This window comes from Hippopotamus amphibius, chromosome 8 (assembly GCF_030028045.1).
Source record: "Hippopotamus amphibius kiboko isolate mHipAmp2 chromosome 8, mHipAmp2.hap2, whole genome shotgun sequence".
In the NCBI taxonomy this organism is placed as follows: domain Eukaryota; kingdom Metazoa; phylum Chordata; class Mammalia; order Artiodactyla; family Hippopotamidae; genus Hippopotamus; species Hippopotamus amphibius.
The window spans coordinates 42,033,475-42,103,496 of NC_080193.1; the positions used below are offsets into that span (position 1 = coordinate 42,033,475).

A 70,022-nucleotide genomic window follows, 5' to 3' on the forward strand; every position below is an offset into this window, starting at 1 on the left:
GATTCCTCGTCTGTGAAATGCAGTCCTGTTACTGCCCCTGAGTTCTAACGTGTATTAAACAACGTCACTGAGGGTGGCACCCAGCAGACTCCTTGGCACAGAGCTGGCTCTTCAAGCCCCTCGTCACCTGGCCCCCATCTCCTGCACCCCCACCAACCACAGGGGACGGGGCTAAAGGCTTGTCGGGTCTGGGCCCAGATGAACCCAAAAGGATGTGGAGGTCAGGCACCGGCAGGGGTGCTGCCCAGGGCAGAGGGCCTGTGGGGTAGGCCATCTCAGGACAAAAGCACAGATAATCTCGGCTCCACTGCATAAGACAGAAATGGAGGGAGAAACACAGACATACACACACACACACACACTTTGAGTGCTTTTGTCATTTTTGTTTGTTTCATTTTGTTTTGAACACTAAGATTTATTTTCAAACAGCACACAGACGTCTGCGGGGCAGGGCCAGGCCAGGCTGGTGTCTGGGCCCGAGGTCTCTGGAGACGCTGGACTCCACCCACGGCAGCTGCCAGGAAAGGAGGACCCTAGCCCAGGCGGTCAGGCCCAAGCTTCAGGCAAGCGTGGTGCCCGGCGGCCCCCAGGCCCCGTCCCACGGCCGGGCACACAGGCGGCGGCGGCGGCGGCGACACCCAGTGGGCGTGGGCGGGGGAGGCGGCCGGGAACTCAACTAGGGGACACAGCAGCTTCAGGAACACGGGTGATTCCGCCGGACTCGCCGAACCCAGGCTCTTTGGAAAACCACCTCATGTTTGGGAGAACACCTCTCGGCTTAGGTCTCTCCCCTCAATTTCCCTTTGCTTTTCAAAAGTTTAAAAACAAAAACGGGGGAAAAAAAAGAAAGGAAACACACATTTTTCGGGAAAAGGTGCCGTTCTTCACGCGCCGGGAGCGCCGCCAGCCGCTCTGCTCTCACTGCACCCGCTCGGTGAAGTTCTCAGGGAAGACGCCCCGGCACTTCTCCAGCTCCTTGTGCTGGTTCCAGTCACTCTCCTTCACGCCCATGAGCCAGCCTTCATCCTGAGGGCAAGCCAGCGTGTCGCACGGGGTCGGGGAGGAGGGCGTCCATCCCGACAGGGTGAGCCCTCCTCTGCCCTGTCTTTCCTCTAGACGGTCCCACCCACCTTAAAGGACACCTCTTCCAGGCAGCATTCCCTGCTCTTCTCTCGAGACCCAAATCAGCCCCCCAAGAGCCATCCCTCCCTGCAGTAGGTGGGTTTAACGCTTCGTGTTTGGTGAGTCCTCCTCACTGCAGGAAGGCAGCCTGACTGCTGCACTGGTCCAAACACCTCTAAACAACTCCTTCAATCCCTCACCAAAGAGTTTCCCAGCAGCTAGTGCCCACAGAGGACACATCACCAAGAAGGACATCAGCTGTCCTTCCAGCTTTCTACAAACAATGCCAAAAGGTTCTGCTGAGTACTGACCACTTGAAAGCTTCTAGAGTGACCTGAGGTGTCCCACCAAGCCCTCCAAGTTGAACTTGACCTTTGCTTTAACAGTGACCCCTCACAAGGATCATCCATCCAAGCCCCGACAAGCCCTGACCCCTGGGCTTGCAGTGACCGTATACGCCTGGGACCCACCTGCGTGATTACCTGCCTTGTCCTCGACCCTGAATGTGTCCTACCTGATCCACTTCCACCCACCCCAGACAGCTCCCACTCCAGGCTGGGAGGCCAGGAGTCTGCTCCTGAAAACCCCACCCAGCGCAGGGCTGGCCCAGTGGGGAGATCAGTGGAGACCTGGGGCTTCAGGAGAATCGACTGATTCAGCGCCAGGCCTAGGAAATCCTTGTTACTCAAACCTCCCAGCCCACAGTAGCCTCAATAAGTACATAGTATCCTCAAGTCCCAGCCCAGGACGCCCCAGCCAGGCTGGCCTAACCCCAAACCCAGCCCTCCTCCCACCCTCAGCCACTCTGACAATTAAATCACAAGGATGTGTTGATGACTAAACGGACTTGAGTCCCACCAGGGCCCCTCTGCACTGCGGCTGCCACCTGGATAGCCACGTGGGCACCCCCACTGCACCACCAACAACCCACAAACAAGGGCTCCTGCTGAGGGGCCACGGCGACCTGAATAAAGCAGACCCTCCAGACCTGGTGGGGGGGTGCGGTGCAGGGCAGTTCTGCCCCACTCTGTGCCCCCCGGGCTCAGCAGACCCTACTCTGAGGACATTCTCACTAACAAGGAGAGGCCACAGCAGGGGGAGGGTCTGGGAGGCAACGGGGTGAGGACCCGCTGGGGACAGGACTGGGGACTCAGGGGCCCATCCCTGTGGGCAGGGAAGCTGCGGTTCCTGTGGACTGGGCAGGGCCAGCCTGGGAGCTGGCAGCACCCGGGGCCAATGGGAGGCTGCAGGGCAGGCCGGTGTTGGGGGGGGGGGGGGCGGGGCGCGGTCTGTGGAGGGGCAGCCAGGGATCCTGTCCTGGGGGGTCGGGATGAGCATGGAACGGAGAAGGGGACGAAGGGACTAGGATGCAGAGCAGAGAGCGGAGAGAAAGGCAGACAGAGCCCAAGGAGAGGAGGAGGCAGGAAGCAGGAAGTGAGAGACTGAGCGGGGAGACAGGGAGAGAGCAGCAAAGGGGAACCGTGCGGGCAGCAGGGAAGGGACGGGGAAGGAAATGCACGGCCGAGGCCGCGGGTCGGCTGGCGGGGCTCTGCTGCCCCCTGCTGGCCGCGCCGCCTCCCTGCAGACCGGGCCGCACCTGCTCCTCAGGGTTCTGGAAGGGGATCACCAGCACCACGTCCCCGGCTTTGAGCTGCAGCTCGTCCGTATCAGTGGCTGTGTAGTCGTGCTGGGCCTGCACCTGCAGAGGGTGGGGAGAGCTGACACCTCGGGGGCCTCTGTCCCACCTGCAGCCCCGCGGGGGCCGGGAGCAGGTGAAGGCAGCAGGAGCAGGGCTCGGATGCCACCTCACCAGTTGAGGAGCAGAGGAGGGGCAGTCGGGGAAGGATGGCTTTGGGCCCCCCACATAGCCTTGGGCCCAGTGTCCTCCCCACCCCACAGAGGCAGCCAGAGCGGCGGGTCAGCAAGTCAGGCTCACCTTGAACATGAACCCCGGGGGCAGGTCCAGGCGCCCTGCCCCGCTGCCACCCTCCACGGTGCCGTTCACAGTTGCCGAGAAGGTCTCCACCACCACCGCGGGGAGAGAGCTCTGGGGGGAGGGGGAGCAGGTCAGCGAGGGTGTGGGGGGGCCCCGGAGGGCAGGGCCACGCGGGCAGAGAAGGGGGGTGTCTGTGCCCAGTGCCAGACCAGCCTGCCTCCAGGTTCATCAACGGGAACCACGACCTGGACCAGCACAGAGCAAGACACAGGGCTAGGGAGCCGCGGGCGGCAGGGAGAAAAGACAGGGCCTTGGTCCCTGTCCTCTTACGGAGGCTGCTTCACTTGCTGCTGTCTCCCCGGGCTCCTGGGCTCCAGCCGCAGGGTGGGTCCCACCCGCCACCTCCGAGGCCTCTGCTGGCTGCAACATAAATGCCACGTGGGGTCAGACACAGGAGGGGGCGCCGCGGCCAGGACAAGGAGAGGGGCCGCGGAGGGCCAGTGCCTCTGCCCCCAGTACAGGGAGCCCCTCAAGGAAAGGTCCCCAGGCACAGGAAGCAGCTGGAGGCACTGGCAGGCACACGGACCAGACCCAGCGTGACGGACGTGCTGCTGAGAAGCCCAGCACAGGCCCCCGGGTGCCCTCTAAGCCCAAGCCCTGTCCAAGCCTCAGCTTCCTCCCACCCACCCACCAGGCCCTCAGCAGGTGGCTCCTGCGGTGAGAGCCCAGGCAGGGTGCTATGGACGCTGCCGGCTGCAGGTTGCAGTCAGGCTGAGCTGGGCCAGCACTGAAACTCAGCCACTTCTGAGCTCTGGGAGCAGTCACTCAACCCTCCTAGCCCCACCTCCTCACCTGTAGCAGGAGCAAATGTCTAGGTTAGGCTGACGATTAAAGGAGAAGTCTGCAAAGAGCCCACCATAAGCCTGGAGGAGCTCTGAATGCACCTCCCTCCCACCATGGGAGGCCTGAGCTGGGAGGCTGCAGTGGCGGGGGGGAGGGGGGGAGGTGCGCAGTGGTTGAGGAGCAGGCGAGGGGCTGACCTGACCTGAGCCACCCCAGCAGGAGTGACCGACAAGGCCTGTCCGGGGCCTCCTGGCTCAGGGCCCTAGCCTCACCCTCAGCCCCACAGTGGCTTTGTCCGTCCTGTGCCCCCTCCTCCGGGCTCTTCCTCCACGCTACACCCCCAGAGGCTGGGGCAGGTGAGGGGCTGAGGGGGCACTTACTTGGGCCGGCCCGGGCTCGGCAGTCTGGCTGGGCCAGGCCACAGCAAAGGTGCCCTCGGCAGCGCTGGGCTCCCTGGAAGGCAGGCTGCCAGCTGGACTCTCTGTGGGCTAGTGACAGGCCACCAAGGAGAACAGGGTGGGAGGAGCAGGGGCCAAGGGGTGGGAGGTGTCGGGCGGGGGCGGGAGACAAGAGAAGAAGGTGGTGAGCGGCCCAGCGTGGGCCGAGGGGAGCTGATGGGTGCCAGCAGCCGGCAGCCTGGCCAGAGCCCTGCAGGGGACAGAGGAAGACTCCCCAGAGGGACACCTCCTCCCACCTTCTCGCTCCCACCGCTGCCAAGGGGACGCAGCTCAGTGGCTCAGCACTTGCTGTCAAGAGACTCTGCCTGCCTGTCTACCAGGCTCTCTCTGGCCTCCTCCAGGGAGATGCCCAGGAGCTTGCAAGCCTGAGAGCCAGGGCTGCTGGCACTTTCACACCAGCCCCTCCTGCTGCGGCAGGAGGTGCGTCACCAGCGGCAGGGTGTCCCATGCCCTCCCCGAGGACTGGATGTCTGAGCCACCAGGTGATGACGGCCCCCGTCTGGCAGGCGCCTGGCCTCACCCGGCCTGTCCTGCTTCTCCAGTCGTCTCTCCTCCCTCCTCTGTCCCAGCAGCTCCTGGGTCCCGCTGCCCTGCGGGGCCTCTGCTGACGGAAAGCTCCTCGAGGGGAGGACCCTCCACCCCGAGGCCCCCCTGCCCACAGGCCTCGGCCCAGCCTGGGGACATCCCACCCATCCTTGGGGACCAGCTGGTCACGGTCCAGGGCCCCTCCCAGGCCCTGACAGCTGGGCCGCACCACGGGGGACTCTTCGAGGCTCAACTGAGGAGCCCCTTCCCACAGGGCCCGGCTGAAGGCAGTGTCTCCCCAGGGCAGGGGTGGGGTGGGGCAGCAGAAGAGCCCCCTGTGCGCGTGGGCGCGGCCGTGCGTGCGCGGGCACGTGCGCCTGTGAACCGGCCAGGTGCGGGACCGGGGGGGTGGGCCCCGCGCACACAGGACGGCGGCTGCCCCGAGGGCTGAGCACGGAGCACACACAGCTTACCTCCCAGAGGTCCCACGGAATTGACTGAGCGCGGCAGAGGGGAGAAGGACAGAGTTCGCACGGAGGTTAGAGACGGGGGCAGGCAAGCAGTCCCCAGGGGCCCCCACCCCGCGCCTGCCCCGGGGCCCTCGAGCCCAGCAGGCGCAGGGCACAACAGAGCCGGGCTCCGAGGTCTCCAGAGGGCCGAGTCCTGGACACCTTCCGGGGGACTGAGACCCACAGGCCGGGGACTGCCCAAACCCGGGGCTGCCGCCAGGAGAGGGGCAGGAGGCTGAGATGGACCGTGTGAGGTGCCAGGTGAGCGTGCAGCTGACCTCCTCCTGAGGACCTCTCGCTGACCTGTGTCTGCCCTCTTCCCTTCCTCGTGGTCAGGACCAGGGGAGGCAACAAGAGCTGGGGACCAGGGCTCCAGGAGAAGGGCAGTGAGTGGGAGGAGGGCCTGGTGACCCCAGGACCCCCAAAGGCCTGGCCTAGATGAGCCCACATGGCCGGTGGGCAGACATGAACCCAGGCCCCGGTGGCCCGTGGGCAGTGGTGGGCTCACACCAACCTGACCAGAGGGCGTGGGCACCTTCACAGGGCTTGCCACAGGCGGGAGGGGGTCAAAGTCCAGGTCCAGCAGACTGGCCTGCTCCGAGAAAGGCCCCGGGGCCTCAAACTTGGCAGCAGCGGCAGAGGAGGAAAGCAGTTAGTGACAGGGTGCGAGCAGTCAGCCAGGGCGCACACGGCAGGCTCCTCTCCCAGACACACCCACCAACACAAGGAGCGCGGCCCACGCCACACACCTGGCACAAGCTCCACCCACACACGGACACACCTGGGGCCAGCTCGGCCATTGGCCAGGCAGCTGCCCCCCAAGCCCCCAACCCCCTCTCTCGTCTGTCCCCATCCTGCGGGCCGAGGCGGCCTCCCAGTGCCTGCACCCACAAGCTCCCCCGACCTGTGCTCCCTCCAGCAGCGGCCCAGGATACAGCCCGGGCTGGACAAGACCACACTCGGGACCCCTGGCCTGGAGGGCCCACAGACAGGCACCGGCCTCCCCTTGCTGCCGCAGACTGACAGGTGGTCCTGCCGTGACACCCACCCCCAGCCAGTTCACATTGCCCAGGAGACCCGTGGTAAACGTGGGGGTCCCCAACACCTGAGCACCCGTGTTCACACTGCAGGTCCCCCGAGCCACCCCAAGGTTCCCATTCCGTGGGGCTGAGTGCACACCAGTGGTGTACATGCAGCAGGAACGGCCCCAGGAGACTGAGACACGGTGGCCCCAGCCTCACTGTGAGAAGCCAGCCCCTCAGTGAGCTGGGCCGCACAACCATGGAAGAAAAGGGTCTTTCCCAGAGCCACCCTGGAGGACAAGCCGCCCGGCGGCAGCACCCAGCGAACACGGTGCCTTCCTAGGAGGAGGGCTTGCTCGTCGCTGCCCCGTCTCACAGGAGGGGCTTCCCTAGACACAGGGAGGGCTGCACCTGCCCCGGCTCGGGAGAGGGTCCTCCCCTCGGAGCGCGGGGTGGGCTGTAGCCCTACAAGCCCAGGGTAGCCAGCTTCCCTCCCCACCCCCTTGATGGCGCCCAGAACTGACGGGATGTGCGCTCCAGCCCAAGGCACCTGAGGGCCTCCATTTAGAAGGACCCAAGACCTGGGAGAGTGGGCAGGGACCCCCCGGGGGGCCTTCACAGCCGAGCTGCGGCCTGTGCGGGGAGACCCAAGACTTGCAGCCCTGAGAAGGACGGGTGCCACCGGCCCACAGCTCAGGAGACACGGCGCAGAGCTCAGAGAGCCCAGGCCAAGGGGACGCACTCCTGGCCATCGTCTCCTTTAAGTCGAGCCCTGTCCAGTGAGCCTGGGAGGAAAGTCACTGCCATCTCTGAAGGAACGAGTGTCCGGGACACCGTAGGGGCTGGGCTCTGGGTGGCCTCCCACCAGCCGCCGGCAGCGTTTCTCTCCCTCTTGGGGCCCCACCACCTGCCCCCTCTCAGAAGTCAGCCAGGCCCAGACAGCCACCCCCTCAGACTCCAAGGGGACAGGATCACCGGGCCAAGGGCGGACCGTGTGCTCCCTGCCCACCGCCCAGCAGGCCAGCCTCCCGCCATGCGGGCCCGGAACCGTCCTCCGGCGCAGGCAGGCAGGCTACTCACCACAGCCCCGCAGCGCGGCCCCGTCGGCACGGAACAGTGGAGGGACCAGCCCACCCCAGCCCGGGCACCAGCACCCACCCCCGCCGGGCGGGGCCCCGGCTCCCGGAGCAGACAGAGGGACAGCAGGGGAGGCATGCGGGAAGCACGGAGAGGGCCACATTCGCGAGGGCGGCCTGGCCACAGGTGAGGCCCGGGACCCCTCACCTGTTAAGTGGAGACACCGCCTTTCAGAGGGGACTGAACACCGAACCAGGCCAGGTGGGTGAGTGGCTGGCTCCATTCCCTGTGCAGGGTCTGCTAGCCCTCGTGTGGCCCCAGGTCCCTCGTGTGCGCCCCCAGGCAGAGGCAGACTCAAGATGGCGAGCATCCCAGCCTCAAGCTGCCCGGAGGCTGTGGTTCCCCGAGGCCCCAGGACCGCCCTGGGCCAGCCTCGGCCGCGCTCTCCAGGGGGCTCCCTCTCGGGTCCCTGAGCCAGGGCATCACCGGCCCACCCCCAGCCGCCCTGCATTGAAAGATCCTAGTTCTAATCTGAAGTCCTCCCAGGGGGGCTTGAAGCCCACTTGTCCCACAGTCCCTGGCAGCAGAGAGCACTGTTCTCCGCTCCCAGCTGCCTCACCCAACACACGCACGCCCTCCGGCCCTGCCCTCCCCTCCAGGCCTCTGAGCTTGTGCAAAGGAGCCTTTGGAAGGCAGAGCCCAGAGACCTCCAGGCAGGGCAAGCCCACAGCAGCACGGCAACGCGGGCCCAGCACAGCCTGGGACTAGCCAGTCTGCACAAAAGGCGAGCCCCAGTGTGGACAGGGCCCTGGCTGTGAGACCCAGAGGCCAGGCTTGGAGTGGCCTCTGTGAGCTGATCTGACCACATGTGGCCCACCCCTCTGCCTCTCCAGTGACCTCCCCTGCTCTGCCCTCCATTTGTCCACCTGGGAATGGACATTACGTGCCTCCTAGGGCGTGTGCAGCAGCAGCCCTGCTCTGCGGCCCAGCCACAGCCCCGCCTCCAAGTGGTGTCTGCAGCTTCAGGAGCTAAAGTCTCAGTGCCTGGCAGGGCTCTCCCAACTGTGCATCTGTTGCTTCCTCACTGCCACCCTCGTGGCCCCTTCCAGACACATGGAACTCCCGGTGTTCCTGAGCCTCTCTCTCACTCCCCCGGCCTACATACAAGCTGCCGAAGTGTGTCTGCTCCTAGCCACCTGGCAAACGTCACCTGCTCCAGGAAGCTTTCCCTGATTGGCCCAGGCCCTCTGTGCTCCCTGCCCCTTTGGGCCACAGCATCAATGGAACCAAGAGGCCACTGCTGAGCCAACGGTCTCTACTAGAACCATTTGCTCATGTCCCTACATCTGGCCACATGTTCAGAGATGAGGGATGATGGGTAGAGAGATGGAGGGGTGTGTGAGAGGGAGGCTCAGAGCCAAACGCCTGCAGCCAGCTTCCTGGCTCCTGAGGCAGAGGCACAGGGCGTGGGCAGATGGGGAGAAGGCCATGCACACCCCGGAAAGAGCAAGAGAAGGGGCAGAGAGCTGGGCCGCGGCGGCCGCGGCTGACCTGGGAGGGGGTGGTCACGCTGATCTCGGGGACAAACGTGTCGTCAAACAGGCTGAGGATCTGCTCGTGCTTGACCTCCTTGGACGGGGTGTGTTTGGGAGGCGGAGGGACAGGTGGGCCTTTCCGGAGCTGTGGGTCGGCAGCGGGTGAGGGGGCCGCGTGCGGAGGCACAGCAGAGCGTGGGGGTCGGGGGAGACAGACAGACAGAGACAAAGTCACGGTTAGTCACACCGGCCATGGCCCCACCCGGCAACTGCAGAAGACAACACGGGAGAACCACTGCTCCCCAAGACATGAACACCGAGACCACAGGGACCCCCGGGAGGGGCCGAGCAGGCGGCCAGAAACCCTGCACGGAGAGAGGTGACGGGGAGGACGAGGGAGTGAAAGAGAGAAAAGGAGAGAACAGGACGGAAAAGAAGGAAAGGAGGTCCCGCCGGGCCACCAGGGGCCGCCGTTGGAGGGTCTGGCTCTCACCACCCTGGGGGGAGGCTGAGGAGAGAAACAGGCGCTGAGAGAGAGCGGGCCCCCCGCACCCCCGCCCCTCCGCTCCCGCAGGCCCGCTTCCCACCCCCCCCTCCACCCCCACGCGGGAGGCGCTGGGGAGGCCTGCTCGGGGCCAGGGCCCGGCTGCGGGCCACACAGCCGTGCACCCCCCAAGACTGGGTTTCCTCATTTGTCAAGCTGGGGTGACGAGAGCGCCTGCCTCACGGGCCGAATGTGAGGACAGTGAATGAAGATAGAGAAAGGCTGGCGCAGGGTCCGGCCCGAGCAAGCGCTCAGGTCAAGTGTGGGCGCTCATCACCCTCGCAGCGTGGCTCTCCTACTCAGCTCCTGAGCGGGCCTGCGGCCAGGAGAGCTGCGCCAGGGGTGGAAGGGCCAGGGGACCGTCTAGCAGGGCTCAGAGGGGCTGTGCAGCGGAGCCCACCCCTCCTTTCTCCCCTTCCAGCTCCTAGGATGCTGCAGAAACTCGGAGAAAACTGGTGCGGGGGGAAGCCGCGCTTCCGCCCCCCCCGCCCCGCCACGGAGCCCCTCCTCTCGCTGCCCCTTTCAGGGCCCTGCATGCTCCCCACCCCCACCCCCACGCCCCACAAGAAAGCAGGCAAGGAAGAGGGAGAGGCAGCCACCTCCGAGATCTGGGTGCTCTGGGGGCTAAGGGCCCTGGAGCCTGTGTCTCAGGAGGAAAGGAAGATGGAGAAAGTCATGCAGCCCAAAGACCAGGGGACAGGAAAAAAGGGGACGCTGCAGCCGGTTGGGGCAGGGGGGCACCTGGGAGGGGGCAGACGGTCACAGATGCCCCTGGAAGGGCCCAGGGCCATGGGGGCGAGCCTGGGCCAGCAGGGACAGAGAACTGGGGAGGAGGGGAGGGCGGCAGAGCAGGAAGAGGAAGCGGGGCGGGGACGGGCCACTGAGACACGTGCCTACCTGAGACGGGGACTTGGGGAGGGCGGCCCCGGGGGTGGCCGCACTGGCAGGCTCGGGCTCGTGGTTGACTCTGATCTCGGGGGTGGCGGCAGGGGAGCCGTCCGGCGGAGGCGAGGGGCTCTTGTTCCCTTTTGCAGGGGGACTGTCACTGCAGAGGAGGCGAGACGAGAGAGGGAGCCTGATGGAGGGAGGTCGTGGCACCTGACAGGGTGTGCACACGTGCCAACGCCCTGGGGCCGCGTGTGTGAAAATGTGTGCGCACATGTGTGTACACGTAGACCCTGGGAAACTGAAGGTGCACGTGTGTCCACAGACTCACTGTAAAAACGTGACGCCCACGTGTGCACCAGTGTGTGTCTCCACGCACCCATGTGTGAAATTGCACGGCTGTGTGCATGAGAGTGGATGGAAATGAGGCGGCATGGGCATGAGCACTGGGAACACGCAAATGTCCGCAGCAGGGCCTGCCCTGGAGACAGTGATACACGGAGCTGAGGTCTGCGGGCCCCGGGGGAGCAGGGCGGGACCCCAGGAGCCGCTGCCAGGGGCTGGCCAGCCACCGGCAGGCCTCCACCAGGTGCAGGGGCGCAGAGCCCCACAGCAGGAGAAAGTCAAATGCCCTAGAGGCTAAGCGAGTCTCAGCCACACGTCACGCAGCAGCCCCTGCACTCAGGGCCTGACCCCATGGACCTGCCTGGCATCCACCCCTCACGCCAGCATTCGGCCAGCCCCGCTCCCAGGGCCCCAAGCCTTTGCTCCCACAGGTCCTCCCAGGGAACCTGGGCAGAGGCTATGGGCAGAGGGGGTAGGTAAAGGGGGGCCTTCACAGCAGGGACGAGAGGGTCAGGCCCCCAAGTCGAGTCTCAGTACCGACAAGGATAAGCAGTGCATATAGCCCGCCACTTGGACGCAAAATAAAAATCTATGTTGTTCTTGCCTAAAGAAACTCTAGAACAGATCGGGAACCAAGAACGGTTACTCAAAATTGAAAATAGAGAAAGGAAGACAAATAGAATGGCTTAGTTGGTTTGTAGGTAGTGCTTGCTGATGCTAAAGTTATGGACTTGATTACCAAATTACGGCAAAGAAAAACAATATCTTAATAGATGGAGAAACCAGCAATGCTTATTACAGAATCTGGCAAAGAGTAAGAGTGTTAGGGAGAGAGCGAAATGAATTAAAGGGAATTGATCATTGAAAAATTCATCTTCTTTTGAAAATAGCCATGTTATTCTTACGGGTAGCAAGGGATCTCATTTACTCATACTTGCGCTGGACCATGTACCCATAATCAGTCAACACTACCAAAAGGGAAGAGATGGACTAGCATAAATGTCGAAAGAAAAAGCATCTGAGGGCTTCCCTGGTGGCGCAGTGGTTAAGAATCCGCCTGCCAACACAGGGGACATGGGTTCGATCCCTGGTCTGGGAAAATCCCACATGCCGAGGAGCAACTAACCCCATGCGCCACAGCTACTGAGCCTGCGCTCTAGAGCCCATGAGCCACAACTATTGAGCCTATGTGCCACAGCTACTGAAGCCCGTGAGCCTAGAGCCCGTGCTCCGCAAAGAAAAGCCTTCGCACTGAGAAGCCCGCGCACGGCAACAGAGTAGCCCTGCTCTCCACAACGAGAGAAAGCCCACACACAGCAATGAAGACCCAATGCAGCCAAAAACGAATCAATTAATTAATTATTTGTTTAAAAAGCATCTGATTATTCACAGTAAATGAACTATATCTAAACACAAAAAAAAAAAAAAAACTCTAGAACAGTGCTGACTGAGACCAGCCACCAGCTACAGATGGCTGTTTAAATAAATTAAAAATCCATCTCCTCAGTCACCCTGGCTATGTGTCCAGTGCTCACCAGCCACATGAGGCAGGCGGCCACCATGTTGGACCGGGCAGGTCTAAAAGGACAGACAGAAACCAGTGACGCCATCCCCTGCCCGCAGCAGGGGATGGGGGCACAAACGTGTGAGAGACATCACGGGTTCCTTCTCATCCTCACTGAATGTGTTTTATGGGAACATCTTGGCCTCCTTAAAGAATACATATACATCCAGTATATGTACACACACACACACACACACAATGCCTACAAACCGCAGAGCTGCAACAGCCCACTCTCTGAGCCTCCCTTCTGGCTGCATCCTCCACTCCTGGTCGGGCCACAGCCCGAGAGGACCGGAACATGCCAAGGCGGTCTGCCCGCCCCCCCATTCCCGCCCACACCCCTCTGCCCTCTGCCCCCTGACACCACACACCACACACAGGAAGGCAGGTTAGGGGTTAGTGGCGCCCTCGGCAGGGCCAGGCGCATGCACGGGGCTGGGGTGCCGGCCTCCGAGGCCCCCGCCACGCAGCACTCACTGCCGGTACCTGTTCTTCTTTCTGCGCAGCCGGGAGAACAGTTTAGTTTTCTTTCTGTGGGGACGGACGGGATGTGGAGGCCTTGATTTGGGGGACGTGAGGATGTGGGGCCGGCCTATTCCCCTCCCTCATCGGCAGCCCGTCTGCTCAGAGGAGGGCTAAGGGCTGAAGCCCCCCGAACTCCGGGAGGCTGGGCACAGGGCCCTGCCCTGCCCACCGCCCCCAGTGTCCAGCCCCGGGGCGCCCGCTGTCCAGTCCTGGGGCCCCCACTGGCCTCCACATCCTGCCAGGCACCCTGAGGCTCCCTGCCAATAGAACAAGTGACAGAGGACGCTGCCCCGACGCAGGGCCTGGCGAGCAGCAGGGGGCTCAGGCCAGGACAGCGCCGGCCACCCGCCTTGCCCAGGGTCCAGCCACAGGGGCTCCGGGGCCCAGGAAGGAACGGGGCCAGTGGGCCAAGGGGTGCCCTGGGAGAGGAGGCAACCTGACTGCCCCGTGGACCACTTCCTCTCCCCTCAGACCAGCCCTTTCCCAGAAGGCCTGCCCCCCCCCGCCCCCCCCCCCCCCGCCCACTGCCTGCGGCTACACCCTCCACCCTCCTCGCCCATCCTGGATGCCACCCTGACCTCCAGGCCAGGCGAAACACCTTTTGGCCTTTACTGCCCCCAGGGCTCCCTGTGGGTGCTCCCTCCCTCACACCTATTGTGTTTTCAGGAGAGAAGAGGGGCAGTGACATTCACTGAATATTGAGTGCCTTCCTCCTCCTAGAGCACACCCCAGTTACCCCGAGAACCAGATGCAGTCACCCCGCTTTGTAGACGAGGAAGGCGAGGTGCATCGCTGCCCTCCACACTATGCCACGATGCACGTGCACCTCACGGAAAGAAAGGGAGGGAAACTTTAGACATGCTGTGGTTTCTCAAGGCCCATAGCCGAGGGCCAGGTGATTCCCCTCCTCCCTTGAGCTTTCCCCTCAGGAAGCAGGGCTCCCCTCCAGGCAGAGGGTAGCAAAAAGGACCCATCATCCAGGGACTTGAGGAAGGGTGGTGCCACGCCCCTGCTCTACAAGGAGGCTCTTTCCGGAAGCTGAATCCTGTCATCCCAGGCCTCACCTGCAAAGCTGCGCAGGCACCCCGACTGGAAGCCAGGCCCAGGCGGGAGGAGCTGCAGGCTGCTCCTTCCCTGGCTCCCCGGAGCACAGGGAGGCCAAGCGGGAAAGGCCCAACCCTTGGGGGACAACAGGAAGGAGCCCTGCCCCCAGCACACCTCCCTCAGTCCCAGCAGCCATCGTGGGTGGGGGGAGGCCGGGGGCGGGGGGGGGGGTGTCACACACCTGGGCTGGGCCTTGACCGTGAAGGTATTGCTCCCATGTTGCTTCTCCAGGCTGACCAGCACATCGTTGAGGTTCTGGTTGAGCTACAGGAGGCACAGCAAACTGGTTGGGTGGGGGCCCAAAGAGCCCCCCTCTCCCTAATAACATCCCTGCTTCTCTTGGTACCCCAGCCCCTCCCCTGTGCCCCTGCCCCAGCCAGGAACACGCTCTTCTCTCCCCATCAGCAGGAACCAGCACACCCATCCCAGGAAACCCACAGGAAGAAAGGAGGAAGTGGGCTGCACTACTAGCAGTTATTGTTTCTGGGGACCATCTTTTTCTTCTTTCTATGACAGGCGTTTCCTAAAATGCCACATAGAGCTTGTACTGTTTTTAATTTTTTTCAGTTGTTTTTGCAAATTAACGGTTGATCCTAATTGTTAAAGTCACTTGCCAAGATGCTTTGAGGCCACGTTACAACTGCCAGAGGTTTCGCCAGAAGCGCAGGCCAGATGAGGGGTTCACCCCAGGCACCTCCTGATTCTCTTTCCTGAGAATATCTCCCTCCACGGGGAAGCCCACAGCTGAATTTTCCTCCCACTTTACATAAATGTTTTCTTCCCCAAACACCCCTCTCTGTTTGTTTTTTAAATTTTTCAGACGTTGTCTCAAATCTTTGAAGGAAAGAAGAAAAAGCAGGAAGGAAAGCGAAGGCCTACCAGGCAGGAAACCGTATAAGGGTGGTCACTCAGGACAGGCCTCAAGCTGGCAAAAGCCCCCCTCCTGCCCTGGGCCTGGAATCCCCCACAATCACTTCATTCCTCTGGGCCCAGGAGACAGAGTCAGGCCCACCCACAGCAAGGGGAGGGGGGCAGCTGCCAACGCGGGGTTTCTCCAACACAGCTCTGCAGCTTAACTGCCACTTCAACCAAACTGAAGGCAACACAACATAGGAACTTAAGCTAACCAGACCCCTTCTTACGCCAGAGTCTGTGGCTAGAGCAGACCTGTTTTAACGTCTTAAGAAACATGAAAAAACCTCTTTTTAAATTGGGAAAATTCTAGTAATATACTTATTATCTGCCTACAAATTGGAAAACCACCACCATTTTCTGACACGGAGCTCCCTGGGCCAAGGCTGCCTGAGAACACATTTCCAGTTTGAGGGGGGCTGGCCCCGCCCAGGCAAGGAGAACAGAACTGGGAGCTGGGAGGGGGCCAGGGTTGGACCCCGGGGGCCCACGCGCAGCCTCCCCAGGAAAGCCGGCAGCTCCCACTCGGCCCCGGTACCTCTAGTCCTTAAGGACTGGGCCCCGACACTGTTCTTCAAGGGCCCAGAGCGGGCGCTGTGGTCACCAGGGTGTGTCCAACCCCAGCAGGGAAGAGGAAGCTCGGCCCACCCTGTGTGCCTCTGACCCTGGCCCTCGGCAGGTGGAGCACAGCCCGGAGGCCCTACCTTACTCATCTCCTTGTGGAAGTTCTCCTCCAGGCCCGCGATGCTCTGAAACGTGTTGACGTAGAAACCCACACGGCTGCAGGAAGGAGGGCAGAAGGGCCAGGTGAACTGCAGGTCAGGGTGGGCAGCCCAGGAGAGCCACACAGGCTGCTGCACCTCCACCCTCACTAGACCCAGCCCTGGGAGGGCACGGAGCAGGGCTGAGCTCACCTCCCACCCCTCACCTGTTCCACAGGGACGGCAGCTCCTCCTGCAGATCCACATTCATCTCCTCAAACACCTTCTGGGCTTTGATGAGCTCCTCCTCGGCCTGGGGGGCGGGACGCATCATTCCCCTCTGCGAGGCCTCTGTCCCAGCCAGCCCAGGCTAGGCCAGGCCCCCCCACCAAGACCCACTCCCCCCAGTGCACGGGAGCCAGGGCTCCAGGGAAGACGGAGGCTGAACTGAAGCAAACCTCTGCATGCAGCCCCTAGGGCCCCTGCAGCCAGGCCCACGGGGGCACCCCAGGTGGAGGCGGGCAGGGCAGCCATGGCCAAAGGGAGAACACCCCTCCAATCTGGTCCAGGTGCACCAGGAAGGAGGTGAGGGAGGAGTAGAGTACAAGAAGGCATGAGATAAGGGGCCAAAGGCGCTGGGGCACAGGAAAGGGCAGAGGCCTCAGACCCAGCCAGGTGGGACCCTTCTCACTTACACGGGAAACCCTGTCAGGCTAGGAGCCCACCTGCCACCCAGCTCTCTGGCCCTGGCCCATGCCGGCCCCTCCGACTATTCCTGCCCCCCTTGCCCAAGGCCAGCCCCTACTCAGCCTCAACCACCTGACTTCACCTCCCTGAGAGAGTCTTTTCTAGCCCCTGCCGACCCCTCTCTCCTCTGTGACCCGTCCCCACCAGACCAAGGCAGCAGCTCAGGGACCTCCAGGAAAAGCAGGGGAGAGGGCGGGGAGGAGGGAGCCGGGCTGCTGGGCATTGTGCCTGCGTCCACTCCTGAGGTCTGGGTGCCTTCCCCAGGGCAGGGCCTGCACCCTCCAGGCCTGCCCACACCCACCAGGCGGTGGCGCTAAGGCCCCGTCGCAGAGTCCAAGAAAGGAGGGAGCCTGGCGGGGGCTGAAGCCAGGGTGGGGGTGAGTCACAGACCCCGGCCCCAGAAAGGGCTCTGCTAGCTCATTCTGGAGGGTGCTGCAGGAAACAGTGACTCAGGGGGGTGACTTGGATTCAGGCTCTGAGTCACAGCCCAGGAACGTGGAGGCCTCGCCCAGGAGAAAACTTCCCTCCAGCAGCCTCACGTTCTCAGGCCAGCTGGCCTGAACGCCAAACTGCCACAGAGCACACCCACGCTGCCCCATCCCACCTGAGCCCACCCAGCTGTCCCATCCAGCTTCAGGCACCAGGATTAGCCCGAGTCCCCTACCCCCGCTGTGCCCAGGACGAGCAGCAGCGACTTGGGGATGGGACTGGAGGGGAGAGGGTTCACCACACTCTTGACTACATGACCTTCAGGTTGTCAGAACTTGCTAGAATGAGCATGAGCGTCTAGCCTAACTTTTTAAAATCTCACTTAAAAATTAAAGGGAAATAGGAAATAAAAGAAACATCTTGAAGTGTGCATGCCTCGGGCCGCTCCTGGAATGGATCAGATCCGGGGTGCCTTCAAGGCCATAGGCCAGATCACCCCTGCCTTAAGTCCTCTGAGAATCCCAGTGCCTGATAAGGGGCCACTACCCCTAAGAAAAGGAACTCCCACACTTCCAGCCGCCAACACCTCGCACTGTCATGCGGGCCTCCTACCCAAGTGCCCACAGGTTGGCTCAAGTCCCACTTCCTCCAGGACCACCTTGACCACCCCGGCTCCTGTACCAACAGAGACCACTGCTCTGGTCCCCACAATGCTGGTCTTAACTCCCCAAATGGACGTGTGGCCAACACGGTGAGGACGGCACAGCAGCTTGTAGCTGTGCACCAAGCCCTGTTCACACACCCAGCAATGCTGCAAAGGACAGGGTGGCTCCGTTTCAGAATTCCTAGAAGCCAGGGCCTGTGTCTTTTATTCCCTTTGAGTCACATGCCTCATATTCTGGCCCCTTCAGAAACAGTAGGGTGGCGGGAGGTGGGGGGAGAGCTGTCCATTGTTGGGGAGGCCCTGCAGCCCCGGTGGCTCCACTACAGGTCGCCGGACACGCGCGCCATGCAGCAGGGTCCTGCAGGTAGGTCTGGGGAGACCCCAGCACATATGGAGAGCAGCTCAGAACCAGCCAGGGGACATTCGGAGCTGGCCAGCTCAGGAGAGCACAGCCTCAGGAGGTGGCACTGTCTCCCCACAGTCAAGTCAGCCAGCAGGGCAGTCCCAAGTGCCCCAGCTCACTGCCAGCCAGCAGCCTGAAGGCTCCCTAGCCTCCAGCCAGGCCTGAGGCAGGGTGGGGAAGAAAGAGAGGCTCAAATAAAAACTGGATCCAAATGGGAATGTCAATTTGGCCAAAAGGCAAAACATCTGCAGTTCGACATGCAAAGATGAGATCTCATGCCCTGGCCTCCCCCGCTGATCCCCCAGGGCGGGGGGCCTCCCAGCAGGATGCCCAACCACACCCATCCCAGGACCACGACCACCACCCCAAGCCCCAGAGTCTCCCAGGGGCTTCTCCCACAGTACAAAAATGTTCACCTGGTATCCTGCCAAACTCGTTTCAGGGAAAATTATGCAGAAATCCTGGTTCTGGGTCAGTGGCCCCATTCACCCTCCAGGCAGAAGTCCTAAACTCTACAGGCAGGACAGGCTGCTCCAGCCCCTCAGCCCTCCTCCACCTCCCACGGCAGGGGAGGACGTGGGCCTGTCCAAGACGCGCCCCCCACCCTATCTCCCCCAGACCCTGGAAAGATGAGGCTATCAACAGCTCATAGCCTCCAAAGTCAGCCCACAGCTTTGGCCTAAAAGAAATCAGGCAGCGGGTTGGATAAGAAATTGGGCCACGAGCCCACGCGGAGCCCAGAGCTCTCCATATCACAGGCATTGAACACAGGGGACAGGCAATGATGAAATCAGAAGGTGGCCCAGAAAAAACAGGGCAGCTGCCCAGAGAGAAACCCAGTCTCCTGGATGGGGCCTCTGTCGCCTGCCCCCACCTCAGGACCACGAAGGGGTGCTACAATCATGTCAGTTTCACTGGCCTGAGAACCACGACGCCACCTCTCCCAGGGCACTGCATCGTGGTCCTTGGCCCATGTTGCCCACCCAGGACCCGGCCATTCCGAGGTATTGCCAGGATAGTAGTATCACTCACGAGTTTCGCACAAAGAGCCTCCTCCAGGAAGCCCTCTGGGACCACTGTGATGTGGACTGTTTGCCCTCCATGAAATTCCCAAAAAGCCAATCCTTTAGGCCCTAGGTCTCAGCATCCCAGCCAGACTGAAGAGCCTCCCTAGTGTCCCCTCCAGGGGGACCATGGGGCCTCCAGGTCCCGAGGGTGACCAGGACTATGGCCAGCTGTGGCAGGACCACCCACATGGAGCCCCAGGTCAGGGACCCAGGATAACGACCTGGGGTTTGAGTCGGGTAAGCCCCAACCCAGTGGCCCTGGGACCTTAGGCAGGAGATTCTGCCTCTCTCGGCAGGCTTGTCTCCTCTGTAAACTCAGGATAACCTCACAGTTCTTACGAGGCTTGAAAGACAAGGCATTAAAGACACCACATCCCTCCCTGCAGGAGCCCTCACAGAGGACAAAGCCTCCGAGGCTTTCCTGGGCTCCGGGAGGCTAGGATTTCAGAGTTGGTCCCAGGACAACCAGAGACTCGGGGACTACACAGCAGAGGTGGGCCCATCCCACGTCAGCCAGAGGCCCCCAGCCCCTATCCACGTCCTGCGTGTGACCTCAGATCTCTGAAGCAGGAGCTCTCCCAGCGGAGGCATTTGAAAACAGCCCTGCCTCCCAACCCTGGAGGAGCCCTCCCCCCCCCCCCCCCAGGGCGGCTGGGCAGATGGGTGACCAGCACCACCCAGCACCAAGGACAGGACGACAGACCAGAAGGCGCCAGCACGTGCAAGGTTAGAAGCCAGTGTCACCTGATTTCGGAGCAGGTTAGTTTGAGCTACGAGATGAGCCTGCAGTTTGCCTTGGCACCACTGGGGGGCGGCTTTCTCAAGCAGCGAGACAGGCTGGGGGTGGGGAGGGGAGGTCAAGGCCAAGGAGAGTAGAGAAACAGGAGGGAGGTGGGGAGAGAGAAACAGAGACACAGACGTTAAACACCACATCCAAACAGTCTCCAGCGCAGTGACAGACACCTGCCACCCTCCAGAGGGCCAGCCCCCTACAGCAGGGAAAGGCCCGGGAGGCTGAGAGTTAAGGGGAGCCCCGAGCAGAGCGGAGAAGGGGGTGAACTCCAACTGCAAAGCAAACTGTGAGAATCGTTAGCAGGGACAGAGGGGCTCAGCAAGCGCGGTCCCGCCCCGGGTAGGCTGGGGGGCTCCGCCTTCGGACCCTCGCCTGGAGAGCGCGTGTGCACCCCTCCCCCCCCAGCTTGTTCCAGCTGAGACAGGGTCACTTCGCATCCCGTGACGGAATTCCACTCAGAGCACGCCAGGCCAGCCCGGGCCGGGCCAGTGAAACCCAAGCCAGGCCTGTTCTCATCCTGGAAAGCGGCCCCAGAGCAGGCGTAGGGGCCAGGGGACAGGGCGGCGTCCTGAGATGGGCCAGGAGGGGGCCCTCTCCCGGGGACCCGTAAAGGCCTCCCACTCATCCCCCACCCCAGCTCCAGACCCGGACTGGTCCCCAGCTGTGAACACATCCGCAAAGGGGGTTCAGGGCACGGTGACACACAAGCCTGCAAAGAGTGTGGTGAGCGCAGCGCAGGAGGAAGGGGGGGGTCCCCTGCAGTCCCCTGAAGACCCTGCCCCAGCCCCCACCACCCCCAGCCTTACCTTAGCAATTTTGGCTTCATCCTTCTTTTTGGCCGTTTGGAGGGACTCGTAATGGTGCCGGGCACTGTCGTAGTCCACCAACTTCCGCCCGCGCTTGGCGATGCGTGACTGGGGGACAGAAGGAGGAGGGGGCTGAACAGGGCCGGCGCCCACGCTGAGATGCTCACCCGGGGAAGCTGGGTCACGAGCATGGGCACGGGGACCTGGATGCACCCAGAGGGCTGAGGGCAGCCGACCCCAGGCTCAACAAGTTCGTCTAGCACGTGCCGGAGACACTGCAGCTGCAACATGTCTGGCGGCAAAGAACACACCCCTTCGAGGCAGTCCATGGCCTCTGTGGTCCTTTCTTAAAACTTTCTTTGAATTAATGGATTTATTGATTTATTTTGGGGCTGTGTTGGGTCTTCATTGCTGCACGCAGGCTTTCTTTAGTGGCGGCGAGCGGGGGCTACTCTTCGTGGCGGCTTCTCGGTGCTGTGGCTTCTCTTGTGGCGGAGCACGGGCTCTAGGCGCTCCAGCTTCAGTAGTTGTGGCGCACCAGCTTAGTTGCTCCAAGGCATCTGGGATCTCCCAGGGCCAGGGATCAAACCCGTGTTCCCTGCATTGGCAGGCAGATTCTTAACTACTGCACCACCAAGGACGTCCCTGTGGTCCTTTCTCACGTGGAGGTCCTTGCAACAGTAACCCATTTTTGTCAGTTTCTGCCAGCTGTGTCCAAGGAGCCTCCTCCTGGCCCTCAGCTCCTTACAGAGGCCTCCTGGGCCTCAGGTATCTCTCCCCCTGGGCCACCAGCACCCGCCTCCCTCCTACACTCCCCATAACGCACCCGAGGAGCCTGAGGCATCTGCACCGGGTGGCTGAGGGGCCAGCCTGGAGCATGGCCCCCACCCCCAGCACTACGGTCACCGCCTGAGCTCCGGACAATCCTGCTTGCGTGTCCAGGGCACCTGGGGTCCCAGTCACACAGTGGAGGCCCTAGCACACTAAGTTCTAATTCACCCGGGCCCAGCAAGGGCAGCTGGCTTTTTGAACACACGCAGTCACACAAATTCACCCAGATAAGAGGCAACACACACAACTCTACACACCTTCCCCTCCAAGCACATACTGCCTAACACAGGGCACACACACCCAGGCCTTCCAGCCCTTAATACACCTCATCCACCTGCAGTCACTCCACAGTGACACAGCCACACACATACATGCCCCACGAGGTCTCTTTCCATAGCCTGGAGACCCGAAGGTACAGGGCTTCCAGTTCAGAAAGGCCCAGGTCAGGGGCCTGGGCAGGCTGGCCTCAGAGAGAGCAGCCCTGGAGGGATGAATTGCCAGGTGAGGGAGAGACCTGTCTTCAGCCCTGGGCTGCCCCACCCCTCGCCCCCTTCTCCCTTTCCAGTTCTCCAACACAGGCTGCCAGGCCGCAGCAGGGCAGATGGACAGAGCGCCCCTCACCTTGATGTCAGGGAACTGGCCCAAGTATGTGTCCATGGTCAGCAGTGCCTGGTCCACCAGCTTCTGGTGGTAATCCATCCAGAGCAGGTCATTGTTCTGCAGAAGGCAAGAGCACAGGAGTGTACACCAGGGCAGCTGGACCACAGCCAGCCCGGCTTTCACCTCCCACAGACCTGGGGGCCAGCTCTAGCCCCATCACTTCACAGCTGGGGGGTTCCTCAGAACCTCAGTCTCCTCATCTATAAAACGGGGTCACAACTCCTGCCTTTCTACAAGGTGACTGGGAGGATCAGATAAACCCAGGGCTGGAGGGGCCAGGGAGGGAGGCTTCCTGAGCCAGAAGACACAACCCAGAGAGGAGAGATGCTTCAGGACATCATCAGGAAACCCATCGCAGCGCAAGGGCTGTCAGAGGAGAAACTGGATCCTCAGAGAGGGAAGGGACTTGCCCAAGAGCACACAGCACATGATACCCAGAAGGGCTGCGCCCAGAGGGTGCAGCAGGGTGCGATGAGCAGCCAGCTGAGGTCAGAAGGGCCCTGGGGGAAGGGCCAAGGCCACCGGCCCCACACTCACCTCAGCGATCTTGTTCGCTTCATCCCTGCCCGGCCAGTCGGGCTCGTACACCTCCTGCAGACACTCGTTCAGCTTCTTGGAGGCCTCGTGCATGGCTGTGGGGCAGAAGGGACACACAGAAGGGTTTCAGCCAGGGTCATGAGGACCCCTGATGGGGAAGGGAGTTACCCTTGCCCCCACCCCCGAAGGCCCAGGAGGTATGTGGACATACCTGACAGCCCCACTGCCCCCTCCCAGCTCCGCGCCCATCAGCTCTGCGTTCCCTGGAAGCCGTACCATCCAGGCCAGATCTGCCCCTTACCTTTGACAGAGGCCAGGTAGGTCCGGAGATCCTTCTGCAGCCGGGTGCCTTCGGTCTGCAAAGAGAGAGAAGAAGGTGAGGGCCTGGGGCACGGCCCGCACTTGCCCTCTGCCTCCAGTGCTGCGTGGACACCTGTCACGGAATGACTGTCCACAGCAAGGCCTCGAGGGCCTACGGGAGACCAGACAGGAAAATGCCTGGGGCCGGGACACAGCAGCTATTGCCTCTCTGGCCACTGACACACTGAGCACCCTCCTTGGGAGCCCTGTGCCCAAAGGGACATTCACCCAAGGTTGTCAGCACCTTCTCTCCCAGGCACTATCCTCAGCCCTATAAGGAAGGCAGGAAGACAGAGACCCCTCCAGGCTGGATGAGACACAAGACTCTGGAGCATGGCAGAATGACACACACACACAGCCCACAAGTACGATGGGGCCAGCATGTAGCAGGCCTGTCCTCGGGCAACCATGAACCAGGCGACCAACAAGCACAGGAACACGACCAGGGGTACGGGGACCACCCAGCACCTTGTCCTGAAAGTTTAGGTGGTGCCTGAGGTCAGCCGGCTCCCACTGCCTCCCACCAGGGAAGGAGGGCCTGGGGCAGACCTGTACAGGGTCCGGAGGGTTCTGATGGGGAGAGGACGGCCCGATGGGAGGCTTTGGAAGGAGTGCAGAGAGTGTGGGGGTCATGTCCAGGCCTCTCGGGACACGGGCCCAGTGGAGAGGGAATATGTAGGACGAAAGGTTGACAAGGGGGAGTGGGCCAGGGAGTGAAGCCCTCTGAGCTGGGAGGGGCCTCCTGAAACAGCAGGGCCAGCAGAGAGGGTGGAAACATGGGCGCAGCCTCAACTCCCTCTGGCCATCAGCACCACAGAAGGCAGGAGCAGGAAAGCTGAGCTCCAGCTGCGAGGAGGGGTGAGCCGGCTGAGGCCCGTGGGGAAAGTCTGAGACCACCACCAGGGAGATGCTGAGGTTTCCGAAAGCCATGTGGAAAGCAGGAGAAAGCACATGTAGGCTTTGGGGCTGTGAAGACCCAGCTCTGTCACTTACTAGGCACATAGCCCTAAGCAGGTTACTGAACCTCTCTGAGCCTCAGTCTCCTCATCTGTCAACTGGGTTGAATGACCCTAGCCTGGGAGACCATGAGGAAATGTGCGTGGAGTGTCTGCAGGCGCTCTGGGAAATGGCTTAAGTGAGCCGGCCAGGCCTGCGGCCGTGAAGGCCAGCCTCAGAAGGTGGGCTGTACACTGAGGACAATGATGGGGGACCACAGGGGACACAGGAGCCCAAGGCTTCTGGAGGGCCATGAACAGCAGAGTCTGAGGCTGATTTCCTGGGCTCTCCCTGTCCTGATGGCATCCATGCCTCAGTGACACCTTGTTTAGAGGTCCCTCCCCCTGGTGGAGGGTTAAACAGATGACAGCAGTGAGCCACAGTCCAGGAGACCTGCGCCCCTACAGCACTCCACCCGGCCAGCCTGGGGCTCCTGCAGGAGATGGAAGGTGGTGTCCACCCCTGCAGGTCAAGACTCCAGCCAAGGGCAGGCAGGGAGGTGGCCCCCCTTCACAGGCTCACCCCCAGCACCCTCAAACCTCTCCTGTCCCCCTGCAAACAGGCCCCACTCTCCACGGCCAGGGCCCGCTCCTCCTGCCCTGGTGTCCTTAGAGCTCCGGGCAGCACCTCCTCACTGGGGCCAGCACTTTCCACACTTCAGCTCTCAACACCACTGTCCCCACCTGATGAAGAGGAAGCTGAGAGGTTCCATGACCTGCCTAGGGTCACAGAGGCACTGGGACAGCCGGTAAGACCCTCCAAGACCTGGACACTCGGGCCGCAGTTTGCTGAATGGGTCAAGATAGAGCCGGGAACACAGGCAGCTGCCTATTCGTTAGGACAAATGCCTCCATGGGACAGCAGAGACACGGTGCAGGGAGGGTTTCAGGGCATCACATTAAAAAAAGGAAACCCTCATCATCAGAAAATCTACAAACAGTAAATCCTGGAGAGGGTATGGAGAAAAGCGAACGCTCTTGCACTGCTGGTGGGAATGTAAATTGATACAGCCACTATGGAGAACAGTATGGAGGTTCCTTAAAAAACTAAAAGTAGAGTTACCATATGACCCAGCAACCCCACTCCTGGGCACATACCCAGAGAACACCATAATTCAAAAAAGACACATGCACTCCAGTGTTCATTGCAGCACTATTTACAATAGCCAGGACATGGAAGCAACCTAAATGTCCATCAACAGATGAATGGATATAGAAGATGTGGTACATACATACAATGGAATATTACTCAGCTATAAAAAGCCATGAAACTGGGACATTTTTAGAGACATGGATGGACCTAGAGACTGTCATACAGAGTGAAGTGAGTGAAAGAGAGAAAAACAAATATAGTATATTAACACATATATGTGGACTATAGAAAAATGGTACAGATCAACCGGTTTGCAAGGCAGAAATAGAGACCCAGATATAGAGAACAAACATATGGACACCAAGGGGGGAAAGTGGGGAGGGTTGGAGGGGGAATTGGGAGATTGGGATACCAAAATGTACACTCTAAATATATGCAGTTTATTGTGAAAAGAAAAAAAAAATACAAAAAAAAAAGGAAATGCTCTCCAAAATTCCTTCAATCCCCATGGAGTATAAAACCCTGGCCACATACAATTCTTAGGAACATCCAAGTTTGAAGCGTGCTGATTAAAGATTAAAGTACAAAACAAAAGGCCAATCCACAAACATTCAAACCTCTCTGGAATTCCCTCAGGGATCACATGTGAACCCCATGGGACTTGGGAATGAGAAGAGGTCCACCCCACTCCTGATGCAGGCTCCCTAGTCTTCACAATTCAGTGCTTTAAGGATTTAAGTGTGTCTATGATGCAGTGCTATTGTGTTCATCTGATGTCACAGAATCTTCCAGACCCAGCTTCTCTTCCCACCAAGCCTCTATCATCTCACTCCCCCCACCCCCAACATCCCCCAGAGTCTGTCTACACTGCGCCCGGAGGAAGGGGTTGCCCACGGGGCAGGTTGCCACGCTTGCCCAGGATTCAGGCTCGGGCTTCAGGCCGTACCAGGGCCCCTTGTGCTTCCCAAACAAGGCCACGCTGTGAGCAGGCACACTGCGCACAGATGTGCAAAGGCTGCCCGGAGCCCTGCCTCCCCTGTGTCAACTGCAGCTGGTCCGCCGTGTCAACGCCCCCACCCCAAGGCCCCCAGTCAGCTGCCTCCCCGGGCGGGTACCCAGGCCAGCTCCCCTCCACACTGGCTCTGAGAAACAAATCTCGCAAGGCTCCTGGGCTCTAATACTTGCCTTGCAGAGCAGCTGGGGGAGGATAAAGCTCTGGAGCCACTGCCCCTCAGCCTGCTCTCCTGGCTCCAGACGGAAGGGCACCACAGCCCGGGACCAACAGCAGGTGCAGCTCCATGGGGCGGCCGGCAGGCACCCCATGTACCCCCAAATCTCCCTCCAAAGGCTATCCCTGCCTCCCTGGCACCAGTCCCCATCTTCCCAGGGAATCTAGGGGGCAGGGAAGTCCTCCCCTGCATCTACGCCTCTGGCTCCAGCTGACTCTTGCCCCTCTGCAGTCAATGCCAGAGGATCTTCATGTGACAGCCAGGGATGCCCCCTTGGAGCAGAGCCCCGGGTGGGTCCTGGGGGATGAGGAGGAATCAGACCTGCCCCACCTCAGTGACAGACAAACAGCAATCATGAGCCCTGGGTGCAAGGTTCAGCTTGGGCCACCTGGAGGACCCAGGATGGCTTCTAGGAGGGCCTGAGCTGGGTGTGAAGCACTCAGGTGGGCGGGCGTGCAAGTGGGCCCTCCAGGGTTTCACAGTGCAAGCCCTGGGGGGCTGCACCTGACGCTGAGAGGGCCCGGGGGGCTATGTAAACTGGCTCCCTGTGAGAGCAGGTGACAGCAAGGTGACCTACACCCTCTCCTAGGGCCCACCCCCACAGGAAGGGGTGGGAGATTAGCTTCCTTGAAGCCCAAGCTCCCTACCATCCTTGAACTTGACTAGCGCTGGCCCACTAGGCTTGGTGTTTCCGGGTGACGAGCAGGGCTCCCCGTGCTCAAGCTTCACCTGGCCTTTCCCAGGGCCCCCCAAACCCTGCAGCTCCCTGAATTCACTCCCCTGAGAACAGTGACCCTCATGCCTTTCTAAACCCAGACCCCCACCCCCAGGTCCCAGTCACCCCCACACACCAATCAAATCCAGAAGAGCCCGGCTGCCCTAACTCCTAAGGGAGGGTTCCTCTGAGCCTCAAATGAGACCTCAAATTTGCCCACCCCTGCTTCCACCCTTGGCCCCTGAGAAGCCAACCATCCCACCCAACCTGAGGACAGACAGAGCACCAGCTCAAATGACCGCCCATGGCCGCAGCCAGGGAGCCACCAGCACTGGCTCTCTTTAGCCCTGGCCTCACTCACCAGCCCCCCCGGGCAAGGGTCAGTGAGTGACTCCTTGCCCAGAGCCAGGGACCCAGAAGGGACTTCAGAGTTCTAGTTCAAGCCTCCGTTTTGCAAGAGAGAAACCTGAGGCCCAAGGAGCAAGGGCTCACACAGAGCCGCACAGCCAGTAGATGTCTCTGTTATGGGCCTTGAAACATCTCCCATTACTGGCCTGGGGTACAAGCAGCCATGGAGCCTCCCTGCCCTGCTCTGGGGAACCCCTCAGTTGAGCTCTCTGGCACGTGAGGGTAGACTTGGCCCTGGGCCCTCTCCCAGCATGTGCCCCAGCCCTCTCCCCCGTTGCTCCCCAGCCCTCTCCCAGCCTGCTCCTGGCTCTTTCCCAGCATGCACCCCTGCCCCCCCAGCATGCACCCCTGCCCTCTCCCAGCATGCACCCCTGCCCTCTCCCAGCATGCACCCCTGCCCCCCCAGCATGCACCCCTGCCCTCTCCCAGCATGCACCCCTGCCCTCTCCCAGCATGCACCCCTGCCCTCTCCCAGCATGCACCCCTGCCCCCCCAGCATGCACCCCTGCCCTCTCCCAGCATGCACCCCTGCTCTCTCCCAGCATGCACCCCTGCCCCCCCAGCATGCACCCCTGCCCTCTCCCAGCATGCACCCCTGCCCTCTCCCAGCATGCACCCCTGCCCCCCCAGCATGCACCCCTGCCCTCTCCCAGCATGCACCCCTGCCCTCTCCCAGCATGCACCCTTGTCCTCCCAGCAGGCACTTCTGCCCTCTCCCTCTGTTGCTCCCCGGCCCTCTCCCAGCCTGCTCCCAGCTCTTTCCCAGCATGCACCCCTGTCCTCTCCCAGCCTGCACCCCTGCCCTCTCCCAGCATGCACCCCTGCCCTCTCCCAGCATGCACTCTGGCCCTCTCTCAGCCTGCTCCTGGCTCTTTCCCAGCATGCACCCCTGTCCTCTCCTGGCATGCTCCCCAGCCCTCTCCCAGCTGCTCCCCAGCCCTCTCCCACCTGCTTCCAGCTCTTTCCCAGCATGCACCCTGGCCCTCTCCCAGCATGCACCCCGGCCCTCTCCCAGCTGCTCCCCTGCCCTTCCCAGCATGCACCCTGGCCCTCTCCCAGCATGCACCCCAGCCCTCTCCCAGCTGCTCCTCTGCCCTTCCCAGCATGCACCCCGGCCCTCTCCCAGCTGCTCCCCTGCCCTTCCCAGCATACACCCCAGCCCTCTCCCAGCTGCTCCCTGGCCCTGGCCAGTGGGCTGTCAGAGTTTTCCAAAGGAGACCCGTTCCCCCAGGGGGTTCTAGTCCAGCTGCAGAGGCATTGGTGGGTACCTTCTGTGCTTTCTGAGGCCTCAGATGTGGACAAGAGGTAGGAAGAGGCTGGTCCCTCCCAGCCCCCAGGGTAGGCCCGCCTGGCCCCTTCCCTAGCAGAGCTTAGACCCTGACCTCACTCCCCACAGCCATGCCCATTCCCGTGGCCTCCTCTGGCCTCCATCCCCACCTGTCACTCACTAAGGCTGGTGTGCAGAAGCCACAGAGCCATCGCCCAGCTCTCTCTCCCTGCTTCCTTGGCCCTGCCCAGGGAGGGGAGGTTTGCCAGGGTCATTTCATTCCCCTCTTCTACTACCCTCAGACACAGCCACTGAAGTGGCTTATTCTAGACTTAGCAGATCTGAGGGGTAGAAGGTCTCAGAAGCAACCCAGTCAGGGTATTTACAGCCCTTTGGTCAGGAAGTCCTCCCTTGGATCTAACCCCCAGGCTGCCAACATAATTAAGGCTCTTCTGTCCCTGGCCCTTGGCCTATAATAGGAATTGGTAAGGATGACCTTCAAGTCCCTTGCATTTTTTGGAATCAGACAAGTATGAGTCTGAATCCACTCACAAAGCTGGATGGCCTCGGGCAAATTACCCAACTTCTCTGATCCTCAACTGCTTCATCTCTGAAAGGGGAACAGTGACACCAGTGGCCTTACAGAGTTGTCAGAGGCACCCACAAGCCATTGACAAATGGCCCAGCCTGGAGCCTGCCACTCGGCCAGGCACAGTCGACACTCAGCCAGTCCCCAAATCAAATCCAGTCTGCTCTGCTCACGCATTAAACCCTGCAGATACCACTCTCCTCACAAGAAGCTTCTAGAGATCCCACCTGCCATGACATTCAAGGTTTCCCAGAGTCTGGCCACAATCTAATGCCAGCTCCCACCCCCACCCCCACCTCACGTCTTACGTGACGTATACCCGCACCCCTCCCCCCTCTTTCCCATTGGTCCACACCCAGTGCCGATGCTTCCTCTTCCAAGAAGTCTTCTGTGACCTCATCAGCCCACACGGATCCTCTTCTCAAGCTCCCCTAGTCCACAAATTCAGCTCTTGACATTCACCACCTGGCAGCCACAGTTCCATTTTCACAAGCTCCCTAAGGCCAAGGGCCACCCACACTCACCAGCTGCTTGTTGAAATTCTGGACACACTGTTCAAACTGCTCATCCTTTGTCTCATCTGCCTTCCCCAGTTTCTGGAGGACCTGCCAAGGCAGAGGAAGAAGGGAAGTGTTACACTGAGGTGGGAAGTAGCCAAACCAAGAGGACCCCATCACCAATACTGCAGACTCCTCCCCACCCCAGCCAGGGTCTGGGAGGCCCATGGCCAATATCGCCCAGCCCAGGGCACTGGGACCATCAGAGGTCTTGTGGCTGCTGTGACCCCCAAGGGCAGGACTAACACCTCTCCATCCTCTACACCGGGCTCACCCATCAGTCAAGGGGAGGAGCTCAGGACAGACTTGCCGTAGTGACCGAAGTTAGGAGTATGAGGGATGGGGCGCCCCTCCTGGCTGATCTCACACTCCACCCCTAGGTGCTCCACCCCCACCCTGGCAGCTGAACATGAGGGGGCCAGTAGGGGCAGCCCCACCTCCCAACATGACTCCACTTCCTGGGCCCAAGGCTCATGAATACCAGAGGGCAGGGCAGGGAAGTGACCACCCCGGGACCAGGAGGGCAGGGAGGGCTGGAAGGGGGTCAGGCTCTTGCTGTCACTGGAGTTAGCTCCCAATCTGACCAGAGTTTCAGCTGTGACCCAGCCCAGCCCACATCTAGACTCCCTCCCACTCCGGGCACTCACACTGGCACACGTGCATTCACACACACACAGGCACCCAAGGGCACACACACATGGGCTCACAGCCACACGCTCTACTCCCAACGTCTCAGAGGCAGGCTGTCCCCTCTGTGAGTCACAGCTGTCCCTTCTCTGCTGTGTCAGCAGAGAGGACGTGGAGGGCAGAGGTGGGGAGATGGGGGGTGGGGTAAAGGCAGAGAGAGAGAGACCCAAGGCCGGGAGGGGGGTAAAGGTCTAGAAAAAAGAGGGAGCTGGACCAGGATGAGAGGAAGCCCTGGCCAGTAGGGCTGGCCCACCAGCTTCACCCAGACTCCCCTCTCTCAGCTCCTGCTCCCTCCAATCTCAGAGTTCTCTATGGTGAGAGAGAGAGAAAAAATAAAGAAGGAAGGAGGGGTGACGGCAATGGGGAGGGAGCAGGGAAAAACAAGAGATGGGCGTACAGAAAGGGGACACTGAGGCAGAGAGGAGATGGGGTGTGCAGGGAGAGAGGGAGGCAAAGACCCCCTCCATGGGCCTGGGCATGGAAGCAGAGAGGACAATGCTGAGATGATGGTCAGCAGAGACAGTGGCCAAAGCCCAACAAGAATAAGAGGAAGCAGGTGGTAGCAGGTCAGGGTGGCAGGTGGAGGAGAAAAAAGGCCAGGCCCTCGGCAGGCATGAGTCCCAGATGGGGTTGGAATGCCAGGCCAGGGTCCTGGATCAAGGAATGCCCAGTCCCAGAACAGAGCCTGGACCCTTCCAAACCCTGACTGACCCCAGGATGGCCTGCGCTGCCTTGCTCACCCTCCCCCAGCTGCCCAGGAGCCAGGGTGAGGCCAGTCAGCTCTCGGACCCTCTCTCTCATCACGTAATGCATTCAGCCATCTCTTGCCAAGTGCCCACTCTGTGCCCAGCCCCGGTCATCTCTGCTGGGGCAGCACATCAATCAGACGTGGGTCCAGTCCCAAGACAGAGGGAGGTACATGAGACTGTGGGAGCCCAGGATGGAGATCCTATCCAGCCCGGGCAACCAAGGAAGACTTCCTGGCAGAAGTGGCAGTTCCGACTGAGTGAAGAACTTGCAGTAAAGGAGAGGAGGACCAGAAAGATGAAGTCCATTACCAGGGAATTTCAAGTCACTCAAAGTGACTAAAGGTTGCAAAAGATGGAGAAGAAAGGTGAGAGTAGCGGGGGGCAGGGTGCACTTGGGAGCAGCCCACCAACAACTTTGTGCTACAACAGTCAGGACACTCCATCTGGCAAAGGCAGCTGGATGGCAAGCGCTGACACTGAGCTGACAGGAGAAAAGCAAAATCAAAGCACCACGAGCAAGAAAACGGGCACTTTGGGACTTCCCTGGCAGTCCAGTGGTTAAGACTCTGAGCTTCCAGTGGTTAAGACTCGATGCCTGGTCAGAGAACTAAGATCCCACATGCCAAGCAGCGCAGCCAAAAAAAAGATTAAAAAAAAAGAGAGAGAGAGAGAGAGAAAATGGGCACTCCCCTCAATGCACAGGCTCCCCATTCCCCTGGCAGCCACATCCGGCTGGCCCCATGCGAGCACAGTGGAGCTGCTGGGGTTCCCGGCCCACTCAACACTGAGCACGGGCAGGTGACTCACCCCCATCAATGCCCGACCTGCAGCCCCGCCACCTACAAGGAGAGAAATGGACCACCAGCTGCGGAAGAACTTCCAGAAGGCAGCAGGGGCCACCAGGGCGAACCAGAGGCTCCTGGGAAGCAGGGTCAGGGCCCGGCCAGCCCTCGGCAGAAGGACCGAGAAGTGACCCTGTCCACCCCCTGCCTCTCCTTCTCCCTGAGGAGATGCACTCCAGCATCAGAGTCACCAGTCCCCGCCCTGCCATCAAGGACCCTGAGGACGCCCAGGCCCCAGATGGGCACACAGACATGCACACCCAGCCCCAGGCATCAAACACAGCTGTGTGGTTCCCCCAGCCAGCTGAGGCCACCAGGGAGAACTTCAGGCCTCAAGAAAGAGGCCAGCCATGGTGAGACTACACCAGGTGGTGAGAAGAACCCTGAGAAGAGGGACTCTGACTGTCTCGCTCAACCTCAAGTGCCTTGTCGGAAAATAAAGAGAACATCAGCACCCCCCTTAAGGCTCACGTCTATAAACATGTTTCTGTACCTGGCCCGAAATAGGTATCCACGGACAGATGATCCCCTAAAGGGCTTTCAGAGCAGCCTTCACAAAGCTGAGGGCTGGGCCTGACACAAACCCACCCTCCCAGTCCAGACAGATGGCATCCCAAGATGCCAGACAGAATCACATGCACACACTCTGTACTTGAATGCACCCGCACGCATGTGCACACAGCAGTCTCCTATTCATCCTCCAAAACCTCCTCCCTCCTCCACCCCACTCTGTACCACTTGAGGGCCTGGGACCAGCTCTCCTCATTGTCTGAGTGTCTGTCTCTGGCCCTGCCCAAGCCTGCACAGCCTGAGATCGAGGACAGTGTCCAGCCCTCTCCGTGTCCCCAGCTCCCTAACAGGGCTGGGCACAGGGTAGACACAGAGCATGTTCTCATCTGAGCTGTGAACTTTGAGGTCAGAGTCATGACCTTCAACAAAACAGCCCATCTCTCAGTTTCCTGTTGTTTAAAATGAGAGGGTCATGGGGCTTCCTAGGTGGTGCAGTGGTTAAGGATCCACCTGCCAATGCATGAGACACGGGTTCGATCCCTGCTCCAGGAAGATCCCACATGCCGCGGAGCAACTAAGCCCGTGCGCCACAACTATTGAGCCTGCGCTCTAGAGCCCATCAGCCACAACTATTGAGCCCATGTGCTGCAACTACTGAAGCCCACATGCCTAGAGCCCGTGCTCCACAACAAGAGAAGCCATGGCAATGAGGAGCCCACGCACCACAACAAAGAGTAGCCCCCACTCACCGCAACTAAAGAAAGCCCGCGCACAGCAAAAAAAAAAAAACCCAACACAGCCAATAAAATAAATAAATTTATTAAAAAAAAAATGAGAGGGTCATGTATGGAAAGTCCTCAGCCCGACAAGCAGAGAGCTCTCCATGAAGGTAGCTGCTAGGATCAGGGTTAGATGTGGTGTTCACAGGCATCTGAGGTCTGGTCTTGGGTAAGTAACATGTTTTGGCTCCAGTGGGTCCCGCCCCTGCAGAGGTGGTGTGGAGGGAGGTGATCAGCACAGCTCCGTGTGACCTTGGGCTAACTGCTTAACTCGCCACACCTCAGTGACTGCCTGTGACATGGGAGTAACTGTATCCACGGCACCGTCGAGGCTCAGGGCATCGCCCAGTGAGTGTGTGCTGGCCTTGGCCTCCTTTATTCCTCGTTTACTCCATCCCACTTTACAGACGAGGGAAGGAGGGCACTGCGTCTCTGTCCTCAGGGGAGCTCCCAGTGTGGCCACTGGCGGAAAAACAGGCTGTACACCACCCACTCCAGGACAGGGAGCAGGAAAAAATCTGGTGCAGTAAAGCCCCAAGGCACTGACGGCTACCAGCTTCCTGTTTCCCACCCTCCAGAACTGGCGCTCCTGCTGTGCCCCAGACACTGGGGAAGAGCCTTTCCGACCGGCCCTGGAGGTGCCCAGATCACACCTGACCCCATCCTGCTGCCTGAAAGCTGCTGGGCCATGCCCGATCGGTCCCCACCTCCACGGAGGCCCCAAGGTGGCTCTGTCCACCCCGACCTGGGACACATACACGTGCTCAGAGCCCTCTCCTTGCCAAGAGGGGAGCCCTGGCCATGGGCGCTGAGGACACAGATGCTCTGTCCATTCAACCCTCGGTTAGCAGGCCGCCCTGGGCAGAGCTCAGAGAACCCCTGTGAGCAGCGGGCGGCTCTGGGTGTCAGGAGGGGCCCGGCCGCAGGGGCTCAGAGGATGCAGGACAACAGAGCCGGGTTTGGAGGATGAGCAGGAGTTCGGTGAGGAGGGGGCTGGTGACAGTTAGGGTTCCCACTCCCTGTCCAGGGCTATGGTGGGGCGCGGGGAGCCCCAGACACTCCTGTGTCACACTAATGGCACACGTGTCACGCATCTCTCCCTTGTAATAAGCAAAAGGGGAGCCTTTTTGATGATGTGACAGAGGACAGGCCTCAGCCCTGCCACACCAAGATCGCAGTTGCTCGGCCGAGGCCCAGCAGTCCTGGAAGCCGTATTGGTGCCACCTCGCCTGCTCTCACCACGTCCTCAGCCCAGCCGGACAGGAAAGTGGCTGGAGAGCCTCGGAAGGACCAATCCCGGGCAGGGCAGAAAGAGGGGAGCTGGTGGCAGAACAAACGCCCTCCTGACAGCATCCACGGGTCAGCCTGTCCAGGCCTAGGCTGTGACCCAGGGCCAACGGCCCCTCCCTGGGTGGGGTCGGAGTCTCACAGGACACGGCTCAGTGCCTCTAAGTGCCAGGGCTCAGCAAGCGCTTCCTGTGGCCGGGGTGCTGCAGGGGAGGGGGATGCCCCTTCCCCAGCCTCTCCCATGGCCCAGAGGACTCGTCAGGGCCATCTTGCCAGGCTCTCTCCTCTGCTCCTGGCGGCCAGTGGCCCCAGGGAACAGGCCAGCCCCACAGTGACACCCTCCGCACAGCTGTGCCACACGCCCGGCCACCAAACCCAGGGGGGGACAGAAAGGGCCCTCAGGAACAGTCTCGTTCAAACCAGGAGTAAATTATCACTCACTGCCCACCAAGCATAGCACTTTACAGACACCACGTGCCCCCTTCTCAGAGGTAAGTGTCTTTGCCTCCATGTGACAGATGGCAGGCAAATCAGGACACAGTCTAGGGTCTCACAGTCAGGAGCAAGCACAGGGCTACTCTCAAGCTCCAAGCTGGAGGAGGGGCACTCGGCAGACTCGTCCCCTCCAAGCCACCCCAGCCCGGCCAGCACAGGACGGGGGAGCAAGTGTGCAGGCGCTCACCCCTCCGCTGACCCCAGGAGCCCCACGTGGACCCCTCCCTTCTCCCAGAGCGTGGCCAGCCCCCTGCATGTGTGGGGACTCACACCCACATGTGGCACAGGGCTGGGGACCAGGAGAGAAGACCTGGTCCCCAGGCTCTGGGCCAGGCAGGAAAAGCTCTTCCAGCGACCAGCAGAGATGGAGATCCGCCCCCCAGCCCCTCCCCCAGAGCATCCCCAGCACCCCAGTCCACACACTCACACACACACACGGGTGGGGGCCTCGTCCAGCTCCCCCAGGCACCCACCACCCAGCCACTGAGACCCCCGTAGGCCTTCACCTTCCTCATCATCTCCTCCCGGCACCTCCAAGGCCACGGCCTCAGTCGAGGTTGGTCACAGAATGAGCTGCGCCCAGGCGGCTGGGCGTCACCACCGTACTTCCTCCTCCAGGCAAGGCCTGCGGTCAGGGGACCACAGCGACAGGATGCACGTCCTCGCAGCCTCACAGAGGCTCCCGGGCGGGCAGAGGCACACAGACAGACAGACGCGCAGGTGGAAGGCCAGGCTTTCCCACGGGTCACACAACTGGGACCCACTCAGAGGGAGACATCCCAAGAGGCAAAAATGAAGAGGGCGTCATCAGAACTGGGCCAAAGGCCACCCGCTGGCTGGAGCTGCCCCTCCCCCAGGCAGACACGCTCGCGTGCGCGGGATGTTCTGCCCCAACTGCCCACGGCCTCAGGGTCTCTGGCTCACTCCCCGACACCCTGGGGCGTCCCTCGGTCTCCCTCCCACCCCTCCATCCTCCCTCCCACAGGCAGAGGGGTCGGCCACAGTGGAGAACTGTGCACCCGGGACCCCTGTGATGGACGTCTGTCCCCACACGCCTCCCAACGCTCCAGTGACCCAGCAGCCGGGTGGGCAGGGCCTGAGCAGAGCGAAGAGGAAGGGGTGGAGGTAAGCCCCAGCCCAGCAGGCACTGCCACACTGCACTGGCCCCCTCCCGACTTCTAATTTGAAATACAAACCATATAAACCACAAAACAGGTTGAAAGAAGGGTACAATAGACTGCCGTCTGCCCTTCCCCCAACTCAACAACTGTTACCACGAGGCCAATTTTGTTTTCTCTCTTTCTCTCTACATAAAGAGTTTGGTCCGTGTGTTTGTATGGCAGCACAACCACTGGAAAGTGGGCTGCAGACATCACGACCCTTAACCCCCAGTCCCTCACCCCTAAGGACTTCGGCACATTTCCTAAGAAAAGGAACGCTTTCCTAAATCTCCGTGGTACCACTGCACCCCCGATGTTTACTCTTTATTTATTTTACTTTATTTATGTTTACTTTATTTACTCTATGTTTATTCTTTATATTATATTATCCAATATACGTCCATATACAGACATGCCTAGTTGTCCCCCAAATCTCCCTTAGGTCTGCATTATTTGTTTGTTTTTTGATCTGGGATTCAAATGTGGTTCACACATTGCCTTTTTTTTTTTTACTGAAGTACAGCTGGTTTACACTATTGTGTTAATTTCTGCTGTACAGCAAAGTGATTCAGTTATACATATATATATTCTTTTTCATATTCTTTTCCATTCTGGTTTATCACAGGATATTGACTATAGTTCCCTGTGCTCTACAGTAGGACCTTGTTGTTTATCCATTCTCTATATAATATTAATAGTTTGCATCTGCTAACCCCAAAGACCCAATCCATCCTTCCTCCCCACCCCCCTCCCCCTTGGCAATCACAAGTCTGTTCTCCACCTCTGTGAGTCTGTTTCTGTTTCATAAATAGGTTCTTTTGTATCATATTTTAGATTCCACATATAAGTTATATACGGCATCTGTCTTTCTCTTTTTGGCTTACTTTACCTAGTACACACATTGCTTTTGATTGTCCTGTCTCTTCTCCTTTAATTCAGAATATTCCCCCACACACCTATTCACTGTACGTATTTGTTTCTCTTTCATGATATTGACATTTTGTAATTGAAATATAGTTGATTTACAGTGTTGTGTTATTTTCAGGTGTACAGCAAAGTGATTCAGATATAGATATAGATAGATATAGATAGATATAGATGATATAGATATAGATATAGATAGATATAGATATAGATATAGATATAGATATAGATATAGATATAGATATAGATATAGATATACACACACACACACATATATTTTTTCTTTTTCAGATTCTTTTCCCTTAGAGGTTATTGTAAAATATTGAGTATAGTTCCCTGTGCCACACAGATATTTTTTTAAGAGCACAAACCAGTCCCTTAGAGCATGCCCTACACTCTAGATTCATCTGATCATTTCCTTGTCACTGAGTTCAGGTTAAACATTGTTTTGGCAAGCATACTACAGAGGTAAGGCAAGGTGTCTAGCATCACCCCGGGACCTCCTCTGCTTGCTGTGCTGAACTTGACCACTAGGTTGGGCAGTGTTTGCCAGACCTCTGCTGTAGAGGTGACTTTTCTCTAGATAATTAACTAGTCATCTGAAAGGTGATACATCATCCCTGTGTAAACGCCCACGGCCAATAACTTTCCACCCGATGCCTTTACATCCATTTACTACTTTACTACTCAAAGTGGAGTCCGTGGACCAGCAGTATCAAAGCCCTCTGGGAGCCTGGTAGAAATACAGAATTTCAGCCTCCACCCCAGACCTGCTGGCTTTGACAGTGCCTTTTAACAAGTCCCCTCGTGCTCTGTGTGTTAAAGTCTGAGAAGCTCTGCGCCTCTCATTTTTGCCTGAACCAACAGTTATCGAGAGCCTCTATCACCTCCTCTATGTTCCCTGGCATGCTATAAAGAAGCCCTTCCCCTTGGCATGCCTCTATGGGTATATCGTTATGGACTCTTGCCTCCATTTTGCATTCAATGTGTTATAGTCTATCACCATCATTATCCTTTTGGATGCTCAAACTGTCCTAATTCGGCCAGTGGAAGCCTGTGGACGCATCTCGGCTATTCTTTGAGTGCTTCCTTGCTTCTTGACACTACGAGATGCTCCAGAGCTGCTCTAGGCTCAGCGGTCCCATCCCTGTCCCAGCCCTAGAATCAGCCATTCCTCCAAGAAGCCCAGGGGGCTTCCCTTTAGGGGGAGGTGTGCTCACTGCCCCTGGGTGTCCTGCTTCTAGGTCTTTCTTTTCATCTTTATGGCTGGTCTAGAGCTATGTGTTCTCATCCCCCAGTTTAGAGATGAGAAAAGGAAAGAATCTGGCCATATGGCAAAGAAAGAACAGAGCCAGCACTCGGTGGCTTTGTGGTCGCTGAGCAAGTGCGGCCCAGATCTCATCTGCTGGGGCAAGTGAACTAGACTCAGGGCCCCTGCAGCTGCCCACTGGATCCATCACTGTGTCCCGGACGAGGCCACACTGCCCAGTGACTGAGCCCTAAGGATGCAGAGGCGATGGGCTCCTCCGACAGGTGACCCCGTCCCAGGGACGCCTTGCTGGCCTGACCGAACCCTTCTTGGCCCTGTGCAGCAGTCTGGGCCCCTGGGCCTCTTCTTCCAGTGGGCCTTGGCACCCCCACTCCATGAGTGAGAATGAGACAGGCCTGGGACCTGGGACCTAGGACCCTTTGCTGCAGTGCTTGCACCTGGACACACCTCTCCTCGAGCAACAAAACATAAAGAAACCATATGGGACTAAAAATAACTGCATGCAAAGTTGGGGCAAAATTATGGACAAAAGATACAAAGAGACCAAAAAACCCGACTGCCCCTTTTAAAGAGCTCAGAGCAAAAGCAGGGGATTGGGAGTAAAAGCAGGGTACTGAACAAGCCCACTGCATTCAACACCAGCAGAGAGGTGGGCAAAACACCTAAGCCACCCCTCCGGCCCAACCCCTGGACACATGCCTACCCTCACCCCATATAAGGAACCCTATAAGGAACCCCCCAAGGGAGCGAGCAAGGGAAACTGTTGCTTGTTCTCGCTTCCCCCTGCTGCAGCATGGGCCCCAGTAAAGCCTTGCCTGAATTTCTTGTCTGGCCTCTAGTCAATTTCCATTGACTGGGGAGGGCCAAGAAAGCTGGTCCGTATCAAGGAGACCACGGACTGGCCAGGACTGGACCCAGGGCTCGTGACTCCTGGGTCCTTTTCACTGGGTGCTGCTCCTGGGGTGTAGCTCTTGCCCCAGGCTGACTGGAGACTGCACGGGGGCCAGCTTCATCTTGTCACCGGGCAAGGAAAACTCTGCCTCTCCCTCCGAGGGCCCCATGCACTCACTCACACAGACGTGCCGGGCAACTCTGCCTCCAGAGCCGCAATGCTCACACCCAAGGCTGGCAATCTGCTGGCCAGTGTGACATGGTTACAGCCCCAGAACTCCCTCTGCGCCCTGGAGTTGGGTGGGGACCAGGCAGAGAGGGGCTAGAATGAGGCCTGGCCTCCCTGGCCCGGCTGTGGCCGGCAGTGGTGGGCAGCAGCTCAGGCTCCTGCCTGGGCGTGGAGCCCAGCGCCCGGAAAGCCAGTCCAAAACACACGGCTTCCAGGACACATGGCGAGAGGACCTGCCCCTAAAACTCCTCAGCCCTCCTGCAGCACCAGGCTGGCCACACATCAGGCTTAGCCTGACGACTTCCCAAAAGGGCAATGACTTCTTAAGAAAGATAAATGCGAAAACGCTGGCCTTGGCAAGAGCCAGGAACAGCATTCCAACCCCAGGAGACAAGAATGCCCACCGACGCATTGCCCGTGTGCACACTCGCGTGTCCGTGTGCTGGCGCTCGCCCACGTGTCTGCACGCACACTCACACTCACACACGCTCCCTGACACGGTTCCTGCCCACAGCCCTTCAGTCACCTCTGGGCACAGCAGGAAGGTGCAGGACCAAACAGAGGCCACAGAGCCAGGCAACAAGCAGAGAAGAGGCCAGGAGACAGTGCAGCAGAAGGATCCAGAAGGCAGAAGGGAACTGGAGAGAAAACCAGAGAAAGGGAAAGCAACAGCCTCCCAGGGGACAAGCCGGGCTCCAGGCCTGGGAAGGGCTGGCTCTGGGCAGGCGGGTGTCAGACTCCAGCTCCCTCTCCCCAGCCCAGCACACACTCAGGGTTGCCCCCAAGAGACAAACCCCTCCCCTGATTCCTCTGCACCCTTATCCTCGCCCAGGACCCCCATTTCCCCAGACGGGCTGCAGGCAGTGACAGGAGAGGCTGTCACCTGCCTTCCTCTCAGGGGAAGTCTGTGAACTCACCTGACACTCCGGAGGGGACTGCCCACCATCGGGTGTCATCTCTCAGCCTCACACCCACCCAACCAAGCTCCCCTCACACCGCATCTGTCCCTTCTTCGAAGCTCCACTAAGACCACACTGCAAGGCATGACCCCAGGGAGCCCGGACCAAGGACTCACCTTGAGGGGGCTCACTATCCCTGACACCCCCTTACAAGTGGGCTCCTATCACCAGGACATCCCAAGGTGTGACCGTTGGTCCCATTTTACAGATGAAGAGACAGGCTCAGAGACATCACTCAGCTAAAGAGAGGTAGAGGCTAGGACCCTGGACCTGACAGATTTCAAAACCCAAAGCCAACTTAGGATTCCTTTTTTTTTTTTTTTTTTTTGGCAGGGCAGAGGGAGGATCACGCCATTTGCCTTGTGGGATCTTAGTTCCCCAGCCAGGGATTGAACCCAGGCTCTCGGGGCAGTGAAAGTTTAGAGTCCTAACCACTGGACCACGAGGGAATTTCCTCAACCTGTGATCCTTAAACAGGGATACAAAGATGCCTGGGGGTAACAGGCAGCATGTCTGTTTACTGCAAAAGATTCCTGCTCTACCTTGCTGCGTTTCAAAGATTCAGCTGGTAGAGAAACCACCTTTGTGACGTAAGCAACATAGATTGTGTATTAGAATGCAAAGTTTTCAAGGATTTTTGTAATGAAATACAAAACTGAAAAACATTTCCAGCTCCCCCCCACACCACCCGCCCTGAAGCTCCAAGGACTCACCCCACGGTGATCTATTTTTTTCACAAGTCCTCATGTTCTGGAAGCCGCTGTCCCCTGACACCAGTCCACAGAGACTCATCCTTTCCTGTGGGCCCCTGGTAAGAACGGCTGACCGACTGAGGAAGCCAACAGGCCTTTCTCGGGAGACTGGCACTCTAAAATTATCTCCTTCCTCTTTTAGTGATTTTTCCTTTCCTTTTGAAATACTGGTGAGAGTAAAAAGTGATGTTTGGTTTTCTTTTTTTATGTCCTTAGCTGGTACACAAACACTTGGCCGCCATGTATGTCAGACCCACAACGATGCCTTGAAAGGGATCTGTCTGGTTGAAACCAGCCTCTTCCAGCCTCCCAGCCAGGCCCCTGGGAAAGGTGGGGGCTAGGGGTCCCCCACTCCTGAGCACCCACTACCAGGTGAAAGGGAAGGGCTCTGACCCCAGGTAAGAAGAGTCCACGTGCGTCCAGCCAAGAAACCCTGCCCTCCTCTCCTTTCGCCCCTCCCCTCCCAGGAAGCCTGAAATTCCAGCCTGTTCACCAGATAAGCCAGGGGCCAGAAGCCAGAGCAGGGCCACCCAGACCCCAGAAGCAGCTAGGGTGGGCTGTGGTGGATGGGGGAGGCTGCAACAGCCCAGAACGGAGCGCAGGGGAGCAGAGTCAGCAGGGAGCAAGGCCGGGATGGGGAAGGGGTTGGGGGGGCTGGGAGGTGCTGGGCCGGGCAGGGGCGGGGGGGTGGCGGCCACCAAACAGCGGCGGCCACTAATCCCGAGGCATCCCAAGAGCCTCACAAGCATTCTCTAACTCCCTCGAGAGGGAGGCATTCAGGTGAGGAAACCTGAGGCCTAATGTGGTCTCAGGGCTTAGTCAACAGGAACTAGAATCCAAGCAGGGCCATGGGTTCCCAAACCCCATGGCTCTAAAGGACCCCCTCTTCCACATGTGGGGGCCTAGGGGGCCAGCCGAGAGGGGGTGCCCTGGAGCCCTCAGGGGGTGCAGGAGAGGTCCCAGGCTTGGTCGTAACGGGCTCCCCTCTCCTCGGGGACCACCCACCAGGCGGAGCCCGTTCCTGGATGTCCACAGAACCAGAACCAGAAGCAGGCCTCCGTGTGGGTAGGCGGCCTTCTGGAAGGGCCAGGACCACCCAGAGGGGAAGGCCACCCCCTTCCACAGTCAAGCACCACCCAACTGTCCAGACCTCCCCCTCGAGCCCCTACCCCACCCAGCCCACGCTCCAGTGGAAGAAAGGGACTTTTCACCAACTTCTCGGGGCGGCCCCAAGCTGCTCCCTCCTCACCCCCCCCCCACCCCCGTCCCACGTGATTTTGACCCTCACAGCCCGGATGCGGAGGAGTCCCCACCCCTGGACTCTGGGACTTGGCCCCTGGGCTGTGAGGCCTGAGACGGGAGCTGAGGCTTGGCTCCTCTGAGATGCCCTCCCCCAGCCTGCCTGGCTCTGTTCCACAGGGAGCAGAGCAAGGCGCCTCCACCCTGGAGGGGCCCGCGCTCCAAAGGGGAGGCATGTCAGGGGCGATGAAAGTCTCTGAACAAAAACACAGCAGGGGGGACTTCCCTGGTGGTGCAGTGGTTAAGAATCCACCTGCCAATGCAGGGGACACAGGTCCGATCCCTGGTCTAGGAAGATCCCATGTGCCAAGGAGCAACTAAGCCCGTGCGCCACAACTACTGAGCCTGAGTGCCACAACTACTGAAGCCCGAGCGCCTAGAGCCCGTGCTCCGCAACTAGAGAAGCTGCCACAATGAGAGCAGCCGGGCACTGAAGAGCAGCCCCCACTCACTGCAACTAAAGAAAGCCCGTGTGCAGCAACGAAGACCCAATGCAGCCAATAAATAAATAAACAAATAAATAAAAACACAGCAGAGCATGGAGAGGGTGGGGCTCAGCGAAGTGACCTCTGTGACCTGATGAAGGAGAGGATGCACGCCAGGCAGAGGGCACAGCAAGTGCAGGCCAAAGTGTGAAAAGGAGCAAGAGGGCAGGCATAGGAGGAAGATGCCCTGAAACACATGTGATGAGCCCTTCACATGATTCATCAATTAATCCCCTCTACAACCTTACGAAAGTACTATTATCATCTCCATTTTGTAGATGTGGAAACTGAGGCACTGCCTTAAAAACTCCCCAGGGTCGGGACTTCCCTGGTGGCAGAGTGGTTGAAAATCTGCCTGCCAATGCAGGGGACAGGGGTTCAGTCCCTGGTCCAGGAAGATCCCACATGCCGCAGAGCAACTAAACCCTCGTGCCACAACTACTGAAGCCCTCGTGCCACAACTACTGAAGCCCAAGCACCTAGAGCCTGTGCTCCGCAACAAGAGAAGCCACGGCAATGAGAAGACCAAGCACCACAGAGAAGAGTAGCCCCCGCTCGTGGCAGCTAGAGGAAGCCCGCATGCAGCAACAAAGACCTAACACAGCCAAAAATGAATATAAATAAATTTATAAAAAACAAAAAACTCCCCAGAGTCACACCGCCAGCCAGCAGGGTGTTTAGGATCCAAAGCCCAAGCCTGGCTCCAGAGGCTAGGCGCTCTAACCACTGCACACACTGCCCTAGCAGCCAGGGCCAGGCCTCAGGGCTTTGAAGCTCCAGTGGGGAGCAGGAAGCTCTGGAGAGCTGTGATCTGACTCACAGTTTACAAAACCCCAGGCTGCTGTGTGGGGACAGACTGCAGAGCAAGCTGGATCAGGGAGTCCACTTAGGTGACTGCAGTGACTGAGGTGAGGCAATAATGGTGTAGGGCCAGGACAGGAAACCATGAGGAGTGGGTCAAGGATGGGGTGACAGAGAGAAAAGTGAGCAGGACGCCAGGTTCGAGCTACAAGAAGGAAGGAGCCTGAATCACCCGAGGTGGGGACACCTGGGGGTCACAGTGAGTTTGAGATGTCAGACCCAGAGACGTCGGGAAGGGAGGGACAGCCAGGACACCCGGTGCTGCCAGGACAGGCCCCACCATGGGGCTCCTGCTGCTCCCCCTCCCCACCCACCTGCCCCCTCAGTGGCTCCCACCCCTGGCAACTAAGAGAAGGGAAGGGAAGGAGGAGAACTTCCGGCTCTGGACCCCTTCTGATGGGGGGAGGCCAGGGGCCGGGGCTCACCTTTCTGAACCCTGAGCCCCATCAGCAAACCCAACCAAGACCTCTAGGGGGTTTAAGAATGAAGTGGGTCTGTGTAGGTAAGAGCGTCCAGCACGGAGCAGTGGCTGGCTTCCCCGCTGTCCCTTCACCCTTGTGTTGACCCGGGATTCCTCCCACCAAAGCCAGAAAGCTCTAGCAGCCTCTCCCATCTCGTGCCCCCGCCCGCAACCCCACCCCAGCCCACACATGCCTTTCCTGTGCCTGGTGCCTGATGCCCCGAGCACCTGCTCCCATGACTCACTCGGGCTTGCACAGGACATTGCACAGCAAACAGCAACCCACCCCACCTCCCTCAGCAGCCTCCCCCCCCCGGCTCTGTAGGGACCCCGCAGGCCCCACCACCATTACTCTGCCGCCCGATAAAAGGGTAAACGGGTAAAGGCCCCCTGGAGCCCAAACAGCCACTGAAAGCACTGGCCTCTGAAGACCCGCAGCAGCCCCCACAAGCAGCCCTGACGGGCCTTGGTATTCGACATCCCAGTGCCGAGGCCGGGATGCCGCCCACTCTACGGAGGGGTCAGGGAGGCCTCCAGCCAGGGCGCCCCGGACGTGCCTGCCACGAGGCCCCCCGCCGGCCACTTGTGTCCGTGCTGGGTGGGGCTGGTGGAGGACGTGCACGGCCCCGCCCCTGGCCCAGCCCTCCTCGCCACCTGTTCGGAGATGTCAGCGCCAACCCCCCCAGAGCCACCGCCTGCCCACCTGTCCCCTGCATGCAAGTGTGGGTGCTATTCTCAGCCCCAGGCGCCAGGACGCCGGCTGTCAGCAGAGGGGTGGAGTCCGCCCCTCCAGCCCAGCCACCTCATCAGCTGCTTCCTGGGCTCCGTGGGGAACAGCCTGTGTGGAGCAGCAGCAAAGCAGGAGCCCAGCCCCAAACTCAGCAGAGCACAGGACCGGAGCCCGGACAGGGGAGGCGAAGGTCCCCCCTCCACGCACGTGCCTAGAGCCAAGCAAAGTTATGGCCCAGGCAGGACCATGGGCACATCCTCAGTATGCATCAGGAAACCGCTTACCTACGGATGACAGGCCCAGCCGGCCCTTCACATCCCCTCTTCCAGGCAGCCTTCCCTGACCCCACCCCAGGCACAAGGAGTCACTTATTCCTCTGAATGTCCTCAGCTCTTTGTCTGTGTCTGTTCAACCTAAACACGCAACCAGGCTATTCATTCATTTTACCACTTGGAATCCTCCGCAGCCACATCTGTGAATCTGGAACTATTAAACAGTACCTGAAGGACATAAGACATGTGGTATTTTTCTCCCAACACATTATTGCTATTATTTTAGTTATTGGTGTTATTTTTGTCATTCAAAGGAGTTGATGCCCAGAGTCAGCTTTAAATAGCTCCTCCCAGCCCTGCCAAGCGACGTGCAGACACACGCCCTGCCCACGACACAGCGGTGGGGAGGGCCGCCCCACCCCCGGCCTGTGGTCACTCCCAGGCCCTAGGCTGCCCAGGAGCTGTCCTAGAGGCTCCCCTACCTCAGCCCCTGGACTGATTCCAAGTCCACAGTGCCTGTGAGGACACCCCACTTTGCAGATGGGGGTGGATCAAAGGGTGGGGACTCACTGGTCCAGGGCCCCAGAGCAAAACAGGGTGGTCCTGCTCCCAGCCCAGTGCCAGTCTCACTGCTTTCCACTAGAGCAAGGGCTGGGGACGGGGCTGGGAGGGCGCTCGGAGGGGCTGGAAGGGAGTGTAATCAGAGCAAGGTGGAGACCCGGGTGCGGAAAATGAGAGGGGCCCAGAACAGATGGACGGGGAGTCGGGCAGAGGCACTGACGGTTCAGGGGACAAGAGGGGCTTTCCCAGGCTCCCTCCTGCTAACCCTGCACCCCTGCTCTTGGGCTGCAGTGGGGTAGGGAAATACGATGGGTGAGGAAGGGCCCGAGGGGGAGGCACCGGTCCTTCCAGCCCAGCAGATGCAGGAAATCAGCGTGCAGTGGACAGGAGACCGTAGGGGATGATGCAGGGGCCACCAGAGGCCTGGACAGGTCACCACCCAGGTCCCATCTCTACACTCAAAGAGGGGAGGTAAGGACCAGGTGAGCGCAAAAGGCCCCTCCATCTCTGACTTCCCAGGGTTGGGGCAGAACATCAGCCCTGGAGTCTATCTTACTGTCTAAAGAGGTGTTCAGGGTCTGACCCGCATCCTTCCCTGGGAAGAGCTGAAGCAATGTGGACAGAGAGCACCAGCAGAGACCACCCCCCCAACACACACACACAGCCACAAAGAGGGCACTGGTCCCCAGAAATCACAGCCAACACCGGCTCACCTTCTGGGCCCGTTCCGGAGGGGCTTACGCGCATCTGTCCCTTTCCTCCCTCAGGGCCCAGTAAGGGGAGGCTGAGCTGCCGGACAGACTTACCAACTTCTTAAAAAAAAAAACAAAAAAAACATAAAAACCACAGGAATGTGCCAAAGGAGGAGAGCAGAAAAGAGCAGCGCAGGGCTAGATGCCCAGGAGGTCAGCCCCTGGCCAGCCCGTGCTATAGCTCTGGACGCTTCCAGAGAACCTAAAAGCTGGAAGGGACTCTTGTTGCCTACAGGGAGAAGGGCTCAGGGTGGGAGGCCTGAGAGTGGTGGGAAGGGGTCCATGGTGTCACCTGGCCCCTGCCAGGCCCTCTTTGGGCAACCCCTTCCCCTTTCTTCCTCCCCCGAAGCCTCACCATCTAGGTCCCAAGCTAAGCCTGGACTCCTCCACCACTGATGGACTTGGGCAGGATGACCCAACAGGACACACACAGAGGGCATGGTGTCACACACCAAGGCACCTCAGCACCCCCACCCCACCCGAGAGCTGCAACCCCAACCTTCAGTGTCCTCAGGTGTGACATGGAGACACCTGTTCCACACAGAGGAAAACCGAGGCTCAGAGGGGACAGGTAACTTGCCCAAGGTTAAGGGTTTGGGAGGAACAGAGCTTGGATCTGAACATGGGCCTTCCACCTGCCACGCTGTATAAGACACTCAGAGAAGCCTTTCCCATCCCTGTGCAAGGGAGCCTCACATCCCAACTCAGCATTAAGTGCCTACTATATGCAGGAGCCACGATCACACACTCACAACAGGACCAACTTCCACCCCTGAAGACACTGGTCTAGCAGGGAAGACGGTCACCCCATTTTATGGAGGAGCAAATCAAAACAAAAAGGGTTGCGTAACTGGCCCAAATACCCAGTGGAGGGGAGGGAAGCAGGAGCTCAGATCCTGGGTCTCCAGTGCCCTGACAGCCCTGGCCTCCCCCCGCCCCCACCCCCCACCACAGGGCTCAGAAGAGCACTGCACTGGCTGCAGGATGTGGGGGTGGCCTCCCCGGTCTCTCACGGCCGCACACAGCAGGACAGGGTGACCTGAGAGTGCAGTGACTCAAAGTCGGGACGCAGGCATCAGGTTCTGTTCTGCTGCTGACCCTGGGTTTCCCATGGTGCTGATTCAGCTCTGCCAGGCGGCCCTGCAGCCCTGCACCCACGCCTCGGGGCTGCTTCCTCGGTGCAGCCCCAGGATGGCCCCCACCTGGTCCACCAGGGCCAGGGCAGCACCACCCCCAATGCCCAAAGAAAGGGCCCAGGACCCCCCTCATCGGTGACCCCTGCCAAGCCTATGGTCCACCACACCAGGAGGCCTGGGCTGGTCAACTTGGGGAAGGTGGTGACATTCCAGCTAGCCAGACCCACTTCTAGAACAGACTGCTGCCCCACTGAGTCCTTGATGAGGACACACACACACGCTCCTGGCTTAGTTTATATTTCAGGAAAACAACAATATTTCCATCCTGTCCCAGGTTTAGCAAATGCACCCACTTAATTGTGGATTCTGTTTCTCCGTTTAGATCAAGATTCAACTTGTGTTCCTAGCCATTAACTCCTCCAAGTTTCCCCTCCCCTCCCTCGGCCTGGGATCCCCCACTCCTCAACTCTGTTTTCACATAGGGTGGGGGCTTTGGTATCTGTGCCGAGGCCTCTCTCTACCTGAGGCTCCCCGGGAATGAAGTCAGGCCAGCTTGGACCACATCCGACCCTGAGCCTCTGGGGTCCCTTGATTGCTGCATGAAGCCAGGTTCCCCCACCTCCCTGGTGGAGTCGTGGGGGATCCCGGGGGCCATGTGGAAAGTCCCAAGGTGGCTCTGCAGGGTCACCTTCTCCTCTAGTGTGCCAGCCCCCCTCCCCCATACACACACAAACACACACACACACACACACTCTTCCCCAGGTGTTCTCCCCACAAAGGCAGCCCCACACACCAGTTTTCATTGGAAAACACGTCAGCATCCACGTTTGCACTACAACAGTCTCTTCCAAGCATCCTCCAACCATCCTCTCCCGAGATTCAGGTATGGGGATGGCAGCCCCCAGGAAAGGGCAACCTGGGGCCAAGCCCAAGTCCAGGAGGGAGGAAGTCCCAGGGCTTCCCTGAGTGCCAGCGTTCTCATCTGCCAAGAGGAACCATATTCCAGTCCCACCAACCTCACAGGTCACTGAGAGGAACACATGAAAAATGGCAGGTGGGAGGGTTCTCATAAACCACAAAATGCCGCGGAGATGCTAACCTGTCCTCCCTCCGGAATCATCCAGACCCAGCTGGACCCAGCGGAACTCAGCTCCACCATTATCACTTATAGGAGTCCTGGAGTTTACCTTCCCTCACTAGGAGGGCCAGCTTATGTTTCCCTGTTCCCAGGTGGGCAACTGAGGCTCGGTGGCCAAGCCAGGGTTCAACCCAGGTCTCTCAAGCCCTGTCTCTTTCTGCTTCACGTTGGGTTCCTCGAATGAATGAATGAATGAGTGAATGAATGAATGATGGGAGACACCTCACCTACATCCCCAGGTCCCTCCCTTAAAATCAGCCCCACCTGGAACCGTTTGCCCTCCCCCCACCCATTCAATCAAGCTCAGGCTCAGAGGGGCTCTGGCTTCTCTCCTGGGGGAGGAGACATGGCCCCTTCCAATTTAGCATTTTCAGCCTAAACAGGAAAAAAGGAAACAAACATGCATTGTAGTTCAATTTCAAGAATCCAGTCCTCAGCAAAGACAGATAGCTCAAAACACAAAAGCCAGAATGGCCCCTGTCTGTGGGTTCCCGGGAGTTCCCCAAGGTACTCCCTGGAACAGAACCTGTGTGTTGGCCCCCACCAGGCACTGATCACATCACTTCCTCCACCCCCACCAGGGATCGGGCACTGATCACGTTCACTTCCTCCCGGACCCTCTCCACAAGCCCACGGTCAGGAACTCCTGTTCCCGTTTACAGAGGAGGAAATGGAGGCACAGAGAGGGCATGACTTGTGCAGGACCGCAGAGCAAGTGGGTGGTCCCTGGGGTCGTGCTCCTTTCTCTGTCCAGGTCTGTCTTCCTCCCACACACACCCCCAATCCCCTTCTTCCCCATCCCTCGTTCAATCTCTCCGAGACTTCTGCCCACCTGCCAGGGGTATGGGGCCCAGCTCAGCACGCTCGTCCACCCCATCGCCCACAGCTGGCCCCGAGACAGTTACAGACAGGCTGGAGGACATGTCTTGAGAGAGGTGATGCCATCTCAAAGCAGAGAAGTAGGGGGGCTACATGGGGCCCGGGTAGGGGCAGCAGGGAGACCCCTTGGCCCAGCTCTCCCTGGCCAGGTCTGTCCTCAGTGCCCAACGACAGGCCCTGGCTAGCCCCAGGCTCCAGAGTATTGGCCACAATCCTGGGGAGAGGCCGAGCTGACCAAAGGGTCCAAAGAAAGTAGCAGCAGCTGTCGGAAAAAGGGCTGGCAAGGCGCCCCCGTCACCCCAGCCCCCTTCTGGCCCCATGGCCTCTGCAAAGCTCCTCAAGCACAGGCCTAGGAGGAAACCCTGACCCCTCACCAGCCAGCCACTCACCCTGACCTTCATCCACTCAATGCTACCTTACTGCCTTCACTCCTCACCCCGCCTTCCGCGCTTGGAGCCAGGGTCCCCACAGGCTGGCATGACCCCTCATCCTCTGAGGACCTTCCCCGGCTCTGATCCAAGACCTAGGGGACCCCCACTTGGCCAACTCGTCTGACCTTGAAGGCCAGAGCACACTGAGGTGCCGTGAACAGGGGTGAGTTGACCCACCGACCCCTCCCAGCTGACCAGCTCGACAGGCTTAGCAGTGTCACCCCCTCCACAGTGTCACCTTGGGGCCTCAAAACAGAGAGAAGCAGGTTTGCATGTAATGGGAGGAGGTACAGGATGTACAGCAGCCTTTCCAGGAAAACAGTGACCCCAGCCCTGAGGGAGTGGACTCCAAGACAGCAGCCCTGCCCCAGACCCTCCCTGTGCCTTCCTGGGCACAGCTGGATTCTAACCTGGCCCAGGTCGCTCCCTCAGGAAGGGACACCACTTCCTCCACGCAGTCTTCCCTGACTGCCCAGGCCTGATGGGAGGCTCCTCAGGGCCCCAGGGCCCTTTCCCCACCTCCCCCACCAGTGCTGTGATGGGTACCCGGTGTGGGGCTAGGAGCTCCTAGAGGACAGGAGCCAGTTCTTCTCCTCCCAGTGCCCTCAGATCTCAGCATCCTGGCCACCCACGAACAAGAGGAAGAGGAGCTAGTACAGCATCAGAAGCCCAGGCATCTAAATTGAGGAGCCAGCGCAGCTGTCCCGACAACGGTGTCCTGGGGGCTCCAGGATGGGGGGTCTCGCAGGGGCTCTGAGGGCCTAAGAGCCCCAGCCCAGCCGCAGTGACAGCAGCGACAAGTCCCTCCCCCCAGCACTGCGGTGGCTGCTGCCAGCGGTCGCCCACTCACTCCCAGCCCCTGGGGCTCAGCCCTTCCTACGCTGCAGGCCTCGCACTGCAGAAGCAGAGATGCCTGCAAGCTCGCCTCCCATCCACAGAGCAGGGGCAGCAGCAGGGACCTTGCTGGTCACCCCAGGCTTGGGCACAAACACCCACTCCCAGGGGCACCATGGACTCAGCACCAAGACTGACGCCCACCCCGAGGCTCCAACCCCACCCTCCACCCAGGCTGTGGCCCCGACCCCACCCCACCTGCCACGGCACTGGGACCTGCATCTGGGTCTGGGGCCAAAGGGGAGGTCCAGGAGGCAGAGGGAAGAGGCCCAGCCAAGAGCAAGCCCAAGTGGGTCTGAGGGCGGCAGGGAGGCTCAGGTCCAGCGAATCACATGGACCCCCAGGTCAGCGGCCCCCCGCACCTCGGTCACCTCAAAGCTTTCCCAGGTGGGAAAAGGATCCCTGCAGACAGTCCACGCCAACCCCTCTTTGGCATCTGGCCTAAAGCCAAGCAGGGCTCCCCAGCAGGGCCCCAGTCCACTCCTGAGAACTCCAGTGTCTGGGCCCAAGCACGGCAGCCCCTGGCTCAGGTCAGCACCATCACAACCCTGAGACACTTTACTGTGGGAGAAGGTTCCAAGCAGCAATGCCCAGGGCCCTTGGAACGGTCTGCGACGGGGCTGGATGCGCCCCAAGACCTGGGCTCTGACACCTCCGGTGCTCTCTGGAGTCCTGAAATCCTACAGCTACACATCACCCCTACCCCTGCCACCCCTACCCCTGCCACCCTGAACCCACGGCCTCCCGGGCCCTTGCCAGCCATCAGCCTGTCTCCACCTGCCTGAGGTATCCAGATATCCAGCAGCAAGAATGCACTGAGCACCTACTGTGTGCAGAACTAGGGGCACCACAGCGACTGCAGCAGGCAGGACACCACCCACGTGGAGCAGATACTCTGGGGGGTTCACCCCAGGCCACCATGGGCCTGCTTCAAGTCTGGACCCAGGAAAGCAGCCAACACATCCCAGCTCCAGGCAGCCAGTGCACAGGGTGGACAGCAAACTGCCCCAGGGCAGTGGGCCTAGATTTCAGATTCCGCACCAGGAAAATCTCCCCAGTGTGTGTGTGTGTGTGTGTGTGTGTTGGTGGGGGGGGGGGGGGGAATGGCGGTTGGCAGCATGACTATTTCCTCTCCAAGAACATGAAGAAACAACCAGTATTATCATCATTTCATAAAAGAAACACTGTTGCAACACTATAAAAAGACGTAGATATAATCTCAGGATAGAGGGTGTTCCTTTATATTGAGTAAAGTGGACACAGCTCTCCTATCTGGGAAAACACACACACACACACACACACACACACACACACACACACACACACACAGCCTCATTTGTCCTCACTTGCAGGCAGAAACTCCTGTCCCTGGACTTGCCTCAGGAAAACCCCAGGCTGTCCCCTCACCCCAGAGCCCACCAAACACCCCCAAAACAGAGAGGCCACATCCCAAAGTATAAGCTTAGACCCCAGGGGAGGACCCAGGGGCAGACAAGCGGTCCCAGACCTCATTTAACAGGGGAGAAGTTCTTGGGACCAAAATCAGTCAAATGACCCCCCCGCCAGACAGGTATTCCCTCCTGGATGGAGACCTGCATCTTATTTGCATGTCTCTGGGCCTTCACCCCTGGCCTGAGAGCCTAGTCACCAAGGGAGAGATAGTACCACAGACAGTAGACCAGGACAGCCCAAGGGCAAGTCACACCACTGCTCTGAGCCTCAGTTTCTTCATCTGCTGAATGGGTATCATAATGACCTCCAGGGGTTGCAGTGAGGAAGAGAATTTTCACCAAGCACCTGGCACTCAGCAGGTCTGCAACAAACCAGGTTATTTTTAAGTTAATATTTGACAAAGGCTTCCCTTGGGGCAGGAAGAGCCTGCCTTTCTCTTCTCAATTCCCCAGCCCTGACCCCTGCCAGCCCTCGGCACTAAGCCAGCTTCACTGCCCCATCCAGAACCATGTGGCCTCTTTGGGAGGTGGCAGCCTCTTTGAGGAGGCCCCAGGAGCCCCAGATGCCACCAGCCCTGCGCTTCGCTTGTGTCCATTTAATCCACACAGCATCCTCTGTGGCTCTCACCACCAACTTCAGGTGAGGAAACTGAGGCTCAGAGAGGTCACTGTGACCTGCCCAAGGGGTAGCAACGTGTGCAGAGGCATTCAAATCCAGCTCCCTAGAGACACAGTGGTTGCCACTACACTGAGTTGCCTCTTGATGTGAAAATCTTGTAAGTGGTCCTCCCCGGGCTAGGTCATCTTTGGTGCCTCCCTCCTACCTCCCCTCTTACATCCTGGGCGAGAGCCCTGTCCCCCAAGCTGCCCTGGCCTGCACTGTCAGTGCCCTGTCAAGTGATTTCAGCACAGGTGTCCTTTTCTTTGCACTTTTAATCCCAAAAGGAAACTTGCCAAAAAGGGAACTTTAGGAAAACACACACCAGGGTGACAACCAAGCCCTGCCCTCTCACCTGGAGACCAGAAGCTTCAGCTCAGCCTCTCCCCAACCAATCCCTTGCACCATGGGAGCACCCGGCCCTGGGATGCTCAGGAAAGACGGATCTGAACCCTCAAATTCCAGTGGGGAAAAGCAGCGCTGCTCTTGTATCTACATGCCACCAGACTTTTCATTTCCTGAATGTCTCCTCCAATGAGAATGTCAGGTCCAGGCAGGTAGGGGTTTGGTTTTGTTCAGCCCTACAAAACCAAGACGGTGCCCAGCACATGTGGGTGCCCAATATTCGTTTTTTGAGTAAATGAAGAAGCAAACCCCGTGATCGCATTACTGATGGCCGGAGTGAAGCCCAGAGAGGGGGGGTCACTTACCTGGGGTCACCGAATTTACGTGCAGATGAGTCCAGATCCCCCACCCCCAGCCCCGGAACTCTGCCATTCCCTCCCCCACCACACGCTGCCCCTTTGCCCGCACCTGCGCGTGCACACGCACACAGTCACACACACACACAGAGACATAGGCACGCACACACGCACACACACCCCTCTGGGCTGGGCCAGCATTATAAACCCCGATCTGTGGAGGGCTCAGCAGGGATTAGCTGTCTGCAGAGGCCTGTAACGGACACTCCGGGGAGCGGGGCCGGGAAGAAGGCCTGGTGGGGACAGAGGCCTCGGGGTCATCCTGCAGCTCTGCCCACTGAGCGCTTGCTGTGTGCCGGGCAGCTGTCCGAGGCCCTGCTCTCTACAGCGGGCGTGTGAAGGGGAACCATCGTTATCCCCGTTTAACACGTGAAGAAACCGGGCTCAGGAGAGTCCTGCAATTTGCCCGAGGTCCTGGCTGGTCAGGGGAGCCCAGGACCCCCGCCTGCCGCCTGCCCCGCTCATGCCTGGCTCTGTCTCTGATGTGTCCCTGGGATTCTAGAACCTCATGGAAAAAGTTCCAGGCGAGGCCAGGCTAAGGCAGGAGGGAGGGACAGAAGCACAACTTGGTGAGCGGCGAGCTGGGCAAGGGCCTGGGCGATGCCAGAGAGTGAAGGTGAGGAGGGGACCTGGGGGGGGGGTCATCTGTGAAGAGGAGGGCTGAAGAGTTGAGGACGCAGCCTCCCTGAGAGTCCACAGGATCCAGCGATCCCACCGGCATCCAAGACTTGACCAAATCCAGCCCAATTCGACCATCCAGCTCCCCCGCCATGGCTCCCGACACACCCCACCCCTTCCCTGGGTGAGCAGCGGCTCAATCCCCCACTCCACACACACCCTGACCCACAGCCGTCCCCCCGGCCCCAACCAACACCTCCTCCAGGCCCCAAGAGCCGACCCGGGCAAAACAGCCTCCGCCTGCCTGGGTCCTTGCCTCGAGCCAGCAGACTTTGGGCCTCAGCTCACTCCTGGGGCCAGCCCACCCCGCCCACTGGGGCCCAGGAAGTCTGGAGGCCATGCCTGCAACTTCCCCACACCCACAGGCCTCAGCCAAATATCCACGGAGCCCCCAGAAACACCCCACCCAGACAGGACGGCGGGCTCAGGAGCCTCCCTTCCAGCGCTGGCAAGATGAACCTTCTACATAAATAACTCAGGTTCAGGGGGAAGCTGATCCGAGCCTGGAGAGATGCAGAAAAGCTTGTGCAAGATCAGAGGAAGGAGACACGGAGGGGTCGGGAGGGACGGAGGCAAAGCCGACATGGGGGCGGACAACACACTCAGAGGCGAGAGAGACACCCCGATGGGGAGAACAGTGAGAGTCTGGGCAGAGGAGAGCCACTGCTGACCAGGGCACAGGGCCTGAGAGGCTGTCCAGCAGACCCGGCGGGCTCCCTGCCCCTGCTCTTTGGTGTGGCATGGCCACTCTCAAGGCCGCTGTGAGCTTAAGAACTGATTGCGAAGGCCTTGGCCCCTACTAAGGAGGCCTCCATGGCTACGGCGTGGGAGACCTTGACCACCCAGATGAGCGTGGCGCCATCGTGGCCGTGTGTCAGGGTGCTATAAATAACTGCCACCGCACCTTCCCTCTGGGAGCACCTGCTGTGACACGCCAGTGCTGTTCTGCCTATGGACAGCCCTGGGCCCTGTCCCTCCAAGCCAGGCCTCTCCATCCCGGCAGCTCAGGGCTGGCAGTGGGGGGCACACAGAGCCTCCTCCCCTGCGCCCTTCATGGGTGTGACTCCATCAGCACAGGACAGCCTCCTTCACACACACCCCACAAGGACTTCTGGGCAGTGGACCTCAGGGGCGAGCAGGCCAGATTCTACCCCCACCCCAGCTGTCCCTTCTCCCCAACCATCCCATCCCCCCCAGGGACCCAGCCCGCCAATCCCTAATCCTCTCTGTCATCTGACCCAGGCTCCACCCCAACTTGGCTCTGCCCAGCCACCTACTGAGGCCCAAAAATGGACAGAGTCATTTATAGAGGGTCCGACCAGCCAAATGCGATGGGAAGATGACCTCACGGTGCCCGGGTCCGAACTCCAGGCACATGCTCTGCACCCGAGCACCCTGGGGGCAGCTGGGGGCTAGGAGGTGAGCGGTGACAGTGCCATGTTGGGCTGGCGGGTCCCGGGGAGCCCTCCCATGTGGCCTCATGCCTTCCTCACACCAGGGCCAGAGGCCACAGGCCCTTACAACAAGCTCTAGGCCAGCCAGAGCCATGTGCACCCTGCAGCACCGTGGGCTCAGCCCAGGCCCAGGTACGCGGCACAGGTCCAGGAGGGCTGTGCTGAATGAGGGAAGGCAGAGGAGCACATGGGACAAATCAGCCCACCTGGAGCCTGTGCCAGGGCTCCCAAGCCAAGCTCCCAAATGCCCTCATTTGTTCGTAACAGTCACTCTGCATCTGCTGGCCCAGGTCAATGCTGGGTGCACACACGGATCTGCCCAACCCCCAAGGAGCACCCAGACCAGGGGCAGAGGCCGGCGGGTGGATGGGCAAGGACAGGGTCCCCGGGGGAGTCACTGAGCTGGGGGACAGGAGACCTGGCTCCACGGGCACCAGCGGGCAAGCTTTCCCCCATCACACGCCCCCCTCTGAATCCTGGTGGACGTCTGGGCTGAGAGGAGATGGGGGGAAATCGAGGGCGAGGAAAAGAAGAGGGGAGATGAGGGCCTGCTTCCTATGCGGATACAGCCTCAGCCCTCCACCCAAGCTCCTGCTCGTCCCTGGCCACGAACTACCCTGCCATGGCAACGGGACGACTGGAATTGCCCCACTACTCATAGATCTGACCAAGGTGAGGTGGGGGCAGGGCTGGGGTGCCTATGAGACCACTGACAACACCAATTAGACGTGGTCCTGAAGGCCAGCAGAAGATGCTGAGGAGGTAGCCGGGTCAGGGGCACCCAGGCTGCGACAGGGACTCTGAGCCTCCAGAGGGCGGAGGCGAGAGGCTGGTGTGGGTGGAGGCTTTGGGCTTCTTGGGAGGGGGCTGCAGCTGGGCCAGTCGGGGAGGCTAGTTTCCCATACTCAGCCCGGATGCCTGTGGTACCACTCTGGAATCTGACGGGGAGGGTCTCCCAACCAGAGCCCACGGGGCAGAGAACAGCAACAGCGCTAAGCAACTCCAGTCCCCTGAGGGCCGGGCTCAGGCAGGGCCAGCCCTTGGCCAAGGCCAGCATCCACAGCTGAGCAGCTGTCAGCCAACTGCCCACGGCCACGGAACAGGGGCTCAAGAGGGAGGGCTGGCAGCTCAGTGGGGTCAGCGATGACCTATCGCCTCGTTCACGGAGGGGATACAGCCCATGCCGGCTGCCCCTGAAATTACTGAAAGATGCTGCTGCAGAAACAAGGCAAGTAGGGCAAAGGGGACACAGCAACTGCAAAGGGAAGCCGGCGAGGACTAGGATACCACTGGAGTGGGGGCGGGGAAACTGTCTCAGCCTTCCCTGGGCTTCCCATTCATCTTCCCCAGCCCCTTAGGGGCAGGAAGCAGACTCAGACCCAGAGCTGCCAGCTCCAGGCACCTAAATGGATTACCAGTCGTGGGAGGGGAGGTGGCGGGAGCAAGAGCAGCAGCGTCTGCCCCTCCTCCCCCCAACCTGGGCCACTGAAGCCTTCCCAGCCCCCAGCCAGCTATCTGCGGGGCTCTAATCCCTCGTCCCGCCCGGGGGAGGGGAGGAGGACAGCTGGGGCAGGCCAGCTCCGGAGTTTGGCTGAGGGCCCTTCCCTCTACGCCACCCACCCACCTCCTTAGCCCGAGACCACAAGGATGAGCAGCAGGACTCGAAGGGAAGCGCGGGGGAAGCTGTAGCGGCGGCTGCCGCCCCCCACCCCCCACCCCCACCCCCCATCACGTGGCTGCATCCTTAGGGAGCCCGCAGGTCTCAGCTGCAAAAGTCATTGTTTATAAACAGCCACAAGCCTGGCGGGGGAAGGCCGCCCGGTCTCCGGGGTCCCACCCGGCCGTGCGTCGGGCGGGAGAGGGGACAGACCCGGCCGGGGGAGCACTGGGGGGCCACCCTGGCAGGAGCACTGATTCTGCAATCTCAGATTTCAGAGTCGGAGTCGGCAGGGGAAGTGGCGTCAGCAGCTGGCGTGATCCAATTCAATAAACCAGAGGTGGCTAGGGACAGAAAGCCGGGCGGGCGCGGACCCCGGCCCCCCGCTGCTGTGCTTCCTGCACAGTAAGGGTGTCACGGGAAGCCCGGCTCCATCGCCCGGCCTGCGCCCAGGGGCTCTCCGCGCAGAGGGTCGGGTTTCCTACGGTGCGCTCCGCACCCACGGCCGCCCGCCGCCCCTCCTCCGGGCCGGCTTCCCACCCCGGCCGCGGGCTCCCAAAGCCAGAGCCGCCACCCTCTCTCCTCGGCCGCCGGAAACGCGAAGCCCCTGCTCGGGAGAGGGCACCTCCAGAGGGGTGCGCAGCCCTCTGCTGCCGGGGAGCCCGGCCGGAGCTTCCAGGCCGCAGGCACCTCTCGGGAAAGGAAACCTGACCCCTCCCCCGGCCCGCGGGGACAGAAGGTGGAGAGGCGGGTGGAGACGCGGCAACGGCGGGCGCAGGAAGCGCTCGGAGGCCTGGAGCCAGCGCGCAGGCACCCCCAGCGGAGGGGCAGCCTCGGGATTCCCGGAACTAAGCGACACAGGGGACCTGGGGCAGACCCCCTCTCCCCAGCGCCCGCCGGGCCGCGGGGCCCGCGTGGTCCCGGAGGGCTTAGGGGCGCCACCTCGACTCCCAGCCTCCCGGCCTCGGCCTCCAGGGCGGGGTTGGCCTGCACCTCGCGCCCCAAGACCAGCGGGGGCCGCGGCTCCTCAGCGGCGGTGCGGCGAAGATACCAAGCGGCGGGCGGGAGGGGGCAGGGGGGGTGAAGGGACAGCTGCGCCCTCTGCCCCTGCCGGGGGTGAGGAGGCGGAGGACGCGGACGGGAGGGGGCACCCAGAGAGCCGGGGGGCGCAGCCTGCGGACCCCCGAAGGTCCTCGGCAGCGCTCGTCTGGAGGTGACAGCGTCCGCCCCCGGCTGAGGACCAGCGCCCCGCGCCGCCGTGGGGGGACAGGTGTCCGGACGGCGCGGCGGCAGGGGCTCGGGCTCGCTCACCTTCTCCTGCGCGCGAGTGAGCTTCTTCTGCACGTTGCTGGCGATCTTCCCCGCCGTCACCCCCTTGCTGCCCATCTCAGCCATTGCGGCTCAGGCCTGCCCGGCGGCGGGCGCCGATCTCCCAGCCCCCAGCCCCGGCCCCCGGCCGCGCGTCCGGCCCGGGCTCCCGCTCCACGCCGCGCACCAGACCTCCGAGCCGACTGGCGGAGGCGGAGCGTGCGCCCGGCGAGCGAGCGAGCGACGCGGGGACCGAGGGAGGGACGGACGGACGGAGAGAGGGGGAGGGAGGAGGGGCCGGGCCTTTGGCGGCGGTCAGCGCCCCCCGCCCGCCCCCTCCGGACAAGACACTGCCTTTTAAAGGGCCACCCCGGGCGCCGGAACCGCTCGGCCGGCGAGCAGGGAGCTGCGCCCACGGTCGCCGCGGCTGCGGTGGCGAGAGGGACTCCCGGGACGCTCCGATGACACCGCCCCGGGGCGGGGACTAATACGACAGCCCGGGGTCCGGCGCCGCCGCGGGCCAGTCCATCAACCAAGTGGTCACCTCCCGCAGCCCAGGAAAGGAGCCCAGATGGAGGAGAAGGGCGCTTTCAAAAACCAAAGATAAAGTGGGCGGCGGTCAAGGAGCCCCGGCGGCGGCGCGCGGCCGGAGCCGCCAGTCCTTCCCGGGACTCATCTCTAGCCCCACCTCTCGATGCTCGGCCTCCTCCCGGCCTCTAGGTTCACCCTTCTCGACCGGGGTTCTCGGGGCGCCACCCGTGAACTGTCCCCTTTGCCTAGTCGTTTGCCAGCCGGGCGCTCTGCTCGGTCTTCTAATTTGCGGATAATTGTTATTATAATAACAACAGCCTAACAGTACTGAGCGCTTACTGTGTACCTATCACTCTGCTAAGTGCCCCCTGGACAGGTGTTATCTCAGTAGGTCTCCATCACTGCCTGATGAAGTAGGTGCTATTATTTCTCCCATTTTACATACAAGGCACAGAGAGGCCTGGAACCAGACCTCTGACTCCACATCCCAGGCTCTCCAACCTCTATACCCTGGGTGCTCTCCTATTCCATGCAGGAAGAAAAATGATTAATGGTCATTATTCAAAGAAAAGATAAGGTTATTGCAAACCTACCGACCGACAAGTTTGCCAACAGACCAATGACACTTACTCGAAATTAATAATTATGCATTGGGTTCACTGATCCCACCCACACCCCTCCCCAAAATCATGCCAGGGGCTTGGAAGGATGCCACAGCCGTTTGCTGCCCTGGAGGTCAGGGCCTGTCCCAGGGCTGTGGGCTGAGTTGAGTGCAGGGAGGAGTTCTGGAGGCCCTGCTGAGGAGTCCTGGACATGTTCATCACCTGGCAGGAGCCAGGGCAGGGATCCCCTGGAGACTTCTGGAAGGAGCAGGAAAGGTTCTTGCAGACCATACACCAAGCCCCTCATACACATGGAGAAACTGAGGCCCAGGAATAAAAGGTTCAGCCTGGGTTCCCCAGAAAGACTCCTCTGCAACCTCTCTGGCTACTCCTCCAGCTTTTCCCAGGACAGCTCAGGACCTCAGTCCTCGGGGTCTATTGTTATTCCTAATTTACAGAAAGACAGACTGAGGCTCTGCAGCTGCTGAAGGTCAAAGTGGTAAGCAGAGATTCAGACCCAGGCCCTCCTGCAGTAAAGCCCTTAGCTGATCCATGGAACTGCTTCCCAGAAAAAGCACCAAGCACTGCATGAGTGGAAAGCATTTTGTCAAAATTATTATTACAAATTCATGCCCGATTCCTCAGTTACAAAAGCAAAACCTAAACAGTGCAGTTTGTAAGTCGGCTTTCTCCTAAAAGCTCATCAAGCTTTCACCTCATGGTCTCTATCCTCCTAATTTTATGTTTAGCCTTTTCCTAACCATTCTCTAAGAGCAATATCTTCCAGTCCTCCTCTGAGGAAAGGAGAAAATGAGAAGTCAAACCATATTACAATCAGCCCCCAGGGAACAGTGGGAGATTCTGCTTCGCTGGACTCTGGTGTTTCAAAATATCACTTGACAGAAAAATTGGAAGCAACTTAAATGGCTATCAGAAGGATAGGGTCAGCTAGACAGCACAGCGACCAGAGAGACCATCAGGGGATCATTTTAAGCAATTACAGAGATTGTGTAGCAAGATGAAAATAAGGCTTAAGTATAATTATGAGTGAAAAGAAGATAGAAAATCGTGCATGTACTATTCTTGCAACCACAGAAAAATAAATATAAGTGCTCATGATCAAAGACTCGGAAGAACCATGTGCAAGGAAATAGATGTGTTGAGGTCCAGGCATTATGGCTGCTTTTTCCCCTTAATTTTCTAAATATTCTGTAATATGCTATGTTGTCTTCATAGCTCAAAAAATACACACACAGCCCTTATCTTTAAAGAAGGTAATTCTTTATCTGACCTCTAGATTTAAAAGCACAAAACCATTGGAGGAAGCATTGAAATTAAAAATGCTTATTTGAGGATATCTAAATATTCAATTTTTAAAAACCTCAAAACATACCATCAACACATAGGATAAAAGTTTGGAAGGAAATGCTCCAAAAATATTAGTATAAGGCAAAGTGTAGGAATGTAGGTGATTTTTACATTCTTCTTTCTGGTTTTCTATAGCATCTGACTTTTACCAGGATAATCCATTGTTTTTACCATCAGGAAAAAAGTTATTTCCATTTTGAGAAGAAAGTTGACATAAAAATTTGAAGTGTAAGAAATATCTTTGAAAATAAAGCAGAACTCTCACAATTCATAAGAAAAACATTAAGATTTCCACAAATGGGCAAATGGCACAAATGGACAGTTCACAAAATTGGAGATTCAAATAATCAATACATAGGTGTTAAACGTTCAGTCTTACCAGAAGAAAAAAAAAATTGCTTGTTAAATCAATGAGATACCATTTCTGCTCTCACTTTCATCAAATCAGCAAATTGTTTTTTAAACTATGTTACTTAAGGGCTTCCTAGGTGGCACAGTGGTTAAGAATCCGCCTGCCAATGCAGGGGACACGGGTTCGATCCCTGCTCCAGGAAGATCCCACATGCCTCGGAGCAACAAAGCCTGTGCACCGCAACTATTGAGCCTGTGCTTTAGAGCCTGTGAGCCACAACTACTGAGCCCATGTGCCGCAACTACTGAAGCCCACGCACCTAAAGCCCATGCACCACGACAAGAGAAGCCACGGCAATGAGGAGCCCGTGCACCACAACAAAGAGTAGCCCCCACTCGCTGCAACTAAAAAAAGCCCACGCAGCAACAAAGATCCAACACAGCCAATAAATAAATAAATTTATTAAAAAAAAACCTTAATTATTAAACTATGTTACTTAAAACCAGAGAGACAGATACTCTCACATACTGCTTCTGAGAGTATAACAGATACAGAATTTCTGGAAAGCAATCCTGCAGTATACATTAAGAATCATCAAAACTCCCATATTCTTCAACCCTAGAATCCCATGTATAGGAAATAAGTCAAAATTTTAGCAAAGCTTTAATCACACAGATGTTCACTCCATTATAATAGTACAAAACTGACAATACTTTGGCTATTATCATTGTTCTTGTTACTATTCATGTTCACTCATTCCTTCAGTCTCCAGACGTTTCTGAGCACCTCCTAAGTACCAGACCTGGGCTCAACTCTGCCAGCGGTAGGTGCAATGAAGCCCCTCCCTTGGGAGCTCACTCTGAAGAGGGCTGGATGGGGTCTGGGAGGGTGAGAGGCTCTTTGAGGGAGTGTTGTTGACCACCTGAAGCACTGACAGGAGACCAGGGAGGGGAGCCTGGTGCCCAGCAAAGCCCTCAAATATTAAGGCAGGAATAAATGAGCAGACAAGCAAATGTCCAACGGATTATTGGTCTACCTTTCCTTCTGTCCTTTTAGTGCCCAGGCCTCCCAGCCCCTGCATCCCTCCAACCTCAGGCCTCTGAACAAAGGCCTATTACCAGCTGTGATTAAACTGTAGTATAGTCAAACATGAAATGTTTACCAAAACAATAACACTTTTAAGTTTTTGTGATGGGGAAATGCTATAATGTGTTGTTAATAGAATAATGCAGGATATTAAATTGTACAGCAGTATAGTACCAACTGATATTCAAATATGGTTGGTACACACCCTCACACCATGCACAAAAAAATAACTCAAAATGGCTTAAAGACTTAAGCATAAGACATGACACCATAAAACTCCTAGAAGAGAGCATAGGCCAAACATTCTCTGACATAAATCGTACCAATGTTTTCTTAGGTCAGTCTGCCAAGGCAATAGAAATAAAAATGAAAAGAAACAAATTGGACCTAATCAAACTTACAAGCTTTTGCACAGCAAAGGAAACCATTAAAAGAAAAGAAAAAGAAAGACAACTTACTGAATGGGAGAAAATATTTGCAAATGATGCGACAGACAAGGGCTTAATCTCCAAAATATACAAACGGCTCATACAACTCAACAACAACAAAAAAACAAACAACCCAATTGAAAAATGGGCAGAAGGCCTTAATAGAAATTTCTCCAAAGAAGACATACAGACGGTCAGTAGGTGCATGAAAAGATGCTCAAGGTCACTAATGATTAGAGAAATGCAAATCAAAACTACGAGGGACCACTTCACACCAGTCAGAATGGTCATCATTAAAAAGTCTACAAATAACAAGTGCTGGAGAGGGTGTGGCGAAAAGGGAACCTTTTTACACCATTGGTGGGAATGTAAGTTGGTGCAGCCACTATGGAAAACAGTATAGAGGTTCCTCAGGAAACTAAAAATAGAATTACCATATGAGCCAGCAATCCCACTGCTGGGAATATACCCTGACAAAACTATAATTCAAAAAGATACATGCACCCTTATGTTCATAGCAGCACTATTGGCGATCGCCAAGACATGTCAAGACATGGAAACAGCCTAAATGTCCATCAACAGATGAATGGATAAAGAAGATGTGGCACATATATGCAATGGAATACTACTCAGCCATAAAAAGAAATAAAATCGTGCCATTTGTAGCAACATGGATGAACCTAGAGATTATCACACTAAATGAAATGTCAGAAAGAGACAGACAAATACTATATACCACTTAATATGTGAAATCTAAAATATGGCACAAACAAACCTATCTATAAAACAGAAACACTCATAGACATAGAGAACAGATTGTGGTTGCCAAGATGGGGGGAGGGGAGGGAGAGGGATGGACTGGGAATTTGGGGTTGGTAGATGCAAACTATTACATTTAGAATGGATAAACAACAAGGTCCTACTGCAGAGCACAGGGAAATATATTCAATATTCTGTGATAAACCATAATGGAAAAGATTATAAAAAAAAATGTATATACATGTATAACTGAGTCACTTTGCTGTACAGCAGAGATTGGCACATTGTAAAGCAACTATACTTCAATTAAAAGATTTTTAAATTTTAAAAAACAAATATGGTTCGTATCTCTGGGTGGAGCAGAGGTTGGCATGGGTTTGGTCTTCTTGTCTCTTCTTCCTTTTTTATTTTGCATATACTACTTTTGTAATCAGAAAGAAATGCTATTAAAAACACAAATTGAAATGAGGAAACTGTTGCCTGGGACACTGGTTGGGAAACCACACCAGCAGAGTAAGTGCTGTGCCTGCTGGTCTGCATGTCTGAACATTGAGTTCTGGGAAAATGATTTTTTAAACCATGAAGGACTCAGGCAGGCAAAGGGCAGTTCTCTTGTCCCTTGGAGAACAAACAGCACCGTGCGATGTTTTCCTTCTGTCCTTCAGGAATTGAGTAAGATGCTCGGAGCTGGCACTGCCTCTCATCATCACCACCATCATTCTGTGTTACAAAGCAAGATTTGTTGTTGATACCCTTTTTTCCCCCACTTTTAAAATTTGATTAATTTTTATCTGAGTAACATTGGTATACAATGTTGCATATGTTGTAGGTGTAGAGAATCATTTTCATTTCTACACCTACATATATCTGTGCATGTTCGGCTTCTTTTCCCATATAGGTTGTTGGAGAGACTTGATAGCCTTTCCTTGGTATACGCAGATCCTTGCTGAATATCTGTTTTCTATGAAATAGTTTGTGTTTGTTTATCCCATCCTCCTAATTGATCCCTTGACCCCATCTGTCACCTTTGGCAAACATATGTTTGTGTTTTACATCCCTGAGTCTCCTTATGTTTTGTCAGTTGTTTCAATGGTGTGTATTTTCAGATTCCACCCAGAATTGATATTACATAATATTTGAGTTTCTGATTCTGACTAACTTGTCTTAGTTTTATGAATTCTACTGTTTACATGCTTTTGACTGTCAGAGTAATCTTGTGTTCAATAGCAGTAGGACTTTGTGCCATTCTCTTACAGATGGAGACTTAGAGAAGACAGGTTTACCCAAAGGCACATGGCTGCTAGGTCCTGTGCTGGGGTCACCTAGCACCTGGCCATCTCCAGAATCGGGAACAGACCATCTTTGTAACTTCCTCCTGGAACAGCAGGCTTCGTCTTTTAGAGAGATAGGGAAGATTCAGAGGAATCTATAGGCAGAACCAGAAGGGGATATGTATTTCCAGAAGCATTATTTCAGAGCAGCAGAGGTGTGATATGGTGTCCAAGAGGGGCCCTCGGCTCAAATTATCCTCACTCCCTTTCATGTGTGAAATGACATCACCATGATATTGTGGTAGGGCCAGTCAGACCTGGAGTCAGAAGTCAGCTCCTCAGTTTACCACTTGCCCATCCTTAGGTGTGTCATTTAAACTGTTCAAGCATCATCTGCAATATGGGAATATATTACATTCTTTAGATTATTGTGGAAATAAAGAACAATATATATAAAGCTCCTGGAATATGAGAAGTGACTCTGTAAATGGTGATTCTATACAGTGAGTAGCAGATGCTATAAATGTACTCTGCCCGGCTAATTGTCCTGCTTCCTTTAGGAACTCCTTCTTTGTCTGGTGTGGTTTGATAATGCCTTGTCCTTTGCACCATGATGCATACATACCCCAGGTAAGCCATTCACCCAGGCCATAACCATAGGCTCAGGAATGAGCACGTGACCCCAGCAGAGCCAATAAGAGTCTTCCCTGACCTTGTAGAAACATATGCCTGTAGGACACAGAAGCTCCTCTTTCTGCTAGGGTTGCTAAGACACAAGATGTGAGTGTGCAGCCTCCAGAGGCGACCTTGCTCACCGTGTGAAAGATCCTGCCTAGGAAATGAAGTCAACAAGAGTTGAGAGTTGGAGAAATGGGGACAGAGAGAGAAACAGAGACAGAGAGGCAGACATAACAATATTGTTTGAGCACGTGGTTTCAGTCATGCCTGAATCCTGCCCACTCCCCACGTCCCACTCTCCAACAAAATAAACAAATACATTTTTTTCCTTGCTAAAGCCAAGGTCACTGGCAATTGTCATGACTGATATATTGTTATCAAAATAATGTCCTTCTGAAAGACCACTCTGGTGAATCCCTAATGCTACAAGTATCCTCAGGTTAGAGTTTCTCTTGAGTGCCCCTACCTGGCCAATCTGAATTAAGATGAAATGTCCAAACTTGCATAGTTTTGAGGGAAAGTGGGGGGAAAAATGACACTGGGATGTTAGGCTTAAACCAGGACTGTCAAATTGGAACGTAGTTAAGGGGTAGGCATTCAGATTACAGGTGGAAAGAGGCTAAGGACATGCCTTTCACAGCCTATGCTCAAGCTGGTCTTCAGAGCTGATACCTATCTGTTCTCCCAGGCCTGTCCACCATCCTGGAGGGGATCTTTGCAGAGATGGGAGGACAGCCTTCCAGGGGACCTTCTGAAAAGGGACCTGTCCCCAGGCTCCACCTCTGGCTTTCAAACCTACCGACCCAGATGGTCAGCTCCAGTTTAACCAGGGCATGCAGGAGGAGCTGGAGAACAGGCCAGTCACCAGGCCACCAACCAGCCCCAGGATATTTCCAAGGCTTCCAGCAAAAACCAGTTACTCCCTTTGGCCACAGGCAAATGAAGTCTCCAAGAGCAAAATATTTTTAAGATGATTGACTTCCTTGTGTTCCTCCCCCATATCTTTAAACCTTTGTTGACCTGTGTGTGGTCTATGGTGTGGCTGAAAGGTAATAAATAGGCCAAGAAGATGATGACAGCAACATAGCCTTCAGAGCTGGAAGGCCCCAGCTCTGTCGTTATTAGTGGTGTGACCTTGGGCCAGTCCCTGCCTGCTCCTTTTAAATGAAGCAACAGTAGCGCCAGGCAAAGCTGTTGCTAAGGATTAGAGGTAACCTAGCAGTCCCTGGCCAGGGCTTAGTGGCCTCGACGAATGGTAGTTACTCTCATGACATCCTGTCCTGAGGATCAGGAACAGTGTCCCTCAGTTAATCTGGTTTGTGACTCTCTTTGTTGGTGAGACACAGTATGCTGACCTTGGCCAGCTTTACAGATGGGTAAATAGAGGTGCAGAAAAGCGAACAGCCCTTTGCCCAGCAATCCTTCAAAAAATCATGGCTGAGTTCCTTTAGAAGTAAGATGCCAGCCTTTGGAAAGGCTTACTGGAAATTTATTATAATCGTCTTTGTATTATCTAGGGGGAAAATGGTTTACTAGACAAAGCGTTCTGACAAGATTGCATATGTATGTTTTTAAGCATTTCTAAAGTTTCTTCTATCTATAAGCAAACTAGAAAACTATGGGAAGGAATACTAAGAGGACTGGCCAGGTCCGTGAAACTGGGTTTCATTTATGGTGTATGAGGAACACTTTAAGAAAGCATTTTCAAGGTGTGTAACAAAAGCCTTGCAAATGCTGGCACCCTAAGATGCATCTGAGACCATCCTTGAAACAGTTATAAGTATAATGATGTTTCTCACAAGAAAAATAGTGAAAAGTTAGAAACAGCCTAAATGTCCAAGCATGGGTTGGTTAAATAACTTAATTTCTAAATTTTGGTATATTTGTATATTAAGCTACCATTAAAAATTGATAAACAGGCCTTCTTCAAGATTTAAAAAGTCTGCTCTTCTCAAGATACCATCATGAAAATCAAGAAGATGAAAATGAAGTAATCCCTCTGATAAAAACTACTCATGATGCATATATCTAACAAAGAACTTGGATCCAGAATATATAAATAATTATTGTAACTCAGTAACAAGAAGGCAAACAATCCATTTTAAAAAGGGGGGGGGAAGGGCAAATAATTTGAAGAAACCCTTGGCCAAAGAAGGTGGCAGTAGGCACATGAGAAGATGCTAAACTTCATTAGTCTTTAGGGAAATGCAAATTAAAACCACAATGAGCTAACACTGCACACGCCCCAAAATGGCTAAAATTAAAAAGACTGACGATATGCAACATTGGTGAGAATGTGGAACAACTGGACCTCTGCCCACAACCACCTCTTCCCTTCCATCAGATTCCTCCTCCTCTCCTCATGGCAAATGTTTCTTTTTCTTCCTATCTTTTCCTCCTACCTCCTCTTTTACTCAGCTCCATCCTATGTGCCTGAGAGGTAATTGCAAGCACAGCTGCGTGTTTCACCCCCGAGCATCCTGGATGCAGACAAACACGTGGTTGGAGAGGCGATGCCCAGTTCATCCCACCTGTGCCTGTACAGGCTCGCACATGAGCTGGGGCTTTGAATGTGTCCTTCCTGAGGTCATGTACACACATACCCAATTCTCCTGCCTTCATTTCCTCATCTGGCTACCTGACAACCAACCCCTCCTGACCCTTCAGACCCAGCTCAGGTGTCGTCTCCTCCAGAGAGCCTTCTCCCACCCACTGAACTCAGGCAAAGTTAAGGGGCCCTCCTCTCTACTCCCCAGAATCCTGTGCTTGCCTTTCTCATACACCTAGTACCCACCCCTCAAAAAAGCATCCTGTAATAGTGGGTGAAAGGCACTCTAGGACCCAATTCTTCACTAACTCAGTTAGCATCCCCTGTGTTCCTCCTGGCCATGTGATGACCGGAGCTAGGAGAGAGGTCCCTTTGGGGAAAGAATCATTTCTTGCTCAGACTCCAAGTTCAGAAGTATAACACCTGTGTGGAATTGTGGTTGCCTCTGAGTGGACCTGATGCCCAGTTTGAGAACCATGGTCTCCAACTGAGGTTCCTGAGGGGCAGGGACTGGGTCTGATGAGCTCTGACCCCCACTGGCCTCCATCAGCTGGGCACAGATCAGTCACTCAGTGTATGTAACTGGGATGTGGCCACTGCACTTGGCCCTGGGCGTGATCCCCCCATCCGCAAGTCCAAGGAAGGCGCTCAGCACCAGAGGGTGGAGACCTGCCTGGAGCGGAGGGCTCATCACTGAGCAGCCTGCATTCATTCAAAGGCACCTACCTTTTGTCTTTTCATATATGCCCCACCCTTGTCACCGCCTCTCTTTCTCACTGACATTTGTTGCATTAATTATGCTGCATCTGCTTATGGTTATACATTTTTGACCGTGTGTAATTCGCTTATTTCCTGCTGACCTGCATTGCTTCTAAAGGCAGCTTCTACACCCCAGCCTAGTTGCTGGCCTCCGGGAGCTCTCACTGGTGGACCTCTAGGGGCAGGGGTGTGGCAGGCAGACAGTGATGCACATTCACAGCATGCAGGTGGCCAGCATCACTCTTGCAATGAAATCATGTTTCTCGCATTTTATATTTTACAGAGTGGGGCACAGAACACAACAGTAGTTTTTGTTCATTCTGAGTAAACATCTGACAATGTCCAATTCAATGGGTTCTGCCCCCCCAAACACAACAATGCTTCCTTAAATAAAAAATGGCTGAAAAGACGTGCGTTCAAAGGTAGTGGGGATAGATCTCAATCCTGGCTGTGCAAGAAAAAATTGACTTCCTCTACTCTTCTC

The 70,022-nt window shown here is 57.8% G+C and overlaps 1 protein-coding gene across 13 annotated transcripts; it reads right to left on the reverse strand.

Moving 5' to 3' along the window:
• Nucleotides 1-362: 362 nt before the first annotated feature.
• Nucleotides 363-59,387, reverse strand: BIN1 (bridging integrator 1). Of its 13 annotated transcripts, XM_057745627.1 has the most exons (18): nt 59,160-59,367; nt 29,725-29,805; nt 22,846-22,900; nt 22,545-22,639; nt 21,969-22,064; nt 20,517-20,624; nt 15,835-15,920; nt 15,611-15,686; nt 14,176-14,258; nt 10,469-10,616; nt 9,044-9,172; nt 5,908-6,015; nt 5,358-5,381; nt 4,282-4,389; nt 3,389-3,478; nt 3,059-3,169; nt 2,720-2,821; nt 363-1,026 (listed from the first exon to the last, which is right to left on the reverse strand). In XM_057745627.1, the coding sequence occupies exons 1-18, from the start codon at nt 59,241-59,243 to the stop codon at nt 919-921; spliced, it is 1,692 nt and encodes a 563-aa protein (XP_057601610.1). In that variant the 5' UTR covers nt 59,244-59,367; the 3' UTR covers nt 363-918. The 13 variants fall into 13 exon arrangements, with proteins under 13 accessions (XP_057601610.1, XP_057601599.1, XP_057601600.1 ...); XM_057745616.1 differs by lacking the exons at nt 5,358-5,381; nt 5,908-6,015 and having other exon boundaries at nt 59,160-59,362; XM_057745617.1 differs by lacking the exons at nt 4,282-4,389; nt 5,358-5,381; nt 5,908-6,015 and adding an exon at nt 12,852-12,896 and having other exon boundaries at nt 59,160-59,358.
• Nucleotides 59,388-70,022: the final 10,635 nt, after the last annotated feature.

What these genes read in the sequence shown, in the direction of transcription:
- BIN1 (XM_057745614.1), bottom strand. Translation starts at nt 59,243, where the DNA reads ATGGCTGAGATGGGCAGCAAGGGGGTGACGGCGGGGAAGATCGCCAGC. An exon ending in CTGCGCAGAAAGAAGAACAG is followed by an intron (nt 10,617 to 12,851) that starts GTACCGGCAGTG and finishes CCTCCTCTGCAG; the next exon opens with TGACAGTCCCCCTGCAAAAG. An exon ending in GCGTGACCACCCCCTCCCAG is followed by an intron (nt 6,016 to 9,043) that starts GTCAGCCGCGGC and finishes GCTGCTGCCAAG; the next exon opens with TTTGAGGCCCCGGGGCCTTT.